General features: G+C 48.7%; 1 long non-coding RNA gene across 1 annotated transcript; it reads right to left on the bottom strand.

The window, feature by feature from the left end:
• Positions 1-20,330: 20,330 nt before the first annotated feature.
• Positions 20,331-45,088, bottom strand: LOC109270908 (uncharacterized). The gene is made up of 2 exons (XR_002081732.2): positions 44,973-45,088; positions 20,331-21,638 (listed from the first exon to the last, which is right to left on the bottom strand). It is a non-coding gene; the product is annotated as an uncharacterized LOC109270908 (long non-coding RNA).
• Positions 45,089-71,606: the final 26,518 nt, after the last annotated feature.

Genomic DNA, 71,606 nt, shown 5'->3' with positions numbered 1-71,606 from the left:
ATTGTATCAGCACTCCTTGTGACCTTCGTCACCAGTAGAAGTCCCAGCTATTTACTACCATGTTCTAGTTGTCAGAGGACATCTTGAAGCCGGCTCAGTACTATCTTGAATGTGTAACTACTCGCCCCACCTCTCCCTCGTGTTTTTGAAAAGTTAATAAAAGCTCACGGATTACCCTATCTTGGTAAAATTGTTTGGACTCAGAGTTTGTTTTCTTTGTAGTCCTGTTTTTCACTGTATGCTTGTGAGAATTTATTTTGTATTAAAACCCGAGGATGGTGCTAAGGGAAGTCAGCCAGGCACAAAAGGACACATAGCTATTCGGTCCCACTCAGATGAGAGACTTAGAGGAGCCAAATTTACAGAGACAGAGAATAGAATGGTGCGAGGGCTGGGGGGAGAGGGGTGAGGGAGGGGTTAGTGTTTGATGGGGACAGGGTCTCTGCATGGAAGTGATGTTTGCACAACTGTATACGTAAGGCCATGAACGGTATGCTTAACCCTGGTTGGAATGGCAAACTTCGTGCTATGTAGATTTTATCACAATTTACAAACATTTTCTTTAAATGTTTATTTTTGAGACAGCACAAGTGGCGGAGGGGCAGAGAGAGGGGGACAGAGGATTTGAAGCAGGCTCCTCAGCAGCCCCACGCGGGGCTCGAACTCACGAGCCACGAGATCATGACCTGAGCCAAAGTCAGACGCTTAACTGACTGAGCCACCCAGGTGCCTCTAAAATTTTTTTTTTTTAATGTTTATTTATTTTTGAGACAGAGAGAGACAGAGCATGAACGGGGGAGGGTCAGAGAGAGGGAGACACAGAATTTGAAACAGGCTCCAGGCTCTGAGCTGTCAGCACAGAGCCCGACACGGGGCTCGAACTCACGGACCGCGAGATCATGACCTGAGCCGAAGTCGGCGCTTAACCAACTGAGCCACCCAGGCGCCCCATAAAAATTTTTTTAACGTTTATTTATTTTTGAGAGAGAGAGAGCGAGAGAGCGCACGCGAGCAGGGGAGGGGCGGGGGGGGGGGGGACAGATGATCTGAAGTGGGCTCCATGCTGAGAGCAGAGAGCCTGATGTCAGATTCGAACTCATGAACTGTATCTTATCACAGTTGTTTAAAAATCCACGGGAACAATACAGATATTTTCATATCACACTGAAAAAAAAAGACATTTCCTGCAAAGGGGGCGCATAGGCCTCACTGGAGGGGTCCTTGTCACAAGCGAGGCTAAGACCCCCTGATTCTGGGGGAATCACCTTTCTGAACGCCTGCATGCTGTTCCACACCTACTTTGCCTGGAGGAATACTTCTACCCTCTCGAGGGCCCGGCTCAAATGCCACTGTCCCCGTGGCCTCTGTTCTGCTCCCAGGGCTCACCTGAGGCTATGGTCCTCCTGTCCCGCTAAGCATGCTCCTTACATCCCAGATGGACCCTGCTACCTGTCAGCGAGCCCAAGGCCTTGCTGTCTGCCTACGTCAAGGGTTATTTGGCAAGTGCCAGAGCCACATAAGTACCAAACTGAGACTTCCCTCGTGTGCAACAGAGAAAGTCAAGTCACTATTACTTAATGCTGTGTCCATGCACGACTGACGTACATCTCAGGGTGACGGGGTGAGGTCTCCACTCCCTTTTGTTGGGTATTATCAGAGACAGCATTTTGCAGACGAGGAACTGAGGCTCAGAGAGCTGAACCTGTCTGACCCCAGAGATCTTCGGCATCAGACCTCTTTCTCTCAGTGATGTTCCTCCTTAAGAGCCCGGGGCTGCAGTACGTGGCGATCACGTCTCGTTGGAGACTGTGGCTTTGAACTTGTCAGAGAAAAGTGAGGCACTAGACAAGCAGGGATTGTCTGACCCTCAGAGTTGGAAGGGCCATCCAGTTTCAGCCCCCTGTTTCAGATGAGGAAACTGAGGCACAGAGAGAGCATGCTGGAGAGCTGAGGCCATAGTGCCTGGGTCTTAGTACCCTGGCACCGGCACGAGGGGCTGTCTGTTTCTTCTTCAGTCTGAGTCCTGGTGCTGGAGTGGGTGGGAGAGAGGGTCTGGGTTTGGAGCGCGTCCCTTGTCTCAGGATCCATGCCATGGCACCTCTCGAACCGACACCAAAAACAGCAATCGTTATCACTCTGCCAACCCTTTGACGTGGATTACCTCGGAGATTCCAGAACTTCCACCACTTGTGATTCCCTTTGTAAATGCGGCCGTATCTGCAACTTATCCACTTAGTGATTTTTTTTTTCCCCTTGAAATGGACCTACTTTTAAGACTTAGATCTACTTAACTTACAGAGCAAATTCTATCTCACTACTGTAAATACAAAACCAGAAATCATACCAATCGCTTCCATCAAAGGAAAATATTTCCTAAATTCTGCCTTCGTATAGCCGCCTGGAATAGACTCAGAGACCGACGCATACTTGCTCTTTGTTAAGACACAAAGCGAACCACAGAAATAATCGGCACGTGTTGGGTGCTAAAGACGCACCAGCATCAGAGGCTTTCTTGACGTAACTGGTAGGGGCCAAAGGAAGTTGAAAAGAGCCATAATGTATTCACTGTGCGAGTCAGTGCTATTTAATGTCTTGTCTGAGTATCATCGCATGCCGGGTGTCATGTGTGGTGTTTGTACGTTTCCAAACGCTACGTTGTCTCAGTTCATCCTTGCCACAACCCTATGCTGGTAGAGTAGTGAGTACAGCCCCCATTTGATGGGTACAGAAGCGCCTCCATTAGCGTGAGGTGGCCCAGCCAAGCAGAGACACCCCTGCTCTCTTTGTCTCCGGGGCTGGGACTCCTCCCTCCCAGGCGGCTGAGCCGCGTTCCGCCCCCAGGGGATCTTGCGGCCCTCCGTGAACCTGCAGGAGCTGCGAGGCCAGGCACAAAGTCCTCTGTGTGGAGCCCCGTGGTGACACGGACTCCGGGCCTGCGGCCTTGCATCTGTGTGACAGCAGTGAGCATGCAGCAGGTCCCCCGGAACCTGCTCAGATGTAGCAGATAAAGGGGACACTGAGGCAGGAAAGGAGGCGTGCACGGGAGGGGAAGGACTTGGAGGCAGGGGAATGGAGAGAAGGAGAGGAGCTCAGGGTCTCCGGCTGCAAAATGGGGATGATGAAAGCTACTGCACGGGGTAGGTGACTGTCGGCAGGATTTCAGCACATAGTAGGCTCTTTATCCCCCCCTCCTCTCTCATACACCCCCTCCCCACGCATGCGTGTGTATTATTTAAATTTAAGGGGCCTCTGGGTGGCTCAGTCAGTTAAGCGTCTGACTTCAGCTCGGGTCGTGATCTCGCCCGTCATGGGTTCGAGCCCCCTATCAGCACAGAGCCCGCTTCAGATCCTCTGTCCCCCTATTTCTGCCCCTCCCCGCCTCAAAAATAAATAAACATTAAAAAAAATAATAAAGGGAACATAAGGGGGTTTGTAGCAGGGTTTGAGCTGACAGGGGAACCCACAGGACACATAGGACGAGCAACGCCGAGAGCCCGAGCCCCCTCTTGCTTCGAGGCAACTTTACCAGAAGCTGGAGCAAGGGGTCCCTCAAGAGGTTATCATCTGCCATGAACCCAGCAGTCCCTCCCGGCCCGACAGCCTGCGACCCCACCATCGGAACCTCATGCCTCTGAGTCTGGCGTCCCCTCACTTCTGCAGGTTCCCCAGAGAATCGCAGGAGCTGGCCATAAAGGAGAAATGCAGATTTCAGGTGCTTTTTTGCAGCAGATTCCCCAGGAAACGGGGGGTCCCCGAGAAACGGAAGGAAGGGACCCAGCACAGGTAGACGCCGCTCCCTCACACGTGGCACGGAGGGGTCCCGGGGCTCTGCTCCCGCCTAAGAGGGGGAGGCCAGGCCTGCCAAAGGCCACAGATGAAAGACCACAGAGGAGGCCCCTCCTGCGGTGCGTGACTGTGCGTCAGTTCCCTCCACGCCGGCCTCTTATCTGCCGTGGGCGGAAAGGCGGCCTGATGAGAAGGCCAGATTACAGCCCAGCCCGGGCCTGCTTCTCATCGCGGGCAGACCACTTCCGCGGGCTGCCCGGAGCCCGCCACATCTGGCCACCTGGTGTGCTTTCCCTCCAGGACCAGGGAAAACACAAACACACCAGCGCGGGTGTGCAGGCTGTATAAACACAGCCGAGGTGTGCAAGGCCAGCGTAGATGGAGGAGGAGCCCGGGGTGGGGGGTGGGGGGGTTGCCGAGGGTCTAAACCTGCGCTGGGGGCCCAAGAAGCCGGTCTCCTCCCTGGGCCTCAGTTCCCCGAACTGTAAAATTGTGGCCGGGAATCCAGCCTAGCCAGGTGTCAGAGCGCCTCTCGTCCTTAAAATTCAAACAAAAAAGTAATGATCCGGACCCTGCTCTCAGATGAAAATACAGATCCGCAAGGAATGCCCAGAGAGGCAGTCATGAATATTGTTGGCTACTGAAGTTCTGTCTTTGCACAGCCGAACACCTAGATGTTAAGAAAAATCCGACTCAGTGACAGAATCTTAATTCTCAGCCGAAGACAGGGAGTAATGGTGCAGACTTAAGGGCCATATTTATTTGGTCTGAATGAATGAGCTTAATCTGAGCTCGGACAGCGGTGGCCGTCTTTATTTTGCACTGTATGGTGTTTTATAAAAACTGAGCAAACATTTTAACGACAGAAGGTTTCCCATGAAAATTCCCATATGTGATGTCTCTAGGAAAAGCTGCACAGAGTGCCGGCCTGCGGTGGCCACGGCGTGCTCGTCCTGTCCCTACCAGGTGACATTTTGGCGGTTGAGTTTGAGACCGGACTCTACGGGGAGAAGGTCCAGATGTTCAAGACAGAGACGGGGATACCCGTCTTGGGGATGTTAGTCTCCTCCCTGGCGACTGATACAGACACAGCCATGAGCCTGCTCTGCCTCGAGATGACCAGCCTAGGAGCCACAGCCCAGAGCCGGCCTTGCCTGTGGCCCCCTCCCCATCTGTTGGCCAAGAAGGAGGCCCTGCGTGTGGCTGTCTGAGCCCTTGGGAAGCAAGTGTCAGCCTGCTGAGGGCTGGGGCCCATATGCGTCCCAGAAACGTCCCAACCTCCCATTTGATCTGGCTTAGCCACTCAACCTCTATAGCATCTCCTGCCAACTGGTGGCTTTTCATTTCTTCTGCCCTGGGCCTTTTTCCAACCCGCCAAATTGCTTCTCTTTCTTTCTGCGGGTAGGTCTCCACGCTCGGTGACAGGGTTCTGCCGATGGAGGCTTGGGCAAAAATGACTTTCAGGGTTGAGGCCTGTGTCTGTCTGACTTTCCAGACTCCACCTCCCTCGTGGTCTTAACTCTCTGGCTCGGCCTTCCCGGTTTGCCGTGCCCAGGGGACGGAGTGGCGGGTGGGGTGGGGGGGTGGTGACAGCCAGAATAGGCTTCCCCAGGAGGGAGTGCCTGAGCCTGGTCACGGGTCCACAGCTAAACACAGCAGGTAAGTCACATAAGGAAGCGAGAAGAGCCTGTGGCACACCCCCGAGGTAGGACGGTGCCAGCTATGTTCTGGGGAGAGGCAGGAGCGGCAGGTTCCTGGAGCATCTATTTTAGGGATGGTGAGGAATGGATAGTAGGCAGGGCGAGAGTGCCGAGGGCCGGGGACGCCCTGGTCCACTTTGTCCTGAGGTCCCCGGGAGCTGTTGCAGGTTTAAAGCCACAGATGATGCTGTCAGATCTGCGTTTGGGAAACAGCAATGTGTTGATTAGAAGAGAGACAGAAGGAACAGAAAGAAGGTAACAGCAACGATCCACACGGCAGGCAAAGGCCGAATGGAATGGTGGCGGCATGGCTGTGGGTCTCGGGGGCCGGAAGGGAGCGGTTTGGAGGTTCAGGACGGGCTGGCACGAGGGATGCTTCTGCAGGTTGCCTGTGAAGGTCGAGAGAGAGGAAGGAATGCCTAATCTGGGCTCCAGGGCACTCTTGGCTCCAGTAAGACAGACGGGAGGGTGGGGGGGAGGGGGGCAGAAACGAATGATTCTGGTTTTACACGTGGATAAGTACTTAATATGCAAAAGACAGCTGCAGTGGGGGGGGGGGTATCAATTTGCACAATCTACAGCCTATGGGTGCACATACGTGTGTTTTGAACGCATAAAAGATCTTGGGAATCAAGGAAAAGTCATTTTCTTTCTGCCTTCGCTGCCGGGAGAATCACGTTCAGCTGGCTGAAATGTCGTCTCTTCCAGGCAGAACTCCGGGCTTCCCTCTACACTCCCGTGTTCTTATTTCACGGCAGTGCTTATCTCATGGACCGAGAGTTCACTGCTTCTGACTCTGTCTCGATGACAAGCTGTTGATTTCATCTTTACGTTCACCATCTGGCACAGTGTTTAATATACAGATATTGTCACTAAACGTTGAAGAAAGAATAAATGATTTTTTTATGTTCTTCTTATGGCTTTGGATTCAAGGCACAGAGAAACCCAAGCACTTGTCCTAGATCACACAATGATCTTAGACCAGATCCCGAGGGACCTTTTTCACCAGCTTTGCCTTTCTCAGGAGACTTGACATTCACATTGTACGAAGCATGTATTTGGCCCACATAGTTATTTATAAGTTGGAGCCCACATAGAAATTGAGAGACTTACACTAAGTCTGAATTTCTTCTTGTTTCTTTAACTTTTTTAATGTTTTATTTATTTTTGAGAAATAGAGAGAGAGAGAAAGAAAATTCAAGTGGGGGAGAGGCAGAGAGAAAGGGGGACAGAGGATCCAAAGCGGGCTCTGTGCTGAGAGTAGAGAGCCCTATGCGGGGCTCAAACTCACAAACTGTGAGATCATGACCTGAGCTGAAATCAGACGCTTAACTGACTGAGCCACCCAGACGCCCTCTTTTGTTTTTTTTTAAATTTATTTTAAGAGAGAGAGAGAGAGAGAGAGAACATGTGAGTGGGAGGGGCAGAGAGAGAGGGAGAGTCAGAGTCCCGAGCACAGAGCCCAAAGTGGGGCTCGATCTCATGAACCGTGAGATCATGACCTGAGCTAAAATCAAGAGTCAGATGCTTAACCAACTTAGACACCCAGGCACCCCTGAATTTCTTGTTTCTTTTGATAATTCAGATCTGGAGACATTGTGCAGGCTCTTCCCTTCAGTTTGCCACACTCCCCACCACTACCCAAGGTTACCCCCACACTGGGGTGGGAGGATAGCTGTTACATAGTATTAGGCTTGCATTGTTGGTATTTTCCCTCGTAGAGGAACATGATTATATAGTTATGGCTTTAACGCAGCAAATTGAAGCTGGAGCAGGCCTGGTGTTTGGAGAAAGAGAGAGCACATCCTCTTTCGGGTGGAAGTAAAGACTCCTAGCTTTAAGGCGCAAATGGCCCCCTCCTTCACTCTCTTACACCGCGACTCCTATGCCCAAGGACTCAGGCACCAAGGCCATCCCATAGAGGCAGTAGGGCATCCCTGATTCCGGGGCTGCAGAAGAATTCCACAGGCAGAGTCTGTGACTTCTGTAATGATGACCTATGTCAAGTTGTGGTCAGGAAGGGGCACTCTCCTCAGGCTAGGACCAGGCGCACATGACCCTGACAGTGGGTAAGTTCATAAATTTTGCACCCTGGTGCCTCATTTGCTTCACCTAGTCCCTGTCCTGCTGTAAACCATTTAGAGTAGACATTCCTCAGACAAGGATTTTTTGATTTAGTTCCCCCCTGCTCTGTCTCCAGTACCTAGAACAGCAGTGAACACACAGTAAGCCCTTGACGGATGTTTACTGAATGAACAGATCTGTCCTCTTACAGTTCAAGCTACAGTTGCCTCTGCTGGAGATAGCTGGTGGTACAAACTGTCAGACGGCCAGTGTTGCCAGAAGGGACCTCGGAGATCAACTGGGACAGTTTTTTCCAAACCCAAGACATTGGACTCTCACCACCAAGAGGTCTGCCTTATCTGTATCCCTCTTGAACTATTCGTTATTTCTGTTATCCAACTATCCTTTCTTTACATCCATTCGTGTGGACTTTACTCACATACTTTTTTCTGACAAAGAAATCTTTAAAAAATCCGTCCTGTAAAGGGAAACCGATGATTGCTTGCCATCAATAGGTAACTGTAAAAATAAGGGCAAAGGAAAGAAATTGTGCCCTGCCTTATGGAGGGGATGGGAACTTGAGCCCTCCCCTCTTATAATAATGAAAAGAGGTTCAGAAACAGGAGAGAAGGGTTAAAGTCACAGCGCCTTTGGACTGAGACTTTCTCTTCCTGGGAATCAGAAAGCTAAAAAGATAATTCAAAAGTAGTCCCTGTGCGCCAATATGATTTACTGCCAGATTCACGTTTATCGCCCAATCCCATCCCGATGGTACCCAACCATCATGGTGTCCATCCCACTGGGGAAACCTGCAGCTGGTCGAACCCTCTCATGCTTGCAAGACTTAGGCCCAAAGGAGAAGGGTTTACCCAAGGTCACATTTCACTTATTCATTCATCTATTTGTTTGATGTGTATCCATGGGATACAATCTATATGCCTGGCACTGTGAAACAAAAAGGCCAAGTCCCGCCGTCATGGAGCTATCATCCCAGGGGCAGAGAAGGGACTGTATCCCAGGTCTGCTGACTCCTAGTCTAGTGCTCCTTCCCGGCCCCTTCCCACCTGGTAGAAGGTGTTTTCATAATTCCCTTCCGCACCCCGCCAGCATAGGTGACTTGGGCCCTCGGTGTTAAATTAGCATTTTTTCATTTTAATCAAGCAACTCCATTTGCACCCCCCTCCCGGGCTCCCTGTCCCTCCAGCATGCACTTCGAGAGTGCTGCTAATTTCAGCGTCTGGCTTCCAGACCCAGACGTTAAAACAACTACCTTTCATCTCAGGTTTGTAACACAGAAAACCTCCAATATTGGGAACAGATAGCCTCGAAGGTGGGTTCATATCTCTCAGCAAGATTGCTGTAACTTTACTCTCCCGTGCCCGATCAAGGCTTTCTCTCTGCCTCGTAGGTATTTTAATACAAATGTTCCTTTCATTTGACTGATTGAAGGTCTCCAACCTGCAATAAATGAAACATCTGATCCCCTTGAATCCAAATCACTTTTTCTTTGATTTTCTTTTACTTCTATTTCTTCATCCTTTGTTCTACAGCTCGAGTCAAATTTCCCTTTAGAAATTGAAAGAATGTGTGTGGGTTTTTCCTGCCTTTTTTTTTTTTTTTTTTTAAACCAGGCTCTGGTGCAAGTGCTGGCTCATGGACTAGAATATTAAGGTCGAATTCAATGGCTGACTGTCTCCCGCAACGTGCTTGACACGCCATGGTCATCACCCCCCCCCCCCGCCCTCCCCACCCCCAGTTTTAGGCAATGGCTGTACAAATTAGCCTCTGTGTACAAGTCCCTAAAGCTGGCTTCCTGAATGACCCCTAGGCTTGGGGAGAAAATAGGACTAGAGAGTTTTTCCCCTGCTGAAAGAGTTCAGATATCCATGCACAAAGGCCTGCATGTTGGCATTTAACTATGGAGGTAAGCAGTTAATTGCCTCTATGGAGGTAAGCAGTTAATTGCCTCTGTAGTGACTTATACCTTCTACGTGGTAGTGGGTCTCTGGTTTCAGGTGACGGGGGCCAGTGGAGACTGGCAGTCTCTGGAATGACCGGCTTGTCCATATTAGCGATTTCAAAAGGTGAGCAGTGCTTTTTCGGGCGCTGGAAAAGCCGTCTGTGTGTTCACATCCCTGATTGTGCCCCGTGTCCATACTTAGCTAAAATGTTTGTCTGCGCAGTGGTCTTGGCTTTGCATCTGGGGAGGCCTGGGCTGTGTGTACTGTGGGTGCCATTATGTGCTAATGAAACTGTCTTTCTCCCCGAATTGGTGGAAAGGTTCATTCCTTAGTGGTGAGTGGGTAGGTAATCCAGGGGGTAATCTCAAGGAACGTTCTGTTGCACTCTTTGCCCTTTGACCTGCTGCTGTCCAGGGCCAGTGAACCTTCCTGAGCTGGTGGGGTCTTCCAGCCTTCGAGAGACTCTCTCTCCAGACGATCTGTGTCTCATCCCTGCCTCTCATTTACCTATCTGCGGTCCGTAGTCAGGCTTCACGATGGCCCGCGGAGATTCTGACTCCTGGTGTTCACGCCCTTGCTGAGTCTTCTCCTGCTGTGCATCAGGGTTGGGCTGTGCAGCCAAAACAAAATGGCAGAAGTGATGGTGTATGTAGTCCGAGAATGGGTAAAAAAAGTCCGGTTTCCATCTTGGGTGCTCTGTGTGTGTGTGTCTCTCTCTGTCTCTATCTTTGTCTCTCTCTCTTCCCTGCCTACTCCCCTTGGATCTCTTGCTCTGGAGAAAGCAAACTGCTATGTTGCAAAAAGCCCCCTGGAGAGACCTTCCCGGCAAAGAACCGAAGCCTCCAACCAACAGCCAGTGAGAAGCTGAAGCCTGCCAACAACCATGTGACGAGTCTAGAGGTGGGTACCTCAGCCCCAGCTGAGCCTTCAGATGACCGCAGCCCCAGCTGCTTGTGAGAGCCTCATGAGAGACCCAGAGCCACCCAGCTTTGCTACTTGTGGATCCTGACCCTCAGAAACTGTGTGATATAATGCATGCGCTGTTTTAAGCTGCTTAAGTTTGGGAATACATTGTTATGCAGGGATAGACAACCGATAGGCCGGTAAACTCATCGCAAGTGTCTCTGCGGTATTCTAGGTCAGCTTACTCAATCTGGGTGACAGGTTCCCTTGTTGTCCCTTACTATGCATTTTCTGTTCTCCCTCCATAAGAGAGACCCCCTAGCTTTTAAATGGCTGCTTAGCTGCCTGGAATAGTATATTGTTCAGCTTCCCTTGCAGCTAGGTGTGACCGGTGACTACATTCTGGTAGGTGGACATATATGGGTAAGGTACCTGTAACTTCTAGAGAGTGCCCCCACTGGAGACACTGTCTTACATCTTCCTTTCTTTACATCTTCCTCCTTCCTGCAGGCTGCAGCTGTTGCTGCTAAAGCTTGGCGCTCCAGAAGCCGCCTTGAATGATGAAAAGCAACAAGAGAGAAGACCCAAAGGTCCCCAACGGTGACAAGTGCCAAGTCGAACCGCAACCACCAGCCCCGGAAGTTTTATATGGGAGAGAAAGAACCCTCTCCCCTCCCCATGTCATTGTAAGCACTAAGTGAGTTAATAAACGTACAGTGGTTAGAACACATAGGCGGTGCCAGGCACATAGAAAGTGCTATGTGCTCAGACTCTAGAGCTCCTACCAAGGTCTTGCTTTCACCTAGCGGTCCAAATGGTTCCTTAGAAGCTTCTTTCTCTTCTAGAAGTTTAAAATGCTGAGGCATCCTTTCTCTTAGAGACCTACATTCTGCTCTCTTGCGCAGTCTCCTCTCTGTATGACTGGCCTCCGGAAGCCCGTCCCACCCACCCATTCTTTCTTTCTAGTTGTTCACTCTGCACTCATGGGTTCAGATCAGTTGGTCCCTGGGGACAGGGTCTGGGCTCAAATTTCTGGACTTGTCAAATACATGCCTCCAAAGCATTTGGCTGGATCGACCAGGTGAGTGGTGGTACCATTGTTGGGATAAGAAAGATCTGGGGGATGGTGAGGGAGAAGGTTTGGATGGAAAATGTCAAGATCATAGATCTGGCCATGTTGAGTTTGAGATGTCTATTGACCATTCAAGTCAAACTGTTGAGTAGTCAGGTGGGAATACAAGTCTAGAGAGGAGAGGGTTGAGGTCAAGGATAGGGACATAAATCTGAGTATAGCACATCCTGGTCATTCTGTATGTCAACAGCAGAAGACCTTCACCTTCCAACTTTGCTGGCAGCGTGGACAATGCTGACAAGTCCAAGCCCAGGCAAGGGCCAAGTCTAAGTTACTCTAGTATGAAAGGTATGAAAGCAACATCGACCGGACTCTGCTTTCCCAAACACACAGGATGTCAGTGAGGAGGCCACATGGCCATTTTAAGATGGATATGAATGGATATTATCCAAAGGAGCTCGGGTTTTAAAATCAGAGAGCCCTGGGCTGGACGTCTGGCTCCATCCCTTAATAACATATGATCCTTGGTCAAGCCAATTAACTCCTCTGAGCCTCAGTTCCACCATCTGTACAATAATGACAATAGAGTTGTTGGGATAGTAAGATTTAAAAAAAAATCATGCCACAAATGATGCAAGGAAGAGAAGGGACTAATGCATCTTACTCAATTCTCCCACCTCCTGGAAGGAAAAACCTATTGCTATCTTGCCCCTATAAATTTCTTCTATAGTTTCTAAACAATGGTTTTCAGCCAGTGTGGTGAGTGGAGGCAGGAAGGTGTTGCAATGGTACAAGGGCTTTGATCTCCAGTTGGCACCTTGGAATGTTCCAGAACATCTACTGCTACAGTATAAGCCCAAGATGGGGCGCCTGGGTGGCTCCGTAGGTTAAGCACCCGACTTTGGCTCATGTCATGATATCATGGTTCACAAGTTTGAGCCCCAAGTCGGGCTCTGCACTGACAGCTCAGAGCCTGAGGCCTGCTTCAAATTCTGTGTCTCCCTCTCTCTCTCTGCCCCTACCCTGCTTGGGCACGCTCTCTCTCTCTCTCTCTCTCTCTCTCTCTTAAAAAAAAAGAATAAGCCCAAGATGATTTGGGAGCCACACACTATTAGCCTCCCACTTCCACTGCAATAAAAATTTGGGGAGAACGAGAGAGAGATCAACCGACGGCTTCCCCTTAGCACCTGAATGCCACCATGACTGGCGGCCCATGTCACACAATGAATCGCAAATACCAGAGCCGGGCATGAAGGTCTCCGGATATTTAGAGACCAGGTCCCCTGGCTGGTGAAAGTGACTACGGGAGCCGGTGGGAGGGCAGCGTCCCGGACCGGGGTGTCATCCCAGCTCAAGTGCGTAAAGGAGGGCCCGTCCCACCTGGAAGGGCCCCAGCTCAGGCCCATATCTGGCTGATGCACCCTTAGCTGCTCAGCCCAGGGCTGTGTTGGGGGGTGTTTCTAAGCTCTTTGACATGTCCTGTAGTCAGTTTTAAAGGGTCTTGTCGCCCTCGAGAGCTCGCTAAACAACAATCATCTCTCTCTTCCTCCTTGACTTCCTTTCTTTTTTTTTCTTTCTCCTGTTTCCTTTTTTTTTCATTGCTGGATTTGTTTCAAGCGTGATCGGAAACCTGCTGTTGTGAGTTTGCGTGGAGGAGGTGAAGGCTTCCCACGTCCTGCTTGTTACTTGCAGAAAGGCAAACATCAAAAGGCCCCGCGCCCGCTCCCCCACGTGGCCCAGATCTTCCTGTATAATGTGCAGAGGAAACCGGGGCCTTTGTGCTTCCCTCGCTCAGATCATATCAATTCCGTTTTCCCCTTCGCTTAATTTGTAGCTGGAGTCGTCCTCGCAGGCCCGGCGCGGTGGGTGAGGAGGAAGGTCAGGACAGGAGAGGGAGCTGGCTGGATGCCGGCTGGTAAGGATGCCCGCGGATTTGGAAGCGAGAGGGGAGGGAAGGGCTAACAAAAGGGGGGCCAACCTCTGGTCCAGGGGATTGGAAAGGGGCAGTAGCATTAACCCGGCTGCTCCTGGCCTCCCCGGGGCTCGGCCGCCTTTCCGTTTTGAATCCGTAAAACAAGGCGCTGGTAACTGATGTGTGTCAGACGCCTCTCCGGCCATTAGTGTGTGATTCTACATCCAGTTCTGTCTCTTAACATATGGCCTTGTCCTTGCCACTTCATCTCCAGGGCTCCGTTCCCTCATCTCTACAGAGCAGTTGCGGGGGGAGGGGGGGGGGCTCGGGAAAAGAATACCCACAAAGAGGCGGAGCCGGTGCCTGCAGCCTAAGAGGGACCCAATAAATGCTGCTTCTGTACGCGTCCCTTCGCCCTACCCCCCGCGGGCACATGGGGAGCGCCCAGGGGACTCGCGATTCCATATGCTTATTCCCGTAAACATCGTAGGCTCTGTGGGCTGTGTGTAGGGTCCTGTGGCTTATTCCAACCCCCCCCCCCCAACTATTTAACGATGTAAAAACCTTTCTCAGCTCGCAGGCTGTACGAAACCACCGTAGTGGGCTGGAGTTGGTCTGTGGGCCATGTTTGCCAAACCCTCTGCTCGCAAAATCAACGGGTCGGGTCCGACTCTCCCAGCTAGCAGTGTGGCCTCGAGCAAATCGTTTAACCTCTCTGATTATCATTTTCTTTAGCTACCGAGTGGGGCTTATAACTACCATTTCCAGAGTGGTGCTTTAGGGATTATACACACAGGTACAACATTTAGGAGAATATCTGGGATACGGTTAGTTATTATTAATGTTGTTACGAATCGGCAGCTGAGAACTTGGGGCCTGCCTGGATGAGAGCTCAGGTGCGGACAGAGCTTCATTTTTCTTGCCACGGGGTCGAGGGAAAAGGAGTCTTTGGGCACAGGGTCCAGGGCATCTCTGAACCAAAGATTCATTCATTCATTCATTCATTCACTTGCAAACATTTATTGAGAATCTATAGCATACCAGGCATTGTAATCAGAATTGAGCATACAGCAGAGTACAATATAGACCAAATCCTTGCTCACAAGAAGTTCGTATTCTCATGGGGGGAAATAGATGCTACACATCTAAATAAATGTCAGAAAGTGATAAGGACTCTCAGGAAAAAAAAAATAAAGCAGAGTAGAGAGGGTTAGGAAATGCTACAAGGGGATGATGTTTTTTTTTTTTTTTTTGTATGGAGATCAGAGAAGGCCTCCCTGGGAAGGTGTTATATGAGTAGAGACCTGAATGAAGAGAGGGAATCAGCCATGTGGATATTGGAGAACGAATTTGGGGCACAAGGAGCGGCAGGTGCAAAGGCCCTGAGGCCGGACTATGTTTGGCCTGTTGCAGGGACACTGAGGAAGCCAGAACACCAGCAGCACCAGTGAGGCCAGAGCTAAGTGTTCCAGAAAGAGGTGGCAGAACGGATGTCAGCAAAGGAGGGAGGTTGGATAAAGGCTTCAGGCCATGCCCGGCCTGACAGACTGTTGTGAGGTCTTTCATGTACAAGGATGCTGGGGACACAGGCAGATTCCTTGCTCATTCCCGTTGAAGATATCTCTTTTTTCACCCAACCCATATCCATGTAGCACCCACACTATGCCATAGTCGCGTACCATCGTCTGTGCTCTCAAGGAACTCAAAGTCAAGTTGGGGATAGACAGCCATTAATTCAATAAAGACAGAAAAATCAAGACCACTGCCCTGTAGGGTGATGGGGTAAGAGGCTTTGAGGGAAACTGAGACTGGCAACCAACGACGTCTACCCCAAGGAAGGAGCCATGGAGGGGAGGCAGCGTGGTCCCTCCAGAAACTCAGAGAAGGCCAGTGCGGCTGGCAGGTGGAGAGCGATAGGGGGCGTGGGAGGTGCAGTAGATGCCGGCTGGGTGTCCCACACCTTGTGGGCTGCGTAGGGATCCTCCTTTCTCCTGAGAGCAAGGAAGCCTCCGAAGTGGGCAAAACAAAGACGTGGCCAAATATGCAACTGGACAGGATCACTTTGGCTGTGCCCGTGGTTGGGGAAAGCAGACAGGATTTGGGGTCTCCCGTTAAGAGGTCATTACAGTTAGCAAGCTGCAAATTTAGCAGAGAGAGGTGGATGGCCCCTGGCAATGTTTTGCAGGTGGTAGAAGATTAGCCGTGAGGAGTAGAGAGAAGAGGCATCGAGACACCCCTGAGGTTTGGGATCTGTGCCCTCAGAGGGAGGGTGGGCAGGGTGCCAGCTGGAGGACAGAAGCCTTGACCCTTGCTGCTGCCATGCTCTGCCAGACCAGGCTCCTTGAAGGTAAGGACCAAAGTTAGCTCCCTCCCCAGCACCTGGCTGCTGACCTGATTACGACAGGTGCTAGGTCAGGGTGGCCCTGAGATCCTTTCAAGCCTCCAGGAGTTAGGAAAGAGCCTGAAAACACCCTGACCTGGCCAAAGTGCAGTGACATCGAGATTTAGTTTGGAAGTGAAGAGAATAGGGCTGAAAAAAAAGTCTGTGGGGTTTCAACCATCAACTGGGACAGTGGCTCCTGATTTTATCTGTCAGTTTCTCAAGGTGACTTTGGACTGCCTCAGCTCCCTCCCACCCTGGGTCCTTTCCCTCAGCTTCTCTCCTCCTCCATCGTCTCCACTCCCTCTCGAGCCTATTTCCATAGGCCACCCTGGAGGGGACGCGCCAAGCTCCTTCCTACCTCGAGGCCTCTGCACACACCGCCACTTTATCGTGAGTGCCTCTCCCGTCCAGCCCACCGCACCTCCCTGAGCCCTCCTCATGCCTCCGTGCCACCTGTCACCTGCTCAGGTGCCTAATCCTGGATCCCCTTCTCTAAGTTCTTCATTCCTGGAGCATCCTGTACTTTTCCTGGGTGGCCTTGCTCACAGCTGTCATTAGTTATTGTCCTTGTCCTTTCATACCCCTCTGGGTAGTTTGTGATCCTTGGTGCCTAGGGCTATACTGGCCAGTTGCTGAATGAATGAATGAATGAATGCATGAATAGGCGGGCAAGACTTACGCACTCTTAGGTTTGGATGAGCCAACGACAAACTCATATTATCCAAGTGTTTTGGAAAGAAGAGATTTTGCTCCCCATCTCCGAGGCATAGCTGCATTTTATGAGACGAAGTAAACCTGGGGCTAAAGGGACGCACCTCTTGGGGAAAATATTTTAAAAATATTCAATGCCTGCGGTTTTCATCCAAGCCCTCTATACATAACGTTGTCCACAGCCATTGTATCATGCTTGCTCCAGTGAAGGGTATGTGCCACCTTGGGAAGGATAGGAGGCAGGAGAAGTCCCTGCGGACGAGAGGGGGAAGGCCCTCCGGGCGAGCCATGAGAGGAGAATGAAGTGCATGGGCAGGAAGGGAGGCAAGCCACCGGAGTTCCGACCGCCGTCCCCAGCGGGGCCACGTTCTCCACGTGAGCCACCCCTCCAATGTGCAGGTGGCATGGATCGCTGGGAGGCCCTGGTCCCGCGGGCGGGAGTCCACCCCGGTGACCGCTGGTGCCAGCAAGTACTCAGAGGGCACAGTGCGGATGTGACGTCCCCTCCCTCCAGTGCCATAAGCGTGAGGATCAGAAGGGACGATGTCAACTGAGAGGAGACGCTCCAGCCTGAGGAAACAGAGCCATCTTTAATTAGGAAGCTCACCCTATCCACTCCTGAACCAGGAATGACAGGAGGCTTCGGGGAGACGATAAGACCAAGCATCTGAAAGAAAACAGCAGCATTTTCTTTGGACAGTTAAGTGGTATTCTGACTCGCCCTCCTTCCGCACCCTCGTATGCTCGCCCCTTAGGACCGGACCCGCTTGATATTACACGGTATGATGTCTGCCCATTGGTGGCATCCCAGCAGCCACCCTACGGTCCCCAGCATGCCTCCTCCTCCAGGTTGCCCTCCTCTTCCATATCCTCTGTAACAAAGATGCCCAGCACTGAATGACTATGGTGGTCCAGTAGCAAACAGGAAGTGGGGGTCTTGGGGCTGAGGCTCAGCTTCCCAGCCTCCCAGACTCTTTTACTTGATGCACAGGAGACAGTGGTGACCAAGGGGGGGTGGTGTGTGGCAGCGTCCCTCCCTGCTTCCTTATACGCAAGACGGGTTTTCTCTGCCTCACCCTGTCCACACGCAGACGCCGGGTCCTCATTTTCATTCAGCTGGTGCCCCACAGATCCAGTACCCTTGGGCTCCTTAACCGAGCACACTTAACCCTTATCCTCTCGAGTGGCCGCTCTCGCCCACGAATCCCGTGATAACTGAGCAGGTCTTCCGTTCCTGGCTCATCCTCCAGCCCACTCCAATTACCCTCTGCTCCTTCTAGGAGTTAAATATTCCCGTCGTGGCTTGACCCCCTTTGAAAATGCCTGATGGTCGTATCATAAAACAATGGCGAGGCAGTTTAATGGAACCTTCTTTTTTTAAGTGCGTACTGACATCCGATGCCGAATAATAATGCTTGGCACTCACGCAGGACTTTTCATCTTCAAAGCACTTGGCTGCCATTAAAGGCCGCATTTGCTGAAAATAGACTCGCTTTCCTGTGTCACACCGGATCGCATCAGATTGAATTTGGGGGGGACAGGGAGCAGGCGACTCCCTAGGAGCGCTGAGTGGTGCTTGCAAACAGCCTGAGAATAAGCACCAGGGAGCTGAAGGTAATTATCATTTCCTTTCTCATTCCTCACAATTGTGTCCCGGTCCTGCCTTCTCATTTCTATTTGTGGGCAGCACAGGTTAGGTTATGCTGCGGTAACAAGCAATCCCCTGACCTCAGAGGCTGAAGCTGTCAGAAGTTGGTTTCTTTAAAAAAAAAATTTTTTTTAATGTTTATTTATTTTTGAGAGAGACAGAGACAGAATGCGAGTGGGGTAGGGGCAGAGAGAGAGGGAGACACAGAATCCGAAGCAGGCTCCGGGCTCTGAGCTGTCAGCTCAGAGCCTGACGCGGGGCTCGAACCCACGAGCCGTGAGATCATGACCCGAGGTTGGTCGCTCAACCGACTGAGCCACCCAGGCGCCCCAGAAGTTGATTTCTGAGTCATCCTACAGATCCAGTGGGTCACCTGGGGCTCTGCTCCATATCTCCTCTGCAAAAGGGACCCAGAATACAGAAGTGGCCACCACTTGAAATGGTGACGAATGCCACTTAAAAAGGAAAGAGAGAGGGTGGGCAATCACACATGCTCACGGGCTGTTAAAGCTTCCGCCCGGAATTGCCACATGTCACTTCTGCTTACAAGACACGGACAAACAAGTCACATTGCCACATCTGCCATAAGCCTGAGACCTATCACAGCCTCCTAAATATCTCTCTTGAACCTGCTCGCTTGTCGTCCTCTACTTTTCTACTATTCCCACCATGGCCAGCTTCTCTCCTTGCCTAGACTTCTGCAGAAGCCCCCAACCGATGTCCCTAATTTCACCTGTGCTTCTGTCCCCTGATCAGCTCTCCAGGCTCCAGAGTGAGCTTTTCAGTATGCAAATCTTGTTCCACTACCCTCACCTCAAGGTAAACCGTCGCATTCCCTTTGCCTTGCTCTTCATCACGGCGGAGCCCTGACATGCCCACCAACCGCATCTCGGGCCTCGCTTCTCATTCCTGCCCTTCCTTCTGACTCCTTGAACCACAGGTTCTTTGCCCTTGATGCCGTCTCCAGGTGGAAAGCTCCTGACCCCAACTCCGTTCCCCCAGGTAGCTCCCAGCCAGGCACGCCTTCTCCGGAGAAGTCTCTCTGATACTTGGCGAGTCCGCCGTGAGCCTCTCTTATATATGGCTCCCTGCAGCCAGAACTGTATTTCTGTGGAGGACTCATGGATTCGAAGCTCCACAAGGGCACGGACCTTGTTCTGTTTCTGCTCGGCTGTATATTCTCAGCCTAATGGTATAGCGCCTGGTGCTCCATAAATATTGATTGAATGAATACATGAATGAACGAGTGAAGGAACTTCAGTCTCTGCCATTTCTATTTCTATTTCTATTATTCTTTATTCCACCGTTTTTGTGAACTTGTCTTTCCTTCCCCCATGGAGCCTGGTACCTTCAGAGCCTTGCCTGGTTTGACACCTAGCACATGGTTGTTACATGGACCTAACATAGCTAAACTCACCCTTTCCGGTTCCGATGCAGAATGAAGTCTGCGTGGCATGCCTGTCGTACGTCACGGGGTGCGGCTCTGCCCGGCTCCCTGACTTCATGCTCGACTCTTCCTCTTCGCCCCGTTCATCCTTCTCCGGCCACAGCAACCTTCTGGCTCTTCCTCAAGCAAACTGCAGGCCCTTTGCACTTGCTGTTTGCTCTTTCCAGAACACTCTATCCTCAGGTCTTTGTATGATTGTCTCCCTCACTTAATTCGGGTAACTGCTTAAATGTCACCTCTCCAGAAAGCTCTTCCCGATAAAATAATGGCTTACCCTAATTTCTCTCTCCCTAAAAATTGTTCTCTGATTTTTAAATGGTTTGTTAGAGTTTTCAGTACGGCATGCCGCATATATTTATGTGTTTATTTTCTGACCCTTCACTGGGATGTATGTTCCAAGAGGGTAGGAATCCTCTGTCTTGCTTGTTACGGTATCTTCAGTCTCCTCAGCTTCTAGAATGGTGCCTGGCACTCAGGGGATCAAGGAACACCTGTGAATGAATGATTTTTATGATGTTGGTTCATTGGCTAGTTTTGTCACCTGGGGAGACAATGAAGAGAATTAACCTGATTGTTTGATGTTTTAGTTGTACGGGAACAGGTATTTTCTAGTTGTTCTCGTAAGAATAGGAGGCATTGTCTTCCAAATTTCAATCTGTTTTTCTTTCCATTCCTGCCTGTCTTCCTGATTCTGGCTCTCACTTTCTCAACCAATCAAAGTCACATACATATATACACATACATCTACTCCGAACAACTTTATTAGATCATTAGCTGAGCTGATGGAAAGTTGACGCTCTTTGATTTTGTTCTTCATGTGTTGTAGATTTCAAATAAATTAAGTTAGTCCCAAGAAAACAAAGTATGAATTTTGCAATTTTCTGAGAATTATTGGAACCAGGTCTTCAACACGAGATACGAGTCTATAAATATTCTCAATGCTTAAAGCGGTAATTACATTTCGGTGCTGATTCGCACGTAAATGTTTTCGCCTTTCCACCACATGCATGTTGGAGTGTACATATTTTTCTTTTTTCTTTTTTTCTTCTTTTCTTTCTTTTTTTTTTTTTTATAAGAAAAGCACATAAAATACAAATCTTTCTACTTCAAAGTGGCAGCAGAGGAGTTAGAGTTCTAAATATTCTCTGATTTGGAATGGTGTTCCACTAGCATGAAACCAACGTTTCATCAAAGTGGCTTGCTTCAATCAGGGTTGTACCGGTGAGATATAAATTATAAATCATATCTTCTGTTTTACATGAGAAATGGGAGCTCTGAGGTGGATCGTGCTCGAACAGATGGACTCGAGGTGGTTTCATGTCTTCTGCTGCTTATGTTTTGCTTCTAATGTCATTTTCAAAGATTCCATCATTAACTTCAGAGGCACTCAGGCAAGGTTCTTTCAACAACTAAATATGGGTTTTGGCAAGGGTTCCAGCAGCCAAACAAGGCAGGGTGGCCCGGGGTAGCCCAAACAGGCCAGAGGGGTGGGCACGGGGAAGGGGACTGAGCAAGGGACAGAGAAGGGACATCCCCCCACTGCCTTCCCAGTGCCGCTCCCTTAGAGAGGGAGTGTCAGGAAGGAGTATCGGACGGACTCTCGGGTCCAGTTTCGTCTGCGACTCATTGTTAGCTGTGGGCTTCAGCTTCCCGGCTATTCAGTTTCTAGAACACAAGGAGCTTGGACCAGATGCCGCTGTACGGATTGCTCAGCCGTGGTTCCGCTGTACGATTTGTTAATCGTTGAAATTCTGTTCAGTAAGAAGTTTCTGAGAGCTACGGTAACAAATAGCAACGGGCCGTGTGGCTTTAGCTCACCGTGCTGGAGGCTAGAAGTCCAAAGTCAAGGTGCTCGCCCTGAAGGATTTAGGAGGGAGTCCTTGCCTGCTTCATCTGACTTCTGGCGGTCCCAGATGTTCCCTGGCTCGTGGCTGCATCAGGCCAATCTCTGCCCCTGTCTCTACATGGGTTTCCTTTCTGTGTGTGTTTCTCTGTGTCCTCTCCTCTCCTTATCAGGACAGCAGCCATGGGATTCGGGGTGCATCCTTAGCCTGTTTCCAAATAAGACAACATTTCTGAGGTTGTGGGTGGACACGAACGGGGGGCAGGGGAGATACTATCCAGCACATAATACCCCTGAATGCCTCTGCTGTCCTGGCTTTCTTGTCTCCTCCCTTGGACTCCATGAAGTTCCCCTGAACCCAGCAAATGATGTGTTCATTCATGGCACAGCAGGAGACCTAGGGACCCTGCTCCCGGGCTCTGGGCAGGACTGGAGGATCCCAAGGGCTCTGGCTGCTCCAGCATGCTGACCCAGTCAAGCAGCAAGGACAGCATAACGAGAGAGCAGGGATGAGTCCGGTGAGGACCAAAGAGACGTCAGATGTAGACAGAGGGAAGAGGATGGATGGGGGGGGAGGGTGGATATCCTGGAAAGACTGGGCCCCAGTGTCATGGTGTGTACGTGTATGTACATGAGCGTGTGTGCACATGTAGCCAGTGGGGGCGTGTGCTGAGAGCAGCCTCTGCTTGGCCAAACTGGATGCCTTTGCTATGTGTCTGGGCAAAGAGTGCTTTCCTGCACCGAAACATTTGCCCATGCTGTTTCTCTGCCTGGAATGTTCTTCTACTTTCTAAAGCTATATTCTTTATCCTTCAAGGCTCTCTGGGATTTTGCTCATGCCTGTTGTGCCAAGACTGTATTCCCCATCCTTCCTCTGTTCTGCACTGCAAGAGAGGGAGAGCGGGAGACACAGAGAGAGAGAGAGAGAGAGAGAGAGTCAGAGAGCCAGAGACCTGCAGGCTACACCTCCCCAGGCCCTGAATCAGCTGGCCTCCAGCTGGATTCAACCAGCGGGAAGGACTGCAGAGGCCTGGAGGGGGTGGGAGGGTAGGCAGAAGCCTTCATATTTCTCCCTTTCCTCCCCTGCTGCTGCTGGAACTTCACAATCCCATATTTGGCTTCTTATTTCTGTCATTGGTAACCAATTCCCTCCAATAAATTCCTTCTGTTTTAAGTACTCAGGCTATCTGACTGAAATACTGTTCCTGTAGCACCAAAACACGCTGCATAGCCATTTCTTTATTTATCTCTCTGCCTCCCCAACGGGATGGTGAACTGGTAGAGGGTAGGACCCGTGTGATGTTATTTTTCGAAACTTCCCCCGTCAGAGCCTTCCTCTCCCACCCAACCTTGTCCTGTTTTTTGGTGCATAGGGAGGTCACAGTAAATGTCTGTTGATTGAATGAATAAGCGATAGAAAAAAACAAGCTTTCCAGGAGCTTGTCATTGGCAAGCCAGACATCGTCTTCCATTTCCTTGACACAACTTACAAGAGTCTGTTCTTTGCCTACAGAGCACTTATCATAATGTAGGATCGTGTAGCTATTTGACGTGTATTTGATTGTCTGTCTCTTCATCTTCCAGGAACAAAGCTTGGAGGAATTTTGTTTAGCTCACTGCATCGTCCCAGCACGGTGCCTAGCAGAGAGCAAGTGCTCTGTGAACTCTTTGTTAAATGAACGACGGGTGGCCCGGGGAGGCCTTCCAAATTTCTAATTGCTTTGAACTTAAAAGAGAAAACTTAGTTCCACCTACTTTGGAATACAAGGGAAAATGTGTTAGAAAATAAAACTGAAAGACAAAGAAAGTGTTGGCATTACCAAATAATATTTCCTTTTGCTTTCACAGACTACTAGAGGCCCGATCCACTTTGACGTTAAAGATACCTGTTAAACGGGGAAGGATAAAGATTATGTTTCCTGGGGCACCTGGGTGGCTCGGTCGGTAAAGCGACCGCCTCTTGATTTCAGCTCAGGTCTCGATCTCGAGGTTTACGAGTTCAAGCCCCATGTCGAGCTCTGCACTGACCGTGTGGAGCCTGCTTGGGATTCTCTCTCTCTCTCCCTCTCCCTCTGCCCCTCCCCGACTCATGCTCTCTCTCTCTCCCTCTCGAAATAAATACACTTTAAAAGAAGATTGCTTCCAAGCTTCAGAAACATAGACCAGGTTTCTCTTCTCCATCCTTCCACAGCTCCCTGGATGGCTCTCTGCCAGAGCCAGCGCTGATCAGACTCCAGTGTTTTGTGGATTTACACACCTGGATCTCTCACTAGCTGTAACCTCCCAGAGGACAGGAGCTGTGTTGGGGTGGTCATTGGTGCTGACCACAAACATTCCAATTCTTTCCTCCTCCCGGCACATAGTAGGATTGCATTCCCTGGGTCCCCTTGAAGTCAGGCAGGGGCAATCACATCCTCATAGAAGTGATGTATGTCAGCTCCAGGAGGAAGCTTAAAGAGCACGTAGCATGATTTACTAGGCCCCTTTCCCACTGCGGGGGAAATGCCAAAGCACCTGCCCCGCCAGGGTCTCAGTGACTCGGAGGAGCAGCGCCCCCTGCTGGCCGGTGACGGCCACGCAGCACGAATGAGCGGTCAAGTCACTCTTGGAAGTTTCTGAAACTGTGAGCTTGGTTGTTTTTGCAGCAAGATGGAGCCTCTTCAGACTGGTAGTCAAATTTCATTCACTTTTTTAGCTCCCGGATCCAGTATGGAACCTGACTTCTATCCTGTGGGCTCTTAGGAATTATTTGCCGAATTCACAAATGAACAAAGACACTCAGCCTGACTCAGCGTGCAGACTTTGTGGGTAGAGTTTCTAGAGTCACAGGAGACAAACCCTCTCATTTCTAGGCAAGGAAACCAATTCGGGTGCAGACCCGCGACTTCCTCAAAGTCATTTGGTGAATCGGAGTCAAAATCAAGACTAGCATCCAGTTCTCCGGGTCTGCAAAATTCCAGGAGGGGCCTTTGCCCAAATCACACGGGCTTTTTAAAAACCTGGTTTCGAACCGACTAGCAAAAAGCTCTTCATGTTGATTGTGGGTGGGTTTTTTTGTTTGTTTGTTTTGCTTTGTTTTGTTTTGCTTCAAATCAAAACCAATGAAATACGAGAGTCAGAAACACCAGGCTGAAAGGCGCCTTCTCGAGACCCCTCAAGACTCTGCTTGGTCTGACATGCGGACATAACGCAGACCTGAGCTCTGGGCCCACATGCCGAGTGGACGTCTTGTAGCCCTGCATGACAGTTGCACACAATCAATATGGTGGGTGTTTGTGCAAGCACCTCTGAACGCCAGAAGTCCGGGAAGCAGGTGGCTCATTTTGCAGTGGGGGAGGAGGCAAGCAAGCCCTACCAGGTATCTGTTACTCGGAGACAGATGAAAGAGGTCTCAGCAGGCCCTTTTCAAAGCTGAAAACAGTCTGCCCAGGCCGCTCCCGTGGATGGCCAGCCAGCTGGGCGACAGGAATTTCTTCCACTGCGGTTGACCAGACCAGGAAAACTTCTCTGGGCTGCTTGTTGTTAATAGGTTGTTAATGATTGATGCGGGGGCCTTTTAAGTCGCCAAATGAAAGGCAGAAACAGGGCCTGGCTTGGGAGCTGATGACTACACCAGCACTTGCTCCGTGCGAAGGCGGAATTTTAAAACATTTATGTCGGCTGAGCTTGCGCTGGGCTGCACAACAGCTCGTTGAAGGAATGAAGCGATCTTGTCTTGTGTCCGCCTTCCTTTGTTCTTTCACTCAGACATTAAAAATACAGCAGGCTAAAAGGAGAAAATAAATTTCAAAGATCCCGCTGGATGGCAGGCTCAAAGAGGAGGCGAGATGTGGAGTGAGTTTGCTAAACAGATGAAGCAAGTAGGTAGGAGATGAGGGGTGGATTCTTTGGACACAGAGACTTAACTCTCTCTTGGGCTCCTCGCAGCCTCCTTGGGGGATTTCTTGTACATGAGCTGGGTGCACCTGCTGCCCCGACCCAGTGGTTTTTACAGAGGATCTAGAATAGTCTAGTGAAATAGCCGTTCTCTGTGCTCTCGGCTCAGCTGAGCTGAGAGTTGCCCAAAGTAGTGCGGCTCGTGTGCTTAAAAACAATAACCTTGCCCGTTGATGTATAACACACATACAGAAGAGCATTTTCCGTAACTCATAAACGTGCATCTTTCTGTGTGTTGTATATGCGTTCACCAATGGAACACACCCAAGTCAGCCCCCACTTGTGTCAGTGAGCAGAACGCTAGTTTGGACACATCGTCCCCAAAGGACCAGATGATTTCTTTGGAGCCCTTCCCATGGCCGATCGGATTCTCTCCTGGATAACTGCTAACGAGTGGGGTGACCGTACAACTTACGCCAACTGGGACCCCTCTGGGAATGAAAACGTGCAACGGGCATAAGTGGGAATCGTCCCAGGAAACCAGGATGGACGTCCTCCCTGCCGATAACGACGGGAAACACGCATGAAGCACGGTGCTCTTGATTCCCTGTTTGCCACTGCCTCACCCCCTTCACCCTGTGCCCTTCTCTCCCTGCCCTGTGCTCCGGAGAGTGGACTTCTGTGCACCACGTCTCTGTGTTTCATTGCCCTCTGGCTTCTGCCAGTGGGAAGTCTAGCGGGAGACTGGAGGGCGGGAGGAGAGGGACGTCAGAGTATTTCTTTCCTGCTACCTCCTTACACTGCCGTGGCATCTCTGGGAGTGCCTTGCCCCTTCTAGCGCTCAGCTCCCGCCAGGCTGTTCTCCCTCCAAACCCCAGCCCTCTCTGGCCTCTGGTTCCTCTTCAGCACTGGGGGATGGAATCCGTTTTTCTCAATCGCTAGTCTCCAGGGGCCTCCACATCCCTCCTTGGTTCCCACAGCCCCGCCCACACCTCTGTGTGTGAGTCGCTCCTGCATTGCAGCCTTTTCATTAGAACCCTCTGGTTGAGGGGCGCCTGGGTGGCTCAGTCGGTCGAGCTTCCGACTTCGGCTCAGGTCATGATCTCGCGGTCCGTGAGTTCGAGCCCCGCGTCGGGCTCTGTGCTGACAGCTCGGAGCCTGGAGCCTGTTTCGGATTCTGCGACTCCCTCTTTCTCTCTCCTCCCCCACTCATGCTCTGTCTCTCTCTTCTCAAAAATAAATTCAACCCTCTGGCTGAATTCCTTCCTGCCAGGACCCTGACTGCTACAATTGCTTGTGAGGAGCTGGCATTTTGTGCCCGTCGTCTCGCGGAGTCCCGACCGCGGTCCGGGAGGTAGTGACTGCTGTCATCTGAGATGACACACCGAAGACAGAGAAGTCAAATCGTTAGCCGAGACGCACAGGTAGAGATCGGGTCTCACGCGCACGGCGGGAGTCTGGAGACCCGTGTGCTCCTGCCGCAGTGATACCGGTGACTCAGACCGATGGCTCGGGGGGTCTCGGACCACATCCAGGAGGAGCCAGGTGGCTCCAGCTGTTCAGCGCAAACCCTGCAGGTCAGAGAAGAGGCTCAGATGCGTGTAAGACTCAGGCTGGCTTTCTGCGGGTGAAGCACCAACCGAGCCCGTTTTTCTCTTTTTGAGCCGTTGCTTTAATACCGAGGACCAGTAAGTTGCCCAGAACGGCAGCATCAGAATAGCTTGTTAAAAACGCCAAACCCGGGGCCTCACCCCACACCTACTGAATCAGATTACCTGCAGTGTTCCACCAGCAATCGATTTGAACAGGCCCCCCAGGGGACGCTGATGCCCTGGCCCTTGGGCTCCTGCGGCTTTTGCCTGGCACTGTCTGGCTCTTCAGAGTACCTCGGGACCTCCCAAATTCTTTCTTCGTCTAATGGGATTGAGAACAGGTGAGAAGATGACATGAAAAGCCCAGGTCCCCAGTCTCCCTGCTTCCCCTGGGGGCCCCTCTCTATTTGCACAGCTGTTAAAATCCGCGAAGCAGTTGTTCATGAATATTTCAGGGCCTCTGACAAATCCTGAGCCTGATTAGCAAGGCACAGAGGCAGGAACCCAGAACCGCCTGACCTTACAGCCTGTTGCTAAGAGAAGCGGCTATTTATTCGTTGAATCCTAAGTGGGACCCCCCGAATCTGGAAGGAGAAGGCCTTAGTAAACATGGAACCCATGTCTGATGGGGGCAGTGGTTCTGACTGAACTTTGCCACGCTGAGAAGTTTCTACGTGAAAAGTGAGGGGGGTAGTCCCAATACTGTGGTTTAAGTGGGGTGCTCTCACTTGGTGATAAGTAACAGAAGCTAGGGGCGCCTGGGTGGCTCAGTCGGTTAAGCATCCGACTTTGGCTCAGGTCATGATCTCACGTTTTGTGGGTTCAAGCCCCGCGTCGGGCTCTGTGCTGACAGCTCAGAGCCTGGAGCCTGCTTCGGATTCTGTGTCTCCTCCTCTCTCTGCCCCTCCCATGCTCATGCTCTCTCTCTCTCTCTCTCTCTGTCTCAGAAATAAATAAACATTAAAAAAATAAGTAACAGAAACTAACTACATCAAGGGAGAAATAAAAGAAGTTTACTAGAAGGTGTGTCAGTCAGCGTTCAATCCAAGAAACAGAACCAGGAGAAGGTAGATAGTAAGAGTTTTATTGCCAGGAATCGGCTTACAGCGGGCTGGCTAGGCCAGTCCTACCTCCGTAGGGTAGGATGTTGGGAAGATAGGCTGGAACACTGAGGCATGGATTGTAGCTGCTATCCACGGGCAGGATTTCTCCTCTTCCGGAAAGTCTCCATACCGTTCATAAGGGCTTTCACCTGGTTGGATCAGGCCCACCCACATGATCTGGAATCAACTCACTTCCTTAAAGTCAACTGATCAGCGACTTTAATCACATCTACAGAATACTTCACTGTAACCTCTAGAGTTGATTAAATAACTGGGGACTATAGCCTAGCCACGTTGACACATATAGCTGAGCATCAGGGAAGGGCATGGAGTAGCTCCAAGAATAAAGGAAAAGCCACGCTGAAAGGACCAGGGACTGTTCTGGAAGTCCTAGTGGTGAGAACACCTGGGACGCTTCTGCCGGGAGCCATACTAGGGACAACAGTTCCCACCAGTGTTGACCTCCTGTCGTTGCTGCTCGAAGTGACGATTCCTGAGTTTATATGATGCCTTCACACACACACGCGCGTGCGCACACACATACACACACACACACACACACACACCTCTCACAGTGAGAACACGGGTCCCAACGATATTGATACATTACTCAATACGCACATACTAGTTAGTTTCAGAACTACTGCAAGGTACCCCCACAGACAGAAAACACTCGAAACAAAGTGAAAGATTTCTTCACTTTTTCTCACTTCCTAGACTATGTCCTCCTAGATGTGGACATTCGGAATATATTCAAAAGTTGCTAGAATTACTTTCTGTGTAGTATGTGGTTACGGTATCGCTATGATACACAGTTCAGGGCACCCATTTCTGTCTGAGTTCAAAGTTAGGATTTGCTTTCTAGACCCTTTTACATTTATTTTGTTCTTTTAAAATATTCACAAGTTTCAAGGGTCGGAGCCTTTTTATGAAGAGGACATGTAAAGGGAAGTTTCCCTGCCACCCCTCACCTCCCTTCCTCCTTTCCCAGCCCACGCCCATAGGAAACCACCTTCACTCATTTCTGGTTTATCTTTCCCGAGTTTCTCTTTAGAAAAATATGCAAATACTGTATATGTTCCTATTTTCTCCTGGTTTTTACACAAAGGCATATTATACATATTTAAACATCTTTAAAAACTGTGGTTAAAAAAAGTACATTACATAAAGTTACCATTTAACCATTTTAAGTTCACAGGTCGATCCTGTCAGGCGTGTTCGCTCTGTGGTGCGACAGAGCCCTGGAACCTTCCCTCCTGCCAAACTAAAACTCTATCCCTGTTAAACAGTAACTCCACTCCTCACTTCCTTTAGCCCCCAGCAACCACGATCCTTGCTGTTTCTATGAATTCAACTACTTTAGGAAGTGGAATCACACAGCATTTCTGATTTATGCCTGGCTTACCTCACTTAGCATAATCTCCTCGATGTTCCATATCCATCCGTTTGTACCTGCATTTGTGACTTTTAATATTTTCTGGAAGTCACTCCATGTTCGGTTTTGTGACTGCATAATACTCTGTGTATGGATTTGCAATATTTTTTTTTTCAGCCAGTCTTCTGTGAATGGGCATTTAGGCGGTTTTCGATATTTGACTCTAACAAAAAAAATGTCACAGTGAATAACGTCTTCCGCATGCGATTTATATTTGCCGAAGTGTATTTTCTGGGTACATTCTGGGATGTGGGGTGGCTGTGGCAGAGGGTGGAGGCACCCTTGGTTTTGCTGGATGTTGCCAAGTCCCCTCCGAAGGAGGCTTGCCTTACAGCATTTCCTCCAGCAATCCGTGAGACTCCCCGTTTCCCTGCAGCGTCTCCAACAAAGTGTGTTGATACGTTTTTGGATTTTTGCCCATGCGTTGGGCGAGAGACAGTATCTCAGGTCAGGTTCTAATTGGCATTTCTATTATGACAAGGTCGAGTGAGCATCTTTTCACGTGTGCAAAGACCATTTGTACGCCTTCCGTTGTGAGTCACGACATAGATTTGCCCGGTTTTGGATTTTCCTCTTCTCCCTCAACTTTTAGAGCGGAGACGGCACTCTTGACGACCGTACTTGCTACAAATAGATAATAATGTAAAGAAGGGAAACATGTATTGTTGTTATTTCTTTTTTTTCTGTCCAGCATTCAGGTGTGCCCTCCTGAAAGCACCACAATCTCCTTTTTAGGGGAATGTCCCACTGCGTGGAGGCGGAATGGGCCTCGTCTGCCTTCCCACACCCTGGCCACGAGGGCGGCGGACGTAAGCAGCCAGGCCCGTCTCCCTGGACTCTGACACTTGGGCAAGTGCCTGCAATTCCAGGGGGTCACTTGTCACAAGTGGCAATGGTGGGGAGCTCTTCCATCAACGCTGCTATAATTTGCAGCCCAGCCCTCCTGAGATTGCTGCATTCCTGTTGGTTCCCGGCCCCCTATTCCTGGCTCTGGCCGAGTCTTCCCCAACCTTCCAGGTAACCACCTGCTTCTGCCCACGCTCTCCAGAGTCAGTTTCTGTTGCTTACTCTCAATAATCCAGAATCATTCTTTCATTTGACGATAATTATTGAACTCCTACGAATGTATTATGTTAGGCATGAGCAGTACGGCTGTGAACAAAACAGAAAACGTCCTGCCTTCTTGGAGCTTACATTCTGATGGGGGAGACAGGCAATGAAGGAGAGAAATACGAAAGACAGACGGAACACGAGGAGGTGGTAAGTGTGCCGGAGAAAAACGAAGCAGGGCAAAGGGACCGGAAATGGGGGTGGGTTGTCAGCAATTTTTTTTTTAATGTTTATTTATTTTTGAGAGAGACAGAGTGCAAGCAGGGGAGGGGCAGAGAGAGAAGGAGACACAGAATCCGAAGCAGGCTCCAGGCTCCCAGCTGTCAGCACAGAGCCCGACGCGGGGCTCGAACTCACGGGCTGCGAGACCGTGACCTGAGCCGAAGTCGGACGCTTAACGGACTGAGCCACCCAGGCACCCCAGGTTGGCAGCAATTTGAAATGAGGTCGTTGGGGAGGTTGCAGAAGTTGGCAGCTGACTGAACACTTGTCGGAGCTGAGAATACAAACCACCCAAAACGACTGGGAAGAAAAACTTCCAGGCATAAGAGACAAAAGATGCATTGGCACCGAGGCAAATGAGCATGATACGTTTGAGGACACCGTGCCTAGAGATGGGTGAGCGTGGGGGAGACCAGGAGGTGAGGTCCCGGAAGAGGGGTGGTGGGCGGGGCCAGTGGTGCAGGGTCATTTACATCATGGTAAAGACTTGGGATTTTGCTGGGAGGAAGACGTGAGGCAGGGAGGGTCCTGAGCAGAGGAGTGGCAAGATCAGACGTCTCTAACGGGATTCCTCTGGCTCCTAAGCGTGGAATAGACTATACGAAGCAAGACGGGGAGGGGTTGGGGGGTGGGTAGAGAAACAAGGTAGGTAGGCAGGGATACCAGTGAGAAGACAGGAACTATGCACTTTAGAGCAGGGTGGCTGTAGAAGGTGGACACCATGAAAAGGCGGTTTAAGTGTCTCCCCGTACTGACATTATCTCATATGCTCTGTGTTATGTGTGTCCACTTGGGGAATTGCCATATTACAAAATGTAGATTTACATTTCCCACCACGGACCAGAAGTCTTACTGAGTTGGAAGGAGAAGAGAGCCCCATGGGTGGTTGGCCTTCAGGGTCTCAACTGTCATAGTAACAGGCAGAGCGGAACTATTATTAAAATGGTACAGAGGAAGAAACGGAGTCTTTGGGCTCTAGTGGGGGAATCAGACCAAAAAAAAAAAAAAAAAAGAAAGAAAGAAAGGAACTAAATTAAAAACTGGTCAGCTTTCCTAAAGCCACGAGAAAGGATAAAATGAGGCTGGGCCAGGAATTGGGAGAGAGAGAAAACCTGAGGTTTGTATTGGAAAGAAAGAGAAGGAGTCAGCCAAGAAAGGAATGGAGAGAAGAGGGGGGTCCTAGCAGGCGGTGGGAACAGCGTGTACAAAGGCCCTGGGGCAGGAATGTGTGGCTATGCCAGAGAAACCAAAGGAATGGGGCTTGGATTTTTACTCTAAGGGACAACCTCTGTTCATCTCCAATTTCACATGCACATACATGTGCTGCATTAGCTGTATTTCAGCTGTTTTGTTTTTGGGGGGTAGAACGTGGAGCCATTTCTTAATCGCTCTATATTTAGCTTTGTTTAAAAATCTATAATTTAAAACCCACCGAGGGCTGGGCTGGTAATTCAGCTTCCATGGTCCATTTCCTCTCTGGCCTTGGCTGCTGTGCCAGCCCACCAAGGTGACAGCATGCGCCAGTCACGTTGGAAGTGTTTGTGAGCAGAACATCTGCTCCCCCAGAGCTGGCCTGGCTCTACTTGCCAAACCCCAGAGCTAATCCCAGGGCCCCTTGTTTCAGTTTCCTACAAAGGGGGGGGGGGGCGCCAAACGGGGACAGCGGAACGGCTGGGGCTTAGTGGAGGGAGGTGGCGAACAGCATCACGGGCCCTGGGTCATTTCAAGTCTAGGCTGTGCTATTTAGCAATCACATCACTTCCTCTCTCAGGGCCTCAGTGTGCTCACCTGTCAAATGGACTGGATGGAATAAGAGGCTCTTACTGACTGGAAGCATTCTTATTTACTGTTGGTGGGAGTGTCGCTTGGCGTTCCTTTCTCGTAGGGTCATTTGACAACAGCACAACTTTTTTTTAAATTTTTTAATGTTTATTTCTTTGGGCGGGAGGAGGGGCAGAGAGAGGGGGAGACACAGAATCCGAAGCGGGCTCCAGGCTCCGAGCTGTCAGCACAGAGCCCGACTCAGGGCTCGAACTCACGGACCGTGAGATCATGACCTGAGCCGAAGTCGGACGCTCAACCAACTGAGCCATCCAGTTGCCCCGACAATACCAGTTTTAAAGGCACATCCTGTGATGCAGGAGTCCTAGCTCTAAGGGGCTCTGTGGGAGGCCGGGTGGCTCAGTCGGTTAAGCATCTGACTCTTGGTCTTGGGCTCAGGTCCTGATCTCACAGTCCGTGGGATCGAGCCCCGCGCCGGGCTCTGCGTTGACAGTGCGGAGCCTGCTTGGGATTCTCTCTCTCCCTCTCTCTCTGCGCCTCCCCGGCTCACCCTCTATCGCTCTCTCTCGAAATAAATAAATACACATTTAAAAAAAAATAAGAGTCTTTCTTCCAGATGTGTTCACACTCGTACGGTTAAGGAGGCACGAAGACGTTCACATTAGCACTATTTGTGATAACATAGATTAGAAGCAACCTAAATGTCCACCAGTAGGCAACTGGTTATATAAATTATGGCGCATCCTACAAAGGAGTAGTGTGCAGCCTTTGAAAAGAAGAAGACAGATCTATATGCAGACAAGGTACGATGCCTAAAATAAAGCTGCATAAAACGGCAAATGCCATGTACGTTTGCATTTTTTATAAATTTTTTTTTAACGTTTATTTATTTTTGAGACAGAGAGAGACAGAGCATGAACGGGGGAGGGTCAGAGAGAGAGGGAGACACAGAATCTGAAACAGGCTCCAGGCTCCGAGCAGTCAGCACAGAGCCCGACGCGGGGCTCGAACTCATGGGCTGCGAGATCGTGACCCGAGCCGAAGTCGGACGCTCAACCGACTGAGCCACCCAGGCGCCCCGACGTTTGCATTTTTAAAAAAAGTGATGACGTCATATGCTTGCATCTGTGTGTGGCATCTTTAGACACAAGAAATCTAGTAACAGTGGTTGTCCTGGGAACAAGGACAACAAGATGGGGTGGAAGGGAGGTTTCCTTTCCACAGTACGATTTGAAACGTTCGCCACAGGCACGATTAACTCAATACATTAAATTTTAGAAAGTTTGAAATGCCCACAGACCCAGATAGGCGGCCTCACTGGCCGAAACGGGCTGAGTGTAACACAGCGGGCAGCCGTGGGGGACGCTGGTGATCTGGAGCGCTCAGCTTCGCCCAGAGGGACAGCTGTCACTCAGCCCTCGCAACACGGCCATGGCTCGTGTGGTCAGACCCGACTTCTCAAGAGACACCGAAATTCACATTTTAACGTGGACTCTTCTGATGCTCACGCGTTCGCACCTGATTTACGCCGTTACAAAACCAGACGGCGTTTGCCCCTGTTTGCATCCAGCGTGTGACTGCTGTACTCGGTGACCTCCAAACGTCCTTTCAATTTCACCCATCCTCGGCCTGGGACGCTTACAGCCACGGCACACGTATTTGCTTGCACGCAACGGGTCTTCTTTAGGCTGGTGCGGGGGATTCTTCGGAGGGTGGCCCGGCCAGTAGGACACAGTGACATCTCCACGCCAGCGGCCATAGTAAGTGGGAAAAGCACTGGGCTTTGGTAAGCACAGGAAGCCTGGCCTGTGGCAGTCAGCCTTGGTGTCCTCATCTCAGAAACGGGGACCATCGCCATCCTGCCCTGCCAGGAAAAGCTGAATGTAAGCGCACTCTGACCTTGGCAGGACAAGGGCATCGCGTTGCTTCAAGGACACAAACCTGGACAGCCAGCCCCAGGCCTCCTGGTAAACGTCCTCCCTACCCTGGGCTCACAGGGCCCTGGAGAGTTTGCTGCCCTACGGAGGAAGCTCAGAGAATCTGACGTCATGCACATTCAGACCCCAGAAGCACCCCCGCAAACTCACAAACCCCCAGCGGATAGTGAGACACCCACCCCTGTGTTCTAGCACACCTCCTCCGAACGTTCTAGAACGGAAAGACTACTTCATTAAGAACGGCATGTGAGCCCAGCAAGAGGTGATTTTCTACCGCCTGTGGAATGACTTGACACGGAAAACAAAAGTGTTCAAGTCAGAGCTGAAAGGACAACTTGCACAGCAGGACAAAAATTTCTCAACCGATCCCTGCTTTTGCCACCCGTATCAACACGCTTTTGTTGTCTACATTCATTATGTTTTTAAGTTTATCTATTTTGAGAGAGAGAGAGAGCGAGCGAGCACGAGAGGGGCAAATAGAATCCCAAGCAGGCTCTGCACTCCCAGGGCGGAGCCCGATGTAGGGCTCGAACCCACAAACCCTGAGATCATGACCTGAGCTGAAATCAAGAGTCGGACGCCTGACCGACTGAGCCACCCAAGCGCCCCTATTGTCTACATTTAGACAACAGAGAAAATGAGAGCCTCCTTCGGTGTGGCTGAGGTTCCGAGCTCCACGAGAAAGACGTGAGAAGTGCACGGGCCATAAATAATGTATTAAAAAGCAATTATTTATTTCCTTCCCTCTAGTGGCTAGTAGCTGCCTGTTTCCCCTTGAATGAATCTGTTTCCTGGACCGCCGCCCTCAAAAAACCGTAATAACAAGACAGCCGGCCTTTCCGCACAAGACGACCGATTATGGAGGCCACTTGGCCAGGTTCGCAGAGGCTGCAAACCACGAGGAAGGATAATGCCGGTCAGCGCGGAGCAGGGAGGTGATTATCCATTCACACGAGACTCCCCCGAACAATCCGGGAAGAGCAGCCTCAAAGACATACTTGAAAGGTGATGCGAAGGGGGAAACGATCAGCCGCGTCTCCCCAGTTACGGGGCCGGTGCAAGTGGGAAGAGAGAGAGGGAGCTCTTTGTGTATAACACCGGCAGGCAAATCAACACCTGAGCCTGCGAGCCCCCCCACCCCCAACCCCCACCCCACGCTGCCTGATTGAGATGTGCGGGGAAGTGACGCCACATTTCACATCACTAATGAACGCACAGCCCGGCAACTGAGAGCCTCTCATCCCGTCCTCCCGTCTCTCCTCGCCTCCTGTCCAGCCAGCCTCCGGAGGATGAGATGTTTGTTTGGGAACAGAGAGAGGCAGCTTCAGGATCTGGACCCAGAACTGCCTACCATCAGTACCCGGATCCTTTCCACTGAGAAAAACCCCTGGCATGCAAGGCCTCGGCCCACATGTCCCTTCCTATATCTGCCAGCGACTCCACTCCAGCCAGACGGCCTTCCCACTTAACCATTTCTGGGATGTTCCTTGAACCACTTTGCCATTGCCCTTGCCCTGGGATTCTCCAGCCTCGTCCCTCCTCTCTTATCTTGCTCGTGGTCTGCCACGGCTCGGGGAAGCCTGCCCTCTCCTCCTTATGGTGGGGTCTCCTGCCCGGTACTATGGTTCACTTGCACGTCTGAACCGCCCCCTGTCCCCACCGATCAAATCCATACGTACCAACATCCCATTTTTCCCACAGTTTTTGTTCGGCGATTACGCTTGGCCCCGAAGAAACGGGTGGGTTCTCGCTCTACCCCTTGGTGAGCTGAGGCTGGCTGAGCGAGGCAATGCTTCCTGGGTTCGCTTTCCTCATCGTAATGAAGCGGACGACCTTGTCCTGCTCACAAAGTTCTTGGTGGGAAGCAGGGGAGGGGGGGAGGGGGCGGACCATGAACTGAAGAACTGCAAGCCATGCTTTCAACTTGCAAAAGAAGTTGCATCATTACAAGGATTTACAGGTTTTGAGTTTCCCTCCATCACATCTTGCCCTTCAAATGCTCCCACGAACAGGGTGTGGGAGAAAAGGATGTTCCCAGTTTTTATAGATGGGGAAACAAGAGCCTGTAAAGGCGAGTGACTGACTTAGGGAAGAAACAGAAATAGAAAGAGAGCCCCGAGAGGGTCTTTAACGTCCCAACCTCTTGCTTTTTCATTAGATTACAGGGCCTCATTAACAGCCCTTCTGTTCTCATTCTCAGAGAAATGGTCATTTTAATAACTCACATCCAGAAAGCTTTTAGTGAGTAGCTACTTTGCACCAGGAGGAGACTCAAAGGCCTGGGCTGGCTTAGGGAAACTTAGTTAATGAGTTCCAGCCCAGGAAATGAAGCCTCTGACAGGCACCCCGGGTGGCTCAGTCGGTTAAACATCCGACTTCGGCTCAGGTCGTGATCTTTCGGTTCGTGAGTTCGAGCCTCTGTTTGGAGCCTGCTTCCGATTCTGAGTCTCGGTCCCTTGTGCTCTCTCTCTCTCAAAAAAAAAAATTTTGAAAAAAAGAGTACCTCTGAAGTCTTAATCCTCGTAAAGTGCACAGAACAAAGCCTAGCATCTGTAGACTATTGCTGATTTGCCCAACAAATATTTGGTAAGTGCCTTCAGTGTCCTAAGCATTGTTTTAGGCGCCAGGCATTCAGCACTGACCAAAACAAAGCCCTTGCCCTCAAGGGGCGTGTAGGCCCATAGAGAGGCAGGTAATAAACACACAAATGAACACTCTTAAGTCATTTGGTTAGCTTTTCTTAACTGCCATTTCATAGATTATGACATTTTTCATTTGATTTTATTGGCAGAGAATGTGAACACTTATTGGGTCATTGATTTTAAATTTCTACATGACTTGGCTTCTAAAGATCCCAATTTGACTGTCAATGTCTCATTGCCGATCGCTCACTGGGAAGCAAGTGCCCAGTGAGACGCCAATTCAACTGTAGCCTAGAACTGAAACCCATTTGGGTTTCAGACCCTAAACGGTATAAACGCAGGGTTTGCTTAAATTAGGGCTTGCAAACTCACATGTTTGCTGAGGTCAGGTGAGTCCCATAAAAAGGGGCAGCTGACGGAAGGTCACTGTCACAACGGGGAAATGCGCGGGGGTTGGGGGGGGCACCGAATTTTCCGGTCTTTTTCAAGACTACGGCAATTCAGAATTAAAAAAAAAAATGTTTTTTAATGTTTACTCAGTTTTGAGACAGAGACAGAGTGCAAGCAGGGGAGGAGCAGAGAGCGAGGGAGACCCAGAATCTGAAGCAGGCTCCGGGCTCCGAGCTGTCAGCACAGAGCCCGATGCGGGGCTCAAACTCACAAACTGTGACATCATGACCTGAGACGAAGTTGGACGCTTAACCGACTGAGCCACCCAGGCACCCCTTCGGAATTTTTTTTTTAGAAATAAAATGTCCTGATTTTTGTTGAGTGGAGACAGATTCACCTTGAAGATGAAACCATTGAACTGGACCAAGTGTGGGGAAAAACTAAAATCTTCTGCAGGCCTGAGCTTCAGCCTGAGCTTTTGCAAAGATCCTTTGTTTATAACATTGTGCGTTATTTTCAACTTTGTCCGAAACTGCCCTGCCTTTCAAAGACACCGCGGTTTTGTTCCTTTTGTCTGTCTCTTTTGACGCCATCGCCCGTGACAGCGGTCGCTATAAGCAGATTTTGAGGGCCAGACCATGGCACGTTCTGGGGCATTGAATCCTTTCCTCCGTAGCCCATTTTTTGGTGGAGTCCATCCGAGCACGGGGGAGAGAACCCGTTCCTACTCTCCCGACTTGAGGACTCACTGCCTCTTTGTACTTTCCTTCTTTCTGGTGATGTTTGTTTTCCTTGCATATGAATGTGTCCCGCAGCAGAAGGCTGGAATCCAAAAGGGAGCAAGTGTGGGGCATGAGTCTGTCTGGCACAATACAGATGAAACCGGAACCCTCGGCCTCCCCTGCTTGCCGCAGACATCCAGGAGACTTTGGCTCTGTGTTTCCCCGAAGACAACAGGATCAGAGTAACGGGTCGCCCGGTCCCAGAGTACAGCCGGCCGCGCGGCTGAGCGGGGCTTAATTCTGCACCAATGGTGAGTGACTGGTGGAGAATTTGGGGCCAGGCCGACATGCGAGTGTGAGTGAGCCTTTATTCCTGGGTTCTCAGAGCCAACCGAGGCAGCTTCGAATCATAACAAGCTTTTCAGGGCTTTGGACTCCAGCCTTCACCAAATGGAATTCAGAGGGGATGACTTTAAGGTTTCGGTGCCTGTGTTTCAAAGAAGCCGTTCAAGTAAATGCACAAATCTGGTACCTCTTGAGGTAGGGGTTCTGAAAGCTGAGGGTGTGGGGGCCTGAGGACACAGGTTTCTGCCCCCACCCTTGGCCCCCTCCACATTTAGGTTCGGAAGGTCTAGGATAGGGCCCAAGAAACTTGCCTTTCTGGCAAGTTCCGAGGTGATGCCGATGCTGCTGATCCAGGGACCACACTTTGAGGAGCACTGTTCTAAGGAAGTGGCAAACGGTTTTCGAAAAAGTCAGGAATGCACGCTCTTAAAACACGTGTTGCTCTGAATGACGTTTCGAGGCTTCCAGTCTAGTGGAAATCAAATCAGGAAACCTGGATGTCAGCCCTGACCTTGCGTTACCAGCCCTGTGGCCTTGGGCAAGACCCTTGCCTTCTCTGAACCTCAGCTCCCCACGCCCTGCCCCCTGAACCGGAAGCTGAGATTAAGAACTCTGCAGCCCTACTTTTCGAACAGGGGTGTGGGGAGACACCCGTGCTCAAGACCCTCCGTGAGGGACATGAGGGACTGTTATTGAGACCTTGGGGCTTTGAATTGGGGGTTCTGTTTGTGTCTTTCACTGTGGGGAGTCCTCTGCCCAGAGACTTTTTTTTTTTAATGTTTATTTATTTGTGAGAGAGACAGAGTGTGAGCGGGGGAGGGGCAGAGAGAGGGAGACACGGAATCCGAAGCAGGCTGCGGGCTCTGAGCCATCAGCACAGAGCCCTCGACTCGGGGCTCGGGCTCACAAACCGCGAGATCATGACCTGAGCCGAAGTCGGAAGCTCACTTGACTGAGCCACCCAGGCACCCCTGCCCAGAGACTTTAAAGGTGGAAGTCCCTCAGAATTTGAGATCAATAGGTTCATTTTCATGAAGAATTAATCCTTACTCAGAAACAAACAAACAAAAACACATTGTGACTTTCTCAGTCTCCAAGAACCTCTCCCAGCCTGAGAAAGAGGTTCGCTTCCAAAGTGGGCGAAGGTCTCAAAATAATGGCAACGTGTAGGAGCGGACGGGGCTCCTCTTCGTGTGGAGGGTTGGTTTCAAATATTGCGCTAAAAACAAAGATTGTCGGCTTGAAAAATAATTCCGCATCAAGGAAGAGCTTAATTAGGCCAAGACAATAAGCAGATGCTAGAATCATGGAGAACACCACGGGGTCTCTGCGAAATGGCTAGGATTTGGCTCACCGAGCACATCTTGGGCTGTCTTGTGTCTTCTCCCGCACAGTGGACAGAAACTCTTCCGTAATGAGCTCTTGATTTCTTTCTTGATTATAAATAGACATTTCTTCTCCCTATTGGCCCAGCGCACATCCATGCTGGGCAAAACTAGATTTTTCTCTTCCATTTCCAGGATCCTTTGCAATATCAAGCCCGAAGGCTGGGCTGAGTCGGTAGCTGGGTGTCTGGCAGGCTGATGGGGGCTGCACAGGGTCACAGCAGAAATGAAGGTGGCAATGAGAGTTATGAGACACGTTGAATGTCTCACTTCCCGCTCCTAAGCACCAAGTCCCAGGATCGTCTGAAGCCGGGTTGTGGCTTAACAGGCCGATTGATTTCAAGTGTGCTGTGTGCCCAGTATGGGCCAGGTCTGAAACAAGTCTGTAGCCAGAGTAATTATAAGTTGAGTCTCACCCCTCAATTTTCAGCTGCAGAGTGGGCAATTTAATCACAGCAAAGGGGAAGAGAATGTGAAATGACCTCCTGCCACCAACGGTTGCACATCTATAGTGTCAGCTGTTCCTTTAATCGAAGGTCAGCAGTGTGACGTGTGTGTTTGGAGTGAGCCTGAGACTTTCCAAAGGGTTTGGATAGAAGACCGGGTGTGACGAACTAATTGCCTTGGAATCCTGAAATTGTGCCACGTTCCAGTCAGAAGAACGTTTACAGACCACGGCGTCTAGCCTCCTTACTTTACGGATGGCGAAACTGAGGCCCAACGCTGGGGGAAGGACATGTCCAAGTTCACTTGGGTTTTAGTGAAAGAATCATAGACCTGAAAGTCAAAGCTGGAAGGGCTTCAGGGTCATCCAGGCAACCTCCCCATTCAGCGGGTACCCAGCAGGTGGCAGAATCCCTCTCTACAGCTGGAATCGTTCCTGCAAGAGGGCACTCACTGTTTTCAGGAGTATATCGTTCCTTTCTCCGATAGCTAGAAGCATTGGAAAATCACTGCTTTATTTCTGTCTTCCTGTGGTTTCCTAGTTCTAGCCTAGGGGATACCTGAATAAATCTCAATCTTTAATTGCCATTCCTGTGGCTATTTGAGGCCATCTATCATATTTTCTATAAATCTCTTTCCTCGCAGAGGACAAGCGTCCCTTATGCCTCCTGAGATTCACTGTCCCTTTCTCTCAGCACCCAATCACTCTGCTCACGTTTATCTGCGTCCCTCTTGAAAGTATGAAGCTTCAAACTGAATACAACCTTCCTGTGGTCTAATTAACACGATTACGTTCTTTGTTCTAAAGTCTTCATGTCTATTAATTCATCCTAAGATCACACTGACTGCTTTCAGAAGAAATCATTTGGGATCCTTTGGTTGGAAGTGATGTGAATTCAATTCTAAGCAGCTTAAATAAAAGTGGGAATTTAATGGCTCACACAACCACAGAATCAGAGCCGAACTTCAGGTATGGATGGATCCAGGGGCTCAGGCAACATTCGCCTGAGGTAGGTATCTCTGGAGCCATGGCTCAACTTTTCCGATTGTTGGCTCCTTTTCCAGGCAAGATAAATGCCAATCATGCTGTCCTAGTCCCTTGAGCCTGTTATAATAATATGCCACAGACTGAGTAGTTTTGTAAATAACAGCAATTCATTTCTCACAGCTCTGGAGGTGGGAAAACCGACATCAGAGTGCCACCGTGGTAGGGCGAGTGCCGTTCCCGGACTGCGGACCTCTTGTCGTGGTTGAAGGGGCTAGGAACTCTCAGGGGCCTCTTTTATAGGAAACTGATCCTATCCACGAGACCTCCACCAGAATGGTTTAAGCATCTCCCAAAGGCCCCACCTCTAACACCACCATCTGCAAAGATTAGGATTCTAAGGTATGAATTTTAGGAGAACGCATTCAGACCACAGCACATGCCAAACTTAAACCTTCAAAGTTCCCAATACACGGGAACAAAAGAGAGGGGGCCTCTGAATTGGTTTGCTGGGGCTGTCATAGCAGGGACCACACTCTGAGCAGCTTAAACGAGAGAAATCGATTATCTCGTGGTGCCGGAGACTAGAGGTTTGAGACCACAGTGTTGCCAGGCAGGACTGGCTCTGTAGAAAAGTTTTTCCACTACCCTTCTAGGTTCTTTTGGCTGGTCTAGTAATGAAATGGACAGAAGACCGATGAACAGGAAAAGAACTAATTTCATTACCTGCTTACGGGAGCCCCATGAGAATAGGAGACCCCCAGGCTTAATGGAAGTTTATATTGCCATCCTCAGCTAAGGAGAAGGAGGGGAGTGGTCTGGGGTTCAAAGAGGAGGAAGACAGTCCACGGGAAGAAAGGAAGGGCCAACGTTCCGTAAACAAAGGTCCACCATGCCATGCACACGGAGAGGAATTTGGTCTCCGGGGCCGGACGGGCTTCCCCGCCTCTCCCCCTACTTAGCCCGTATTCTTTGTGGCTATTTCTGGTGATTTGCCCTTTCTGGACCAGGCCCTTTATGTGAAATATTTTAACCAGTTGAAGGGGGAGGTAAAAGCTCTTGCCTGGTCTTTTGGGCCTCGATCGACTTCAGCCCCCAGTCATCTGCATGCCACAGTGGCTTCTCTGGGGGAGCCTCAATCCGACCCCTTTCAGCTCCTTAGGAGGGCCATGAGGAAGAATCCGCCCCATGCTCTCTTCTAGCGGCAGGTGATTTGCTGGCCGCCTCTGGGGGTTCTAGAAGCACTATCCCTCTGGTGTTCTCCCTATGTGCTCATGCGTCTGTGTCCCAATTTCCTCTTTTTATAAAGATGCCAGGCACTCCGGTAGGACCTCCTCTCAACCACTCGCATCTGCAACAGCCCTAGGCCCAGAGAAGGGCACATTCTGAGGAGCACGGGGAGCTAGGACTTCAACACACATATTTGGGGGTGGGGAGGGGGGGAGGGGGGACACGGTTCTGCCCACAGCAGCCTCGACTCAGGGCAGTATTGCCAAAGACGCTCAAGGCTGCATCTCCCGGATTTCTACTGAATCACACCCCCATCCCTGAAGCGATTAACCACCGTGGTGCCGGGATGGAGACACGTCTTCCCCCAGAACCAGTGGTGAAGCCAACACGACCCGAACCACCGGGAATGGGGGAGGGGAGACACTCGAGGGAAATAAAGGCGCCCTTAGAAGCACGAACGGGCACCAGGCAGACGTTCACCAAACCAGCAGACGTTCACCCCACAAGGATGATGGAGCAAGCCAGGACCCGTGGCCCGGGGGCTGGGCCACAGCTGAGGCTCCAGAAACAGGCAGCTTCAAGGACGGGCTTGCCTTTATCCCCTTAAAAAGAAATCGCCTGTGCGTGTGTCACGAGTCAGAAAGGGAAGCCGAGCCGCCAGGCTGTTTTCGGTTCCTACAGAGCATCGTAGAGACTGCTCCGGCCCTTGGTAGCTGTGTGTTTTGCATCCGTTTCTTTTCATATTGGAAGATTAAAACAATAGCTCCTGGTTATCACCCGGCGCATTATTGATTACAATCCTTGCCCGAAGACTTTCCATCTCACTTTTCAGCATGGTGCGATTTGCTTTTCTTTTTACTCCCTGTAACATATGATTAATGCTGATCTCCCGAGTCCCGGTGAGATGAAGCCGGGTGTCAGGCACGATTTGTCAGCTTGGAAGTATAGATTATTTTATGTTTCTCGAACTTTGTGGCCAAGGGAACACAGCTCTTGATTGTTAAATCCATCCACACTCTCCCCTGGGCTATGAAATGCCAGAAACATTAAATAGCCCACTTAATACATAACCTCATTCTGTACGCTTGACTATTTTGTTTTTAATTTTTCTTCCCTTTCCCGGCTGCTCACACGAAATGGGATCAAAGAAAAAAATTATCCTCGCTGGATTTTGTTAAAATATTAATAGGTTAGGGTTGACTGGCTAAATTGAATATCTTTGCTGATCTCACTTGCATGTTTAACTTGTGCTTAGGAAAATATGTTTCCTAGGTGATAACCTTTTATGTACCAGCCTGACTTCATTGAAATGCATAGAGATAAAAATATGTCACGCTCAGCGGCTATGCTATTCTTGTGTGGCACTGTGATTATTCAGATGGTAATTGACCCCCACCTGTAGACAGCTCTTACTCTGTAGTCAATCATTTCATTTGATATTAAAATATGTCCAAGTCCAATTATGTAATTTACATTACAAATCATGCTGAATGCCAGGGGTCTCTGAACCGCTGACAAATGCAAAGGAATCGGGGGTTGGGGGGGAGAGAACCCTGGTCAATAAATGAAGTGAATTCCACCGGGCGGAGGGTTCAACTTCCCTTATTTGTGTCCACAAGAGCTTTTGTGCATGTGTCATTGAAAGAGTAGCTATGGCCTTCTCGCTGCGCCATAAATGGCAGCGTGTGAGACGCCTTTCCGAGGACGTCTCCCCCCTTTCCTGGCAAAGAATCGCTTCTCCCGTTAGGTGAAGAAGTGAGGTCTTGTCCAGGCCTGGAGGGAGAGCAGATCTATTCAAAGGAAGAAGGCGGCAGGTCTGGGAGGTTAAGGTGGCTCCTTGCAGCCGAACCCAACACAGGCACGGAGGGTAGACTTGTAAATTAGGCTTGCGTGTTTCCAAACCCCAGATCTTGGCCATCACACTCGACACTTGCATGGCTATTATTGGGAGTCACAATATTATTACTTAGCTGGTATTTAATATGTGCCTGGCACCGGGTTGAATATTTCAGATACCTTGTCTGGGTGGCCCTCACGACACAGCCACGTGAAGTAGCAGGTCTGCTGTTGGTACCCTTTTCCAACGAGGAGGAGAAAGGGCACAGCGGTTCCAGGGCTCACCCGGGGCCATTGGGTTAGAAGGTGGACCAGCAGGCGGTGGCAGAGCTGGGGTCGGTGGCCACCCTGCTCTTCTGGATCAGGCATCAGATGCCTATGGTGACCACGCAGGACTGGGAAGGTGCACAGGACAGGGTCTTAACTCAGTGGGGCTTATGGGAGAGCAGGAGGGTCTGGGTGGGAGTGGGGATCCTCGGTGAGGGGGATCCGGGTAGGGAACTCACCAACCACGGAGTTTCCGATGGACGTGGGCTATCCATTCGATGTGACACGTTGGAAGGGCCAACGCCTGTCCCGCCCCAAGGCCTTGCTGATGAGGCGGCCTTCAAAAGCTCTTCTAGGCCGGTGCCGGGGGGGGGGGGGGGGGGAAAGCATGACGATTTCTCCTGTGGATACGCAATACTTCCGGCATCGGGGCCACGCAAAGCCAGACTTCCTTGCTCCTTCTTCTGCCACATTCCAAAGTTGCAGGGCTCGGCCGGGGCCACTGGCTTCCAGAAGCGAGTGCGGTACTGGTCCAGGCGCATGAAAGACAAAGCTCTACTCCCCACAAAGTGATTTGGGGCACCTAGAGCTGGGTTGTGTTTCTGATGTGGACACCTGATCCTTGAAATGTGCTGGGAGTCCTGCCCTGCTGGCTACGAACCACGGGTTTGCTGCCAGTGCCTCTCCCACAGGGGTGAGCTTTGGAGCGACATCCCCTGGCAGTCCTGGGGAAGAGTACCTGGGGCAGATGCCCATCAGCAGACAGTCCCCCTCGTGATGTTTATATCCCGTCCTCCTCCACTCTTAATCACTTAGAGTAATTGTGAAAAGCACTGAGTCCGCAGACACACCCCTGGGTTCAAATTCCTGCTCTGCCGTCTGCTGGCTGTGAGATCCAGGATAAGTTAACCTCTGTTTGCCTCGGTTTCCTCATTTGTAAGCAAAGTGAACAGCAGTGCCTGCCTTATACAGTTGTCAGAATGGAGAGTTAGGGGCACCGGGGGGGCTCAGCCGGTTAAACAGCTGACTTTTGATTTCGGCTTCGGTCATAATCTCACGGTTCATGGGTTCGGGCCCCGTGTCGGGCTCTGCACTGATGGCACGGAGCCTGCTTGGAATTCTCTCTTTCTGTCTCTGTCTCTGCCTCGCTCTCAAAACGAATAAATAAGCTTAAAGAAAAAGAACTAAGAGTTAAAATGCAATTGGAACAATGCCTGATAAATAGGAAGAGTGCACGTGAAGCGTTAAATAAATTTGCCTTTTTTCTTAAATAAAGATTGTTTTTCTGGGGCGCCTGGGTGGCTCAGTCGGTTGAGCGTGCGACTTCGGCTCAGGTCATGATCTCACGGTCTGTGAGTTCAAGCCCCGCGTCGGGCTCTGTGCTGACAGCTCAGAGCCTGGAGCCTGCTTCGGATTCTGTCTCTCCTCCTCTCTCTGCCCCTCCCCTGCTCATGCTCTGTCTCTGCCTCTCAGTAATAAAATAAACGTTAAAAAAAATAAAACAAAAAAAGATTGTTTTTCTTACCCAGTTGTTATATGCCATCTATATTTATTTCTTATCATCTTTAAAAAAAACCCATGCAAGTACTGAATATTGTTTTAAATTCTGTGCACGGACTCTCAGTGGACTGGGCAGTGCACTATGGGGAATCTCCCAAAGAGTCAAGTTCCAGCCCCTCGGCCTGCCATTCAGAATCCCCCACCAACCGTCCCCCACTCACCTTTGCACATTGCCTCCCACTGACAACTCACCACATACCTGTACCTTGTGCTCTGTTGATTTAGGTACTTAAAGAATACGAAGCTGTGTCCTTATTTTGTGAGAGGCAGGATAGCATAGCGGTTAAGTGCACTGCACGGGTCTAGAGCGGAAGGACACGGGTTTGCACCCCAGCTCTGCCACCTTGGCTGAGTAGCACCGTTACTCTCCCCGGTGTCTCAGCTTCCTCATTTGGGAACTGGGGACAGTGATAGAACCCACCTCTTCAGGGCGGTCACAAGAATGGAATGAGTTAATTCGCGAAAGTACTTAGTTCAGGGCCGGCCAAACGAGTCCTCCCGAAGTGTGAGCTCAGCTGGTCTTTGGTATTTCGGTCACATTTATATGTTAAATAAAAGCCCTTAAGCCTGCGTAAGGGCCCAAAGAATGAACCAGCGACTTCCCTGCCCAGGCTCTGGGAGAGAGCTTTTTGAGGGGGCTCCAAAGCCCTTTCTCCCCCGCTGGAGATGCACAGCGGAGAGCCAGAGACTCGGGAAGCTAGCTGATCTGGGAATGAGCCGGTCATTCCTCCTTTGAATCAGAAATCCCGGCAACAGAAATCACCTCTCTGTGAATGAGCCAGACGCTCTGGCCAGGGAAAATTTCCCAGGCACTTTCCGGAGACTCATTTTGAAAGTGAATTGAGACATTATCTTTAATTAAAGTGGCAATCTGCCCCCCATGAGTTTCCCATCCCTAGATGCCCAAGCGATGGCCTCTGTTTTGTCCCCTCCCTGCCTTCTCTACCTCCTTTTAATTTCAAGCCCATCAGCAGGCCAGTTTACTAAATTGGTTTTAATGGAAATTTAGCCAACATGAATAATAATGAAATGTAAAATTATTCCTTAGCTAATGAACAGCCAGCGGCTTTGGGGTTAATCGTTTGCTTCTGGTGTCAGCTTATTTATATTGAAATAGAATTGTAATAGGATTCCAAACTAAAACTGTTTCACATTCTTGATCACTGCTTACCTTAGGGTTTATTCTTTATCATTAGCCATTGTTCCGTAATCGCTCCCACTTTGGACCTACTTGTGAATTAATTAATTACCTAGCTAAACTTGAGTGGTATTTTCTTTAAAAGACAGAAAACTTGTCTTATTTTACCTTAGCATTGTGTTTTTGTTCCAAAGGTCTCCAGACGCACAGAAGTATCTTCTTCCCTGACCAGCTGGTCATCTTGATAAGTGCGGGATCATGACTTCTGGCTGTCTCCACTGATCCCCTCAGAGGACTCAGGGACAGACGGCAGAGGGATTGTCCATTTCTAGAAACTCATTTTCCTTCCTGAGGACTCAGGGTCCCCATTAGAAAAATATATGGGGTTAGATCACTAGAGCAATGTTTTTTACACCTGTGGAAGTTCTTCAGGAGTTGTTGCTGGCGGACATTGGTAGACCAGGGATGGATAGATCGGTTACTGACTTGGGAGAGAACTGGTTATCCGATCAGTTCTTTCTTTTACAGATAGGTTTTCTGACTGAGTTTTTGTTTGGAAAAACAAAAAAAGCGGAAGGTGAGGCTTACCCTGTTTTTTTAAAAGAAAGCTTACACTCTGGACCAGATTCACAGTTTCCAAATCTGGCTACGTTGAAATCACAAAGGTAATAATTTCTTGGATGTAACACCAAAACGACAGGCAACAAAAGAAAAAAAAAATAACAAATTGGACTATCAAACTTAAAAGCTTCTTTGCATCAAAAGACACTATCAGCAGAGTGAAAAGGCACCCCTCAGAATAGGACTGCAATCCTGGGTCCAATGAGGGATTAATATCCAGAAGGTATAAAGAACTCCCACAACTCAACAACAAGAACCCAAACGACTGATTCAAAAATGCTCAAAGGACTTGAATAGCTATTTCTCCAAAGAAGATACTCAAATGGCCAAATAAGCAAGTGGAAAGACTTGCTAATCGTGTCAATTAGGGAAAGACCCCTAATCATGGGGGAAATGCAAATTAAAACCACCGTGAGATATCACTTCACACCTACCTACCTACCTCAAAGGATGCCAGTGAGGTTTAATGATAAAATACGTGGAAAATAGTTAGCACAGTGGAACATTAAATAAATTATTGATACGTCAATTAGTTCCCCTGATGCGTATTGAGCACCCGCTGTGTGTCGACTAAGGTGCTCTGTGCTGGTGATCTGGGTTACGGGGACCATGTCCTACCAATGAGCTTGCAAGAGGGCTCGGAGAAAGGTTAAATGGTAATGAAAGACGAAACTGTTTAAAGGAAGGTTAGTTTCTGATGACAGGTATTTAGACTGGGCTGTCCCTATTTTTCTTCATTTAGAAAGACCAGGATCTTGAAGAAAAAAACAACAAACACACAGAAACTACGCCATTTCTCAGCTCTTAAGACTGTGTCTAATTCCTAAAACCCCTGGAAGTGAATTCAGCCCTGGCCACCTGGGTTAGGCCTCGCTTCTGTTACTCCCATCTGGAATTCGCTAGAAGGCCAAACCCAGGCCCTTTCCCTAGGCCCTTCCCGCAAGGCAGAATTAGGTTGGGCTATTCCAAGCTGAAGTCAGGACGGGCCCTCAGCCAAGCTGCCCGCCATTGTGATTAGAGCCTGAAGGGGCCCTTGATGTCTGGCTCACCCATTTCATTCTAGAGCCGGTGGGGGGGGGGGGGGGGGAGGGGGTTCTGTGGCCCTGAAAGGGACCCCAAGCCTCACTCAAGGATTTATGGCACAGAAGGGGGTGCAATTATGCTATTCTAATTGTCTGTTCATCTGTCTTTGTATCATACCCTAGGGAGCACCTCTTCCCCCACGGGGGCCTCTGCCTCTCCCATACTCAGTGACCTCCCATCCAGTCCTTGTTGAAACTTACTTTTCCTTAACCCCGCTCCTTAGAAGGATTATAAATGACTAAAGAAGACAATTTGGGCGATACAAACTAACTTTATGTAACACTTCATGAAGCGGGCAGTCTCCGTTTCCAAGGGTTGAGTGAACTGCAAAATGGAGGCAGACAGCGGGAAGCTTATATGGGATAAAGAGAAAAGAATGAGGAAGAGAAGAATAGAAAAATGAATAAGGAACAAAGAAGTGAGTATAGGCAGAGCTGGCTTGGCGTCTGGGGCTTGGCTGACTGGATATACTGTTTCTCATCAGGTGGGACATTTACAGGGGCATGACAGTTATCTAAGCGTCTGTTTGCTAACGTGCCCTTCCCCCACCTCCCCCATCCCCTGGGGCAAGGGCGGCTCCATCTTGGGCCTGGAGATGTTTTTAACATAACAGTTCGCTCCTTCTGATTCACAGTGAAGGGTAAATTGTGCCCTTGATGGGGACACTGTAGAGGGGTTGGAAGGGCTTTCTGAGGCTGGGGTCTGTGGTTTCCTCCTGCGGGCCCCCACAGGCAGCCTCTGCCCTCTCCCACAATGCACTGCAGGATGGCCACCCCTGAGTCTGTTAACAGCTATGGAATTGAAGGGCCCAGAGACTCCTGAGTACGTGTTTCCCAGATTTACCAGACACTCAGGATTATCTAGCATGCTTTCACAAAGGCTAGGATTCTGAACCCCTCTGCTTTGGAAACTCTCATTCGGTAGATGCCATGTGAAAACTGGGAATCTGTATGTTTGACACCCCCCGGGGTGATTTTTAGACTTTGTCCAGCGAAGTCAGTATTTCCTGCCTTTCTTTTCTCCCATGTAACTTGCAGATAAGAAGATTGAGCCCCGAAGGTAAGAAGTAATATTTTTCAGTGTGTAAAAATTGTTCTAGAACCCCACCTACCTTTTAAAAAATGATTTCTTCTTCTGCCCAAAAGCCTTGAGGAAGACCATAAAAGGAAAACCGTTTCTTTGTCATTCACAACCTTGACAGTTGGACAGCTCTTTCTCTGGTCTCTCCTTCGGGACAAGCATTGTCATTTTCCTTTGGCGACAACCTTGTAGTCACCCCGCCCATGAATCCTCTATAACAACCCCCCACCCCCCCCCCCACCCCCGCCCACCCACCCCATGTCAGTTCACAGGGAGGAGTAACTACGTGCCTGGGAAGAAAAAAAAAAAATCTCTCCTAAAATTATGAAATAAAAACATCAGCTCTAAATATATCATCCATGATGAGACTTCTATTTCTGATCCATTGTGGCATGGCTGTGATATCCAAGAGCTACCGGTCTGCTAAGCTTTGCTGAAATTAGACTGCAGATATTAAAAGCAATTAATGTTCTTCTCTCTCGCCTTATTTATTTATTTCTAAGTTTCGCAATGCAATTACTTAAGAGGCCTTCGGAAGAAATCCCGAGAATCATTTTCAATCAGCAGAATGAAAATGTCGCCTTTTGTGATTTGGCAAATAAACGACGTGTAGAAATAACTCCCTTATATGCCGCTGTGTACTATTCATTAAGGGCTAATTGCTGTGGTCTCTCAATGAAATATGGCAAACTGCGCCACTTCTGTGCCAGTTTGTTTAAAATCTGCAAAGCTTTATTATTAACACTATTTAATTATGAGAATGTCAGCCATGGAGAATTCCAAACCCACACTTTCCCTTCATCATTAGTAACAGGGCAAAAATGAAACACTTTCAACAATGAAGGGTTCATATTTCAAGCTTATACAGTAGCTGCTAAAAGGCTATACTCAGAAAATCAATTTTATTAAAGTCCTTCGAGCACTAAAGGGACTTGCATGCAACTAGGCAATTTTAAAAACATGTCCAGGAGCCGCGACTTTTTGATTCATGTTTTTAGTGGGATTATTTTTGACTATTTTCAATATTGTCTCCTTACAGTGGGGTCAGGAGTGATTTGAGGAAGGGGCAAGCAAGGCAAAAGGAACATGTCCTCACAATTTCTCCCTGCCTCTATTTCCATGAGATGTGGGGATCTATGGGAACAGGCAATCCAGAAGAGCAATGGTGTGTAAGACCGGGAATGGGGGAGGAAGGGCAGGGAGGGAAAGGGGACTGCCTCGTCCCGACTTCATTTCATTTTATATTTTTCATTTTAAACTCAGGAAAATAATAACTAACTATGGATTTCCGCCACAGCTCTACCAGCCTGGGCTTCGAAGCCTGCAGGAAGCCTTCCCAGCCACGCGATTTCCAGAAACGCGTTCTGTTCAAATTCCTCCCTCAGCAATTTCATTTACTGCCTTCCTACAGTCGTCAACGTCACCTACTTTTATCTCTGAACTCTTCTGTTGGTGATCTGTGTGTCTCGTCTCCTCAAAAAGATCTTGAGTGTTTTGAGGGCAGAGACCCCGGATCCGTGGTCTTGGAACCAGGAAGCCAACCGACTCTCTCCCCGAATAAGTACTTTCCTCTTTAATGACTACTTGTCTAGCTGCCTAGCTATGTCTCTCCTCCCCAGCCTGTCTCGCAAACCCTTTGGGGAGATGTGGCTTAAGTCATCACAGGGTTTAGAAAAGTGCTTGGCACATGTCAGGTCCTCAGTAGATGTTGGTCGAATCCCTTGGTGTATTAATAATCAATGGCTCCATTTCTGTGGATTCCACGTAGCCTGGCCCGGGTCTTCTGTTTTTAGTAGGTCCACAGTGATTCCTTTCTGTATTGTTATTTCAGTATTTTAACGTCATTTAGTATTTTAGCATGATTGCTTTCAGGCGAAGTGGCAGGACAACGTGGGAACCCCAATCAGACAGCCGGGGTCTGAATCCTGGTGCTGCCTAGTTGCAGCCATGGGATCTCCCCAGAGTGGATTAACGACTCCTCGAAGGCAAGAACCGGGTCTTATGCTTCCCAGTGTCTCTCCTGGTTTAGAACAGCGGTAAGGAACCCGGGTTACGGCATCACATGGGCCTTCATTTGAAGAGGGATTTCATTCTGTAGGACCCGGGCCACCCTGGGCTACTCCCCTAACCCTTCGAGGCCTTGGTGTCTTTATGTGTAAAAAGTGTCTCTTCCATAGTATTGTTCTCAGGATTAGATGAGATAATGCACGTGCAGCATTCGTGCTGGGCTGGGTGCAGAACAGGCTCTACAAACGGAGGCTTTGGATGACAGCAACAAATACACCATGGTTATTGTCTGGTTGAGCGGGCAAGTTGGAGGTTTCGGTGTGAAACTACGGTCGAGAAGCCAGGACATTTGAGTCCAGTCCCGTGTCTGGCTGTGGGCAAGACCTTTCACATCTGTTTTATCATCTTTGAAATGGGTACAATTTCTGTTTGCCCTGTTTGCCTCCCACCGTTGTTGGGAGGCTAGGAGAAGAGAATAGATCTAAAAGGAATGGCAGTGTGGACAACTGCCCAGTTTCTGTCTAAAATATGTATTTGGTGAGCGCTGGATGACCTCACCGGCGTCTACCATTGTGAGGACGTGTATGATCGAAGTCCTGTCCTCCAGGGTAAGGTAAGGCTAACCCTAAGCCCAACAATAAACTTAACCTTACTTGAGCACTTGCCACAGGTTGGTAGTTCATTTAATCCTCATAACAAACCACTATGGCAATGTTATTTCCGGCTTCTTTTACAGATGAAGACATTGAAGCTCAGAGAGGGACGGCGATCTGCCCAAGGACACACAGCTAGTGAGTGGCAGAGCTGAGATTCAAACGCAGGGAGTCTAGCTGTTCACTACTCTTGGGCTGTTTGTTCTGTGGTAAACTGCTTCCCCTCGCTGGGTCTCTGGGTTCCCTTTCTCAAGATGAGCGAACAGCTTTCCACCCCGTGCTCCTTAGATCCCAGAAGGCCCTGGTGACAGAGGACAGGAGTGGAAAGGGATTGGGGCAGGAAGGGTGGGGAGAGGCCGAGGAGAGCAGGGCTCTATTTTAATAAAAACGGAATGTCTTAAGTTGTCAAACCATTAACATTTCATACACAGCTCCTTTCCTTATGTGGATATTTCCTTGTGTGGATATTTACGGGATCATCTCCAGCTCAAGGTCAGACAAAAAAAAATCTCCTTATCATCTGGTCTAGTTCTTGCTTTGTTTTAGTTTTACACTGATGCCTTTAATTGGACTGGGATTTATTTGGTATAGGAAGTGAGGTGAGGCTCTAACCTTGTATTTTCTAAATAGTTAATCAATCTCTTTGGCACGATTTCATTAAATCATTATTAATTTCCTAACTTATTGGAAACGCTTCCTTTATCAAACAAATGAATATGTAAATTCGACTTTGTTTCTGAACTTTCTCTTCATCTGTGGACATCTGTCTACTCATGTGTCAATACCACAATGGCTGTTGCTCGTTGATCAAAGTAAATCCATATCCAATGTCTGCATGTTAATAATATTCAAAACCGCCAACTTTGGATGTGAGGTCAAAGACAACACCGACCCGTTACCATTAGGACTTTGCGTGCCTGGGCAACCTTCCATCAGAACAGTGCTGCGGTATATCAAGGCTCTGGAAACATCGTTTGCCAATTAGTCATTTGACTCATTGTCCAAATGGTTGGTGGGAAGTCTTGGCAACCATCATTAAACATTTGTAAAAGATAAGGACAGACGAGCGGGTCAGGTGGGGAGCTAAAAATGTGGTGAGCTCTCCTGGTTTCCGAGAACCCGAAGGGGCGTTTGGAGATGGGTTTCCCTGTTGACCTAGTGTCAGCCCATGATACAGATTTGGGCAGAAGAAGCCACTCCAGTATCACTGGAAATCCACTTCAGTGGAAAAATCCACTTAGCACAGGACAAACATCCGGGAAGAAATTCCCACTGCCTCACGCTCAGTGCTGTGTCCGTGTGTCCCTGGATGCCCGTTCTATTTAAGAAAAAATATGCTTGAGTAAAGTATTGGCATTTGGTAACATCTCAAGCTAGGCCCACAGGAATGGAACGCCTTGGGTCTTGCCCTTTCGTGGCAATCCAGGTAGGCGTTGAGTGGCCTTTTTGCCACACCAAGATTTTGTTTATTTCTTTCGAGAGAAAGAGCGTGAGCAGGGGAGATGGACAGAGAGAGAGGGAGAAGGGGCAGAGAGAGAGAGAGAGAGAGAGGGAGAGAGAGAACCCCAAGTAGGCTCTGTGTCATCAGCATGGAAACAGGGCTCGAACTCACGAACCGTGAGGTCATGACCTGAGCCAAAATCAAGAGTTGGGAGTTCAACCGACTGAGCCCCCCAGGTGCCCCCCCCCCAAGATTTGATGTCATGGAGTTTCACACTAAATTCCTCAAAATAACTATCTCTTCTCGTATCTTCACCTGTACTTTTTCCATTCTCTTTTGAGCCCTGTCCAATCAGGCTCCTCTTCACCGAGAACGCTCCTTTCAAGGTCATATTGTTAAAGCCCGTGGCCAAGTCTCAGACCTCATCATACTCAGCTCCTCTACAGTGTGTGACATCGTTGATCATCTTCTACTTCAGGAAGCACTTTCTTTGTTGGCTTCTAGGATACCACACTCCCCTGGATCTCACCCTCCAGCAATGGAAATGCTTTCTTAACTGGAGTTTTTCCATGATCTCCCCAACTGTTAAATGTTGGGCATTCCTGAACTCAGTTCTCAATTCCTTCCCTCCCTCTCCCATTCCTGCCCTTCCCTCACTTTCTCTCTTGTTTCCTTCCTCCCCAACCCTCTCTGACTCTTCTCCTCTTCTCTTCGCTGTTCATACTCATGCGTTTGTTGATTTTCTTCTCTGGCTACTCGTCCAGTATCATGGCTTTATCTTGAAACATATCTTTAGATGAGACTTCTCTCTCTCTCTCTTTTTAAAGTTTATTTATTTTTATATTGAGAGAGAGAGAGAGAGAGAGAGAGAGAGAGAATGTGTAGGGAAGAAGCCAAGAGAGAGGGAGAGAGAGAGAATCTCAAGCAGACTCTGCATTGTTAGCGTGGAGCCCAACGCAGGACTTGAACCCACGAACCATGTGATCATGACCTGAGCCAAAATCAGGAGTCTGATGTTCAACCAACTGAGCTCCCCAGGCGCCCTGAGACCTATCTCTTGATCTTCAGGCTCATATATCCACTTGGGTGTCTAAAAGGCATTGCAAACTTAGCACATCCAAAACCAAATTCCTGAATTCACCACCCGTTGGTGGTCCCCTCGCAATTCCCCCATTTCAGAAAATACCTCCATTTTCTCAATCATTTAAGCCAAATTCCTGTTGACTCTACCTTCAGTATATATCAGGACTGAGACTCCTACTCACCCTCTCTGTGCTACCAACCAAGCCACCAATATCTCTTAGAAGGAAGACAGAGATGGCCTCCTATCTGGTCTCCTTCCTTCCAATCTTGTCATAGTCTTTTCAACATTAGGAGTCTGCATGATTCTGTCAAAATCTGAATCTGATCCTGTCATTCCTCTGCTGAAAGCCCTCCAATGGCTTCTCGTCTTACTTGGAGGAAAAATCAAATCCTTACAATGGCCTATAAGGCCAAAAATAAGCTCCTTCACTGTCCCCAATATAATTTTCCATTTCCTCTGTCACGTTTTCGGCTCCAGCCAGACTTGCCTCTTTGTTCCTCTTGTCTCAGGACATTTTTGTTTTTAAGTTTATTTATTTTTTGAGAGAGTGAGAGAGAGAGAGAGAGGGAGAGAAAGAGACGGGGAAGGGCAGAGAGAGAGGGAGACACAGAATCCGAAGCAAGCTGGAGGCTCTAAGCTATCAGCACAGAGCCCAACGCCGGGCCAGGCCCAAGAACCATGAGATCATGACCTGTGCTGAAGTCGGACGCTTAACCAACTGAGCCACCCGGGGGGGGCCCATTGTCTCAGGACTTTTGCACTGGCTGTTTCCACTGCCCAGGGTGCTTTTCCATCAGCAACAATCCTGTGTTCCCCAAGTCCTCCCAAGTGGTGTGTGTTGGGGGGAGGGGGTGCAGAGCTGTCCCCAAGCCTCCGAGGTGCAGATCCTGGTGATGGGCCTGGCAGGATGGGAAGGCTCGAGGTTACTGTCGGCATGGCAGGCGTTTGGACACAAGGCTTGAAAAGGCAACAGAACGACTTCACAAGGGAGAGCAAAAGCCAACCAAGCAGGCTGCCATCATAAACTGCCCAGCTTGCTGTCCTAGGTTTGTAGAGGATTTGTCTGGACTGATCTCCTCCGGGGAAACAGTAATGTGTGTCAGCAATTACTCTTTCAAGTCGAAACACTATCTTTATCCAGGGCGCTCAGGCACTCACTCGCTCGGAGGGTTGTATGAAGGGAAGGGGACGATAACTGAGGCCTTCCTGGGCCTGGGGCGGGGATGGGGGTGGGAGAGGGCACAGGGCCCAGGCCCCCGCCGTCTGGAGGGACCCCAGCCTGGGCAGCTCACCTGAGACTCAGGGGCACCCCTGAGCTGGAGCTCGGGAAAGAGAGCCAAGCCACACAGGGCCGGTTGAATGCTTTTAGTTCTAAGATAGCGATCGTGGGGGAAAATTCCCTGCGTTTGTGGAATCATAAATTTTTTAAAGTCTCTTGGCTCCACTTTTAAATTTAGTGCCTGAATAAAACGTTGGCTCGAGCTCCATATTCGATTATTAAAAATCATACTCAGGCCTGGGAGACGAGTATTTACACATCTGCCTGCTCATCTGAAGCCCCACATATCAAAATGTGGCTCACATCACAGCGCGTTTCGTGGGAAGGGAGGCACGCGGGAACCCGGCACCGCGTTTGTTCGATGAGCAAGTTGGACTACAGGGTCTTTAAGACTCTTTCTTGCTCTAAAATTTGTGAGTACTCCTCGCTGCACTTTTACCAAAATCGTGGTTTGTTTTCCTTCCCTTGATTTTTAAAGAAATACATGGATGCTTATGTACATGTGTGCGCGCGTGTGTGTGTGCGTGTGTGTGTGTGTGAGTTACTAAAGGAAAGATCTGGAAGGATACAGACCAGATTGACTAACAGTGGTTACCTCTTACGAGAGAACCAGGATGGGAAAGGATGTGGTCAAAGGAGACGTTAACCTTGTACGTATGTTTAATTCTTTTTTCTAAGAACATGTAGTGGCATATTGATTAATTATTTTTAAGCCAGTGCATGATTGCTGTAGGTTGTCCAGAAGCCATAGAAAGGCATAAAAATGAAAATCAAAAATGAACCCTATTTCTCTCCCTCCCCCCCCCCCCCCCCACCAGTGATGACGCTCTTGGTGTTTTGCCCTTTTGTTTCCAGAAACGTGTCCCAGGGAACCAGGCCCACTGACACAAGGTGTTCGTGTCAGGGTTATAAGGACATAGCATTTCCCCTAAAATAAAAATCAACCATAAAATACCCCGAGGAGTGAGATGTGAAAAGTGTCCATTTTGGCCCATTTAAAAAAAAACCCCAAACATCTGTACATTTTATTTTCGTGGATTATGAATCATCAGGGTCCCAGACATGATAAGTATTTACCCAAAGGAGGGAGAGGGAAGTCACTAACAGGAAAAGGAGACAAGGAAGGCTCTGAGATCTCTGAGATAAGGAAGAAGCTTCTAATGTTTGCTTTAGAGGAAGTTTTGCACTGAGGAAGTTTAGTAAAAAGACAGCTGCCTCCCGATGGCTCCAGGAGGCCCACAAAAATGCCACAAAAACACCTGCGGTTCAGGAATGGCTGACATAACAAAATACATAGATTCCTTCAAAAAAAAAAAAAAAAACAACAAAAGAGCCTATAAACAGCTAATCTGTATTTTGGAAATTGTTTTCCATGAATTTTAACTGGACTTCACCAACAGCAACTGAGCTCATGCGTAGGCACATGCCCACACTTTAAAAGCATCACGGTGGAAAAACAAACACCATTAACTGGAAGAAAATTCTTTTAATATTAAACGATCCTCAAAATAATGCCCCGACCATGAATGCCATGTGCAGTGGTGATTGATAAACATCTCAAAAAGAAAAAAAGGGCCGAAAGACGCGGCAAGGTCATTTCTGTGGAGAATGTAGGAGAGATTGGCAGACTCCGCCTCCGTTTTAGAAGGAACAGAGGTTCTGGGTTGAGAGAAGGAGAGAGACTGGCCCCAGAGTTGGGGACCCCATACCGCGTGGGAACTGGCCAGGAGAAGAGGCTGTAGTCAGAACCCCCAGCTGGGCCTCCTGACACCCACTTAAAGCAAACCTTGGGGGTAACGTCCGGATAGTGACTCTGCCCCTGTTCTAACTGGCCTCCAACTCTGGGACTTTGGGAGCCAAGTTCCTTTTCGAGGAGTCTCCCAGTTTATGTGCAAGCTCTGGGTAACAGGAGAAGTGCATAGGGCTTTGGGGCTGGGAAGCAGGGGCCATACTCTTAAAGGCAGTATCTCTATTTCTTTGCTTTAAGCACGGAATCTGTCATTTTAATTGTCTCCATAGCAACTCTACCCTCATAAACATAATTTCTCTGCTGGAAAAGCTGGGTCACAAATGAGAAAGACCTGATTCAAACACTAACCTCTTCATCCTGAAAACAGATTCATCATGGCTCAGGGTTAGCAGGAATGTCAAGGGTATCTAGTTCAACCTGCACCTGCTGCTTGAATCTCCCTGATGACATCCTGTTAGACACTTTCGTCTTACACGCCCACAGGGGAGGGGAACTCATTACCTCCTCACATCCGAGAGAGTCGGTAACTTTTCTTCCCGCGGAGTTAAAATCCAGCTCTAAAAATCCTTCATCCAGTGGTCTACACTGTGGGGTCTCCATGACAACAGGCTGTCACATCTCCCTGGAGTCCCCCTCTGTGTTTCTTCAACTATTCCTCACATGTGTTTTTCTAGGTCCCTTTCCTGTGAGCTCATGGCCCTACCCCCTACTCACCCCACCCCACTCCACCCTGCCTTAGCTGAGAACCCCAGAACCGCGATGAGTATCCACAGTTCAGATGTTCAAGGCAATCTACAGAATGGATTGCATTAGTCAGGACTCCTGTGACCGCAACCCAGCTCAAAAGAGCCCATGCCAAATTAGGGAGTTGACTGGTTCACACCACTGAAAAGTCCAACAGTGGGTCTCAGGCATGGCTCGATCCATGGGCTCACTAGTGTCTCAGGGCTCAGGCTCATTACCTCCATCTATCCCCTCGGCTTCCTTCTGTGGGAGACCAGAGTGGCAAGATGGCCACCAGCAGCTCTGCGCCTGGCGGAGGAGAGGGCTCCCATCACTGATGGTTTGGGCCACAGTTCTAGGTCTGACTGTCACTGGCCTGAATTGGATCACGTGCCCATCCCCCATTGTCCCAATGGAGGCCACGAGTATTGTGGAGCTCTGACTGGATGGACCTGAGCCAAACCCCCCACCCCTAGAGCTGGTATGGGAGTCAACTTCTCCCCAGACCCATGAACTGAGAATGGGATTTGCCAAAGGAAAAGAGGAGACCAGTTACCAGAAGGAGGGGGAATGGAAGCTGGGGGCGTGAATGTCCCTTACACCATGTGAAGACATGTAGTCCCTGTTCTGGGATCACTGATGGGGACAAAGAAAAGATCCTTGAGGAGGTAAAGGAGGGCTGTGGTGGGTTATCCCTGCAGGTCAGCATGTCCTTTGTAAGCACAGAAACAGTCAGCTTTCTCCCCCGGGACTTTGGATAAAAGCTTTTCCTCACAAGTACCCCAGCTTTAGCTCCACCATTCACAGCTTTCAGGTTGTTGCCACATTGTTCAGAAGGAAAGTTGATTTTTGCACTTAAATTAGGTTGCTTAAAAAAAAAAAAACAATAACACTAACTCCTTTTCCTTTTCCCACCCTCTCCTCACTTTGTTCAAAGACGGGACCCACTAGAGACTTCGGGTGCTAAATGTGTATCACGAGGATAGGAAAGGGGTCCAAGTGGCAACATCAACAGCCCCTAAAGAGTGCTGTTTCGAGAAGGTGGGTGGTGCTGGGGCTCCAGGTAGGGCTCTGATATGAAGCAAAAAGATCTTAGGGCGCTTGGGTGGCTCAGTCGGTTGAGCATCCGACTCATGATTTTGGCTCAGGTCATGATCTCACGGTTCTGTGCTCTGAGTGTGGAGCCTACTTGGGATTCTCTACCTCTACCCCTCTACCTCTCTCTCTCTCTCTCTTTCTCTCTCTCAAATTAAGTCATAAAAGTGAAACCCTATTGGACTGCCTTCTGTGTCCCCCATCCCCCACCCCACCCCAGGAACAACAGTCTTGGGGACAGGAATAAACAACAATGTGATTGGCCAGTTACCAACGACCGAAGCCCAGAGTCAGATGAACAGCACGCCAAGCTCGTGTGACTCTCACGTTTTGACTAAAATACTAGAAGACCACAAACACAGTACAGGCGATCTGTTTCAATTAACACAGTGACAAAACATCCCAAGTATACACCACCCTCTTTCAAGGTTGACGGAAACAAATACCCTGGCAGAAAAAAAAAAAAAAAAAAAAGTAAAAGACTTAACCAGCCACTTCGTAAATGAATAAAAACGGATGAAGATTCAACCTTCATACCAATCAAGGGATTTAAAACAACAGGATGTAATATTTGGGGCCTATCTAAAAGCTAAAAGTATTTAAAGCGATGATGCCGAGGGTTGGTGGAAATGTGGGCATATATTCTCGTGTATTCTGCTCAGGAGAGTAGGAAGTGGCCCACCTTTTTCGGAGGGCGTTTCGGCAATTTCTACACAAAGCTTCAGAAATAGGCATGCCTGGTGACCGGGCAAGTCTACATTTAGGAATCATCCAGACGCAATTATCATACATATTTATAAAGCTTTACGTATAAGAACAATTACTGAAGCCTTACGTGCAGCAGCAAATTATTAACAAAATTAAATTTCCAAAAATAAGATACTGGCTAAAAGAGCCATGAAAATCCCATTTTGGAAGAATCTGGTGACACAGGAAATGTTTATAATATACCAGAAATTAATAAGCAAATTGTGTGTGTGTGTGTGTGTGTGTGTGTGTGTGTGTGTGTATTTGGAAGAAAGATTAGAAGGATAATGTCCAGAATATTAACTATGGTTATCTCTAGGTTTGGGATGATGGGTGATTTTTTTGTCTGTATTTTTTATATTTTCTGTCGTAAAAAAATAATGCTGACAATGGCTATTATTTACTGAGGACTTATGGCATGCCAGGCATTGGGAGAAACTTCTCATAGGCTAGTTTGCCATGGCTACCACCTTGTGAGAAAGATATTAAAACTGTACCCGCTTTACAGATGAACAAACTGAGAGGATGTGCCCACTCAAAGTTCATGCCCCGGATACACAGGAGCCCAGCGTTCCCTGCCAAAAGGGCCCTGCTGTGGGTGAGCCTACAGAGCAGGACCAGTGAGGAAAGTGGGAGAGAGCTCTCCCTATGGTCCAGGTCCCTTTTTGTGAGTAATGCCCATCTGGTGTGTATTCTGAACCTTCTTTCTCTGCCCGTCTTTATCTGTCAAGAAAGAAGCAGAGCACAATGAAGGGAGCACCCCGTAGAATTCCAGCCCTACGTTGGCTGTGTGACCTTGGGCAAGTTACTCCCCCTCTCTGAACCTCAGAGTTTCTAGCTGGGGTCAAACCTGCTGTCCGATGCTCAATGACACTACTCACCAAAGAGGATCTCTAGAAAATACTCAGGGGGATTGGTAGGGACTGAAATAAGCCAATTCTCTTTCTTCAGGCCCCAAACCCTTGGAGCCTCGTGAGAAACAAATTCTGAAATCCACTCACCCATCTGCTCATTCCTACAACGAACTCCTGTGTGCCCCTTTGTCGCACGTACATGCTTCAAGCCTCCACAAGGGCTGTACTGACTGGGTGGGTATTACGAGTTGCTGTTGACCTTCTGATTTGGGGAAAGAGGTACGTGTTTAGGTAGCTTCATCAGCCACGAGATGAGAAAAATCAAAGACAATGAAGGTTTTCCCGGTATCCGTTTTGAACCTTCCTGGTGAGTTTAGTTTCAGAATCAGCTCTTGGTTAATATGCCTTCATGCACCGACCTGCTGAGCACAAGTGAGGTCTGTGGGGAGCACCCAGAGTCGACTGGCGTCCACAACCCGTGCATGGGGATTCAGCTGAGTCCTGACCCACCCCTCGGCCGCATGTACACTGATGAGGCGGCTGCTGTGGGCGTACGTTGTATTAAGTGTGGGCTGCGAGGGGAGAAGCCTGGCAAAGTAGGGCCCCCGTGAGTACACGCGGCTCCGTATAAGCCCCATGCTTAAAACCCTCCCAGCAGCAGTCCCTGAAGTTTGGGCTAAAATTCAGGCCCGTCCCCTGGGGGCCATTGACTCCATGTGAAGCCCAGCCCACATATCTGCCATCACTGTACTTCCCCCCCCCCGCCCCCCACCCCCAGCATTTTCAGCTCTAGCACCCTGGCCTTCTTTAGGCTGCAGGGACATACCAGTCTTATTCCCACCCTCTGACCCTTGTCACTTCTGTCCCTTCTTCCTGGAATGCTCTTCTTCCAGAACTGGGCATGGCTGGGTTCTTCTGGAATTGACATTCCAGTATCCACAAAAAGCCAGGGAGACCTGGGGTGTCTCCACTGAAGATCCCCACCACCTGAAACACCACGTGGCACATAGCAGGCCCCCAGTAAAATTTTGAGACCTGAATAATTCTTCCAGGAGACATCCCCAAGGTCTACCTGGAGGAGGAGACATGTGAGGTGGGCCTAGAACACTTAAGCAGCCCGCTGGGCCTCCCTGCCTCTGGACACACCCTCCCTCCCTCCCTTTTGTCCATCTGGACACACACTCTTTCCTGGGATGACCTCATCCATGTGTATACTGGATTTCAGCTACTATCTTTGCCCCACAATGCCATTTCGCTCTTCTCCCCCCTCCCCTCCCCCCCGCTTTTGTCCATTCTCAGCTGTCCTATTTCTGGTGCTTAATTACAGTCCTGCTATGCAGACAATGACGATGCCATCATTCTCAAAAGATGATTGTGTCTGCTCGTTCTTTTGTCCAGAACAGAAAGACAGCAAGACCGTCCAGGTCACAGAAACGAGTGCTGTCTTAGTTAGCCACCATTTCGGAAAGCACTCAGAGGACACTGTCCCCAGGCTCTCCCAAATGGCACACGTAGCTTCTGATCTACTCCGGGGGGGATGTCTTATTAAATCAATTACAATTTTAAGGTCTGAACCCCCCCCCTTTTTTTTTGTTTTTTAGAAGCTTTTAAAAACAGGTTCTGTTTTGTTTTGTTTCTGGTTTCAACATCAGGAACTGGAGGTTTTCCAGGCAGGAGCAAATTTAGACACTAAATGGTTTGGGTGGGAAACGTGCTCTCGCGTTCAGCTCCTGTTTAGGTTTTGGCAAACAGAGCCATTGCCTTCACGGGACACGACAGGCAAAGGGCCAGAAGCTCAAACTTTTCAAGGCCCTTCAAAAATGTTTGAGACCTAGGGGTAAAAAGTCACTGGCTCGAAAAGGAGAACAGAACACCATCAACTGAAAATGAATAATAATGTTAGAAGCAAAACCAGAAAATTCTTTCCCATCCTGCACGGGGTGGGGGTGGGGGTAGAAAAAAACCCCAAACTTCCATCTACCTTGGGATGTGAGTGTGTTTCGTTTGATGTGGCCTCGGAAGGGATAACACAAGGAAGACAAATTCGGTGTGTAAGGAGTCTTTCAAGGCCTGACTGCTAAACAGGGTCACCGTTCTCCTGTTCTCTGGTCTCTCGACCTCGCCAGAAGCCACTTGAATGCTCCGGACAGAAAGCTTTTGCAGCGGTGTAGGAGAGGCTTTTATTTCTCTACCATAAACCGAGGAGTTTAAACGTCACTGGCAAGAGGAAGATTTAAGAATTAAAATGATGAAAACTTATAAAATCTTTCCAACAGGACGGTAATTGCAGTAATAATCCCCCTTTGTTATAGAAGCTACTGTATTATGGGTGACCTTGACTTCTATTATGTACTGTTACCTTTAGCTCAGAATCTATAACTCAGGGGACTATTAATTATCTTGCCATAAGTGCCCGCCCGAGTGGGGGACTTTCTGGAGAAGTAAATGCCACATCAATATAAAGTGGAGCTTCTCCGCTAGCCGCTTGACGGCTGTTATCAGTGATTAGGGTTCAGCAACCCACGGTCAAAGCCAAGGGATTATTCCCGCTTGGGTTCCACGCCATCTCAAACTTTTCTCATCGCTGTGACCTCTATCTGTGATTTACCCAGCATGCAAAACACAGCAGTTTACACACACCATTTAAACACCTCCTCCTTTTCACCCATCAACTGCCTCCCTGGGGTGTGCTCAGACTTTCGTAAAAATAAAACACTGTTTTCAAATAATTTTTTTCCCCTTGGGGTATTTTCTTCCAGTTGATGGTGGAATTAGGTATTCCCTGTGGAATTAGGTATTCCCGTCTTCCGTCGTGTATTACCATCAGGGGACAGAATGTTAATTAAGCCTCTATCCAGCTCCATCAATGTGGTATATGTTGGGGGCAACATGAAGAAGACCGTTTCCAAAAAAATAAGCTAGAAATCGGGTAAAAGAAGGGCATTTTGTCTGCCATCATTTTCTTAAAAGGGCGAGCCCGAGCCAATGTTCTGACTGCCCGGCATCCGTTGGAAATTTTATCCTCCGATTTCAGTCTTCGGTTACAGCCAAGGAACTATCCCGAGAAGTTCTCAGCAATCTTGACTAACTAACCCCAAAGCGAAATTTCCATTTTCCCCCCGTGATGCCCTAATTGAATTTAGGGGTCGGTTATGTTTTGCATAGGCATTCACCCCACATCAATGGCATACATTCAAAAAGAGTCTTACGGAGGGGATCAGATAAACATGGGCTGCAAATGTGCTGATTTACCCCAGCTTGTAAAACAAAACAATTTACGTACACAATTTAAACATTCTTTCTAGTTTTTCATAAACCACATCCCTTGGGTGTATAATTGACATTTCCTTGCCACCCAGAAGATAGCGAGATAGTCTGCTGGGCTCTGTTCCCCTTCTGCGGGAGGGCGGCTGGAGCCCAGCGCCCCTGGTTAGCAGCTGCAGATTCGCCGCCGTCAGATGCTGGACCCGCCGGCGACGCTAGGGGGCAGGCTGACACCAAAGATCGTGGGTGTGTCGCAGAAGCCAGACGCCCCATCTGAAGAGGCGGAAGCCCCTGCAAACGGAAGCCTCGTCCGTCTCCTTTATTCAGGCTCTGTGTTTTGCCGCGGGAGAAGACAGAGAGAGAGATGCAGGGAGCGGAGGGAAAGGGGACACGTTTCATGCTCGAAGGGCTTGGCCAGCTTGAGCCAAACTGCCAGGAACAGGGTCCTCATATAAAATAGAGAGCCACTGCCAAGGAAGAAGGGATTTTTCTGCCTTGCTTCTCCAGTGATGGAGCCCCGGAGGAGAGGCTGTGGCCTGTGCAAATACCTGAAATCAACTTCCGTGATCAAAGGAACCCGGGCACCTTTTTCCTATGTGTCAGACATCAGAATAACCATAGTAAGCCGGCTGACTCTAACTGTCCATCAGTAGGGGAATAAATGAACAGTTAACGGCTAACAAGCTAATAAAAACCAAATCGTATAGTGGAACGTTAAAAGGGATGCATCAGATTGTCAAGTGCAAAAAGCAAGTTGCAGATTTTACGAACACCGCAAGTGATGCTATGCCTGGCGGGTGGGGTCTCTGTAGAGGGAGTAAATGTTCAGAAATGAAGGCAAGAAGGAAACAGACAACCTTCAGTCCAGTCCCTGGAGGAGGTGGAGGGGAAGGAGAGAAGGTCACTGGGGGGGGGGGGGGGGGGGGCGCGGAGAAAAGAGAGCAGTTTTATGTGCATTGTTTAATTTTTATTCAAGTAATCTGAAGCAAATATGACATTTAAAAAATATTTGTTCTTTCTGGGTTGTGGAAGGTCGTTTGTTTTTTTATTCTTTGTACTTCTTTTTGTATTTAAAGCAATGTGGGTTTTTTGTTTGTTTGTTTGTTTGTTTTAAAGACAAACAATTGGAAACATGAGTGTGTAAACCACAGACAGAAATTCAATTTCAACAGAGTTTAGGCCTTGGGTCCATAAGCCCCCAAATCAGACTGTGGTTCAGCAGTTGTAGAAGGCAGTCACCTTTAGAATTTTAAATTGCACCATTTGGGTGTAATTGAGTCCCTTTCTGCCCCCCTCCCCTCTCCTTTTAGTCAAATTAAAACTTATTGATTAGAACCCATTAGTATGTAATGGATTGTTAATTTGACTCTTTTTACAAATCATATTTATCTGCACCAATAAAATATTTGGATTTAATATGCATATGTCACATTTATGGTGATGTTGATTGAGGACCAAGCAATTTGAAGTGAAAGCAGACACTTTGTCCTTTACTCACACAAGGGAAAATGCACAGGTCGCTACATGAACCCTTCCAAAGGTGGGAGGCTTACATATAAAGACAAAACAAAAATTAGGGAAAAAAAAAAATTTAGAGGAAAGGAGAGAAATGCCCCACCCCCACTTTTTTTTTTTTTTTCCAAAGTTGAGAGAAACTCCATAGAGTGCATGCTTTTCAGCAAATACACCAGAATTGGGGCACCCAGTGCGGTATTCGATTGATTTATCATGTGGTTGCAAAGTCTCTGCTGGGAACGAGAATCGGCTTTTTGGTGAACATCAGCTGAGCTGTGGTCTCATTTCTCCTATTGGGCAAAATAGAGCCCAAAGAAAGATCAACCCCTTGCTTCCTTTTTGGCTGGTGGAGGGCACTTAGCAGGCAGGTGCCTAAAGGCGAAACAGGAATATATTTTCTGCGTAGTTCAAACACAGTATATATTAACTGAATGCCGCAGGTGATATGGTTGCTGGGAATGGACAAAATATTGGAAACTGCCACCATTTAATGAGTGCCTATTCTCTGCGTGGCTCCTGGGATGATGATAACATTACTTAGCAACTAATACAGCATGGGCATCAAGCAGTTAGAGTAGATGTCAGCCGAAAACAAAGCTGGTAAGTCTTCCTGGTATTCCAGCTGAGTTTCTGTCCTGCTTTTTCTTGAGCAGGAAATGTTACATCAAAGTCCGTTTACCACCCAATTATGGAACCTATATTTGCCTGGATTTACTTAGGCTAATTTTCTTTTCTTTCTTTCTTTCTTTCTTTCTTTCTTTCTTTCTTTCTTTCTTTCCTCCCTCCCTCCCTCCCTCCCTCCCTCCCTCCCTCCCTCCTTTCTTTCTTTCTTTCTTTCTTTCTTTCTTCTTTCTTTCTTTCTTTCTTTCCTCCTTCCTTCTTCCCTTCCTTCCTTTTTCTTTTTTTGCTTAAAAAAAATTCTATTTTTATATCTGCACCAGTCTTAATGCATATAGTTTTCCTGTTTTGCTTTGGCTTCTGTTTTTGTAAGCCATCCTAAACCTTTTGAGAAGCAGGCAGGGTATACCCTGTAAATAAATAAAAAATAAATACATGCTTTTCCTGATCCTGGCCAAATCCCATTACAAAGAGAACCAAGGCACCATCAGAATTCCTTTGTTGCCTAGGGGTTGTCCTATCAATATTGTATAAAGCGAGCAGGTCATTGGCTAGGCCTTTGGATTCTTTCTGTTATTTCAAGGGTTTGGGGTGATATTCGTTGTAAAGAGAGCCAATCCGTAAAAATAAAATTTCTTTCTTTGCCAGGTGGTAACAAAAAAGGTTTGCACAGCCAGTGACGGGCTATGACAATATTTGGCCATGGTCTTTGCAGACAAAGAGCTTGGCTGGTCATCATTAACGATAAGCATGATTGCTACAACTTTTTTGACAGCCAGCTTCGGTAGAAACTATATGTAGCCTATTGTCAAGTCATTTTACTGAGCTCAGGAAATTTCCATTTGTCACTTAGCAGCCATGTGTCAGAAGCAAGATGCTTTGAACACGATTTGTGATTTTTTTTTTGTTACCTTCTAAAAATGCATGTTCTTTCACTAGTAGGAAATGACCTAATTTTTTAACCTTTATTAAAAAAAAACCTATTAACATCCAAGTTTTCGTGTCGAATACCATCTTAATTTTTTTTCTCTCTAAGGAACCCAGCCCCCTTCACGAGCAGTCATTATTCTAGATAAGTATATGGTGAGCCAGGATATAGAGAGGAAGCTGGAAGTTTCCCTGGACTCAGCAGAAATTTGGTGTTAGAAGCAGAAATAACCCCTTGTAAGTGCCTGGCTAATAGTTATGTAGTTCCTCCTTTTCTGCCCAGGTTCTAGGGGATAGATTTTGACAAGATGATGCTATGGCTGTGGACCGAAGTCTAAAATCCTAGCGGACGGGGAAGAGGTGACATTGTCCATTTCTGTCTGCAGGACCTAACAAAATAAGTATTTGTCCATTGCATGCTAAGTTCGGGGATGAGAAATGTCCTTAAGATCTTGACTGAGTTACTTCAGACGCTGGCATCACTGTTTTATCGTGTCCGGACTGAGGGTAATGCTATTTTGAAGATTATTGAAATGTTGGGTAGTCCTTGGGCTGTTTGGCTGTTGTGGAGACAGAGCAACAAGGCAAAACCATTTATCAAATACATAATAATGATTTATACGGTAAGTTTACTCCCTCGGGCGAAGACGTTATACAAACCACAAAGTATTTGGCCACTGCAACATTTAAAATATCTCACGATGCTTAAATACCATGAGATTTATCAATATTTTTAGTAGTTACATGAATTTCACTTTGGAAGTTACCCAATATTCTATGAGATTTGAGACTGGAGCCTGTTTTTCTTTTTTGTATTTGAATGTGCTCCATTTAGATGGATGCAGGCGTGTTAGTATGGGTGCTTAATGGCATATCATAAAGGATTTAACTTAATTCCACCATAATGAATTAATTCTCTCAGTGACACTGTTTTCATTATAGATTTAATGACATCACCTTGGCCAGGATTCAGGAATTCAGAACTCTAAGTTACTCTGAATCGTCTAAAAACGAAACTGGAAAGATGATTCTGCTTTGTGGGTGCGTTTCCTCCAACTGTGGATCAGAGCACGTGGGGGACGTCTATTATTTTGAGTAGTCGAGTTAAAAATAAAACTCTTAACACCCGTGAGGAAATTGGATTCCGCATTCTCTTAAATTGTCTTTAGGGACGTTGGTTTTATAAAACATGAACCCAGGAAAAAAGAAGAAAGCCCTCGTGTTTCTTTTCATTTGCTTATGTCATGGTTATCTGTTGGAAACATACACGGATAAATACGCGATCTCAAATCGTAATTCAGAAACAAGTTTTCAGCAGCTAAAGAAAGAGAGGGGGTGGGTGTAAAAATATTTATGCTGCGTTTTCGAGGACGGTGCTTGATTTCCTTTCGGATTTGTTTCATTTTGTGGAATTAGAGGGATGGTGCCTCCTATTTTTACAGGCTTGTATTGTCACCCCAGGAATGCTTTGGCAGTCGCAAAATTGGAAACAAATTTCTTGTGTTTCTCCAGTGCCTTTCAGACCTTAAAGGACAGGAACAAAGTGTGGCGGTTTGTCATCGGAACTCCAGGAAGCCACAAGGAAATGGAGCTTACAAACCAAATTGCTCAAAATGGGAAAGAAATGCAAAATACACAGCAGATGCTCCCAGCCTAGGAGTGGAAGCGTCAGGAAGAAGGGACCACCAGTAATGCTAACCGGTCTTGAACGATGGCTGTTTGCACCGAGACATGAGGCAGGGTCCCGTTTCCCTCTGATTTTGTTCCATAGACATCTTTCCAGGATTTGAAATTGATAATTGTAGACACAAAGATACACTTGGCCTAATTTGCCAGCCTATTGGAGTCACGGGTGATCACCCGACATGTCTGCACGTGCGCAGATGGTTCCTGCCAGGTTCAATCAGATTGGAAAACACAAAATGTGTGTATTTTTTTTTTTTTCAGACTATTGAAAGGGGCTGGTTGTCAGTGCCCTGGGTGTTGAAATGAGAAATATTATGCTGATTTTTTTAGACGTGTTTCTTCCACTTACAGACCAACGACACCAAAAACTTAGTTATCTGGGCTAAATTCGGGGATGGGAAAAATAGAGCCAACCAGCAGAGGAATCAAGCTGGAATTAGTGAATGCTTGAGGAGGGCAGATATTTCTGATTTCCATGTGTCAACAGAACGTCTGCTTTAATCGGTTAAGTATTTCTGTATTAACTCAGTCATTTCCAAACTTCACACAGGTATGGCTTCTCGTGTCCGAGTAGCTCTTGTACTCCATTTATCTGTTTTTCTGTTCAAACAGACTTACTGTTTCAATCGCCTGCATTTGTTTTAAGAAGAAAGTTTACATATCACTTCCATGAATGGAAAAAAAAAAACAACTCACAAAAAAACCCAACGATGTCTCTTACCACCTGTACAGAGTAACCATTAAAATAATTGTCGTTTGCCCAGGCTCCCTGAGCCTCAGGCCTTCCCTTTCTCCATTATTGCATTTTGTAGTACGCACCTATGCTCCGGAGGAATTTGGAAAATCGTTAGCTAATTAACAGCTACTATTTACTGAGTGCTTGTTGAGCACAGGCACGGAGCTAAACGTTTCGCATGTGCTCTCATGTGTAAGCCTCGCGCCAAATCCAATGGCACAGGTAGCCCACATTACCTCAGATGTGGAAACCGAGGCCAAGAGAAGTTAAGTGGCCCAGAGGCACACAGGTGACAACCCAATTAGGCTGCCTACGGCCTAGGAAGTGTCTCAACGTCTATGTTTTTACCGTAAAATAAAGTTTAATTTATATTTGGTATTTTGTCGATGGAAAAATATATGCTCCCTTCTAGAAAAACACCCGCCCTTTGTATCGGTTAGTTATGGCCACCACAAACCTGTATAACAAGCTTGGCCAGACCTCAGCGGGTTGAAACAGCAATCATTTGTCATTGCTGGTGGGTTAGCGAGCCAGCTGGAGAGATTCCGCCTGGGCGGCTCTGCTTCAAGGGTCCCTCATCCTTTTCCTGGGACGAGTAGGCTAGCCGGGATATGATTTCAGAACGATGGCAGAGAAGCGAAAGAGCCAGCCTATCTTTGCAAGCACAGGCCCACAGCCCATTTCAAGCCTCTAGTCACAGCATGGTTGGTGAACCTTCCATGGTGAATCTTCCATGATTTGCCAGAGCAAATCACAGGGCCGAGCCCAAAGTCGAAGGGAAGGGAAGTATACCATAACTATATGACAAAGGGCATGGGACACAGGGAGGGCCCCTGATGCAGAATCTATTCCTTCTTTTGAAGCGCAGAAGTATCTCTCTCTCTTGTTTGTAGTTACGACTTTGTCGGTTTCTTGCTGGTCTTTTCAAATACAAGAAGTATCTCAGTCCAACCTCCACCCCTTCCCCCATCAGTTGCAAGAAATCGGGCTACAGATAGGTGGATGTTGTAGT

Source organism: Panthera pardus, unplaced genomic scaffold (assembly GCF_024362965.1).
Source record: "Panthera pardus isolate Hobbes unplaced genomic scaffold, ASM2436296v1 HiC_scaffold_18, whole genome shotgun sequence".
Taxonomy (NCBI): Eukaryota; Metazoa; Chordata; class Mammalia; order Carnivora; family Felidae; genus Panthera; species Panthera pardus.
This window is presented reverse-complemented; position numbering and strand designations above follow the sequence as displayed.